This window comes from Ursus arctos, unplaced genomic scaffold, assembly GCF_023065955.2.
Source record: "Ursus arctos isolate Adak ecotype North America unplaced genomic scaffold, UrsArc2.0 scaffold_11, whole genome shotgun sequence".
NCBI classification, from domain to species: Eukaryota; Metazoa; Chordata; class Mammalia; order Carnivora; family Ursidae; genus Ursus; species Ursus arctos.
Genome location: NW_026622775.1, coordinates 16,053,179 through 16,125,267, shown reverse-complemented (window position 1 = coordinate 16,125,267; position 72,089 = coordinate 16,053,179). Strand labels below are relative to the sequence as shown.

At 38.6% G+C, this 72,089-nt stretch overlaps 1 protein-coding gene across 1 annotated transcript; it reads left to right on the top strand.

Moving 5' to 3' along the window:
• The first annotated feature begins 28,346 nt into the window (after positions 1–28,346).
• On the top strand, positions 28,347–35,192 carry IL21 (interleukin 21). Its single transcript, XM_026499085.1, has 5 exons — positions 28,347–28,514; positions 28,623–28,658; positions 33,000–33,155; positions 34,995–35,072; positions 35,169–35,192. The coding sequence occupies exons 1-5, from the start codon at positions 28,347–28,349 to the stop codon at positions 35,190–35,192; spliced, it is 462 nt and encodes a 153-aa protein (XP_026354870.1).
• The last annotated feature ends 36,897 nt before the right edge of the window (positions 35,193–72,089 follow it).

Below are 72,089 nucleotides of genomic sequence, written 5' to 3'. Positions count from 1 at the left end.
TTGACAAAATAGTCTTTGGATCATGAAAGTCTTGGGTTCAAAGCTCTGCTCTGCCACCCTCTTACAGTATGGCCATAGGAAAGTTTCCCAGCCTTCCTGAGCCCCGCTTTCCCCATCTATAAAAAGGAGGGAGAGTATTACATCTACACTACAGGGTGTTGTGAGGATTAAACACAATATGAGGCAGAGGTCCTGGGGATAAGATGGTGAAGATGGTGAGGATGATATACATGTGATTAGATTAAAATAGTTTTAATTCACAATAAAATCATAAATTGCAATTGTATGCTAATTATTCTCTCACTTATCATAGTAACTCAAGTTATTTTCTGGTGCGTATACAGCCTGAATGTCCTAGATCCTCATATCTTCCTCAAAACAGAAGTCACATCTTCTTTTTATTCTCTGGCAGACCTGGTTCATCGACACAGAAAGAGGATAAGTCAGTCAGTACTTCTTGAGTAAGGGAATTATAACATGATCCTTGCTCTATCTCTAAGCATTCAACTTCAGATTTTCGCAAAGCGGTTTTTATAGTACCATACCTGTCCATGAAGAAGAAGGAAAGCAGGTCTGTCTAGCAGAATGCCTAACATGGTGCTATAAAATCAGAGAACTATAGACTATAGAAATATAGACTATAGAACTAGATAGACTATAGACTAGAGAACTATAGATTATTGAACTGTCCTGAATGCTGTGCTTGCCACTCACCACATGTGGCCATTTAAATTTAAATACAACTAAAAACACACTTCCTGACACTAGCCACATATGTCAAGTGCTCAACGGCCACATGTGGTGAGTAACCACCCCACTGAACAGTGCAGATATAGAATAGTTCCATCACTGCAGAGAGTTCTACTGGATGCTGTTGCTCCCAAACGCCTCAGAAAGGCCCTGAAAGTTGGAGAAAAAGAACTATCAGAGTCAGGGCCTTCAGGCCAAATACTTCTTTCTTCAATTTTAATATTTTAAAAGACCATTAAATGCCAACTATGTGACATGCGAATGGCTACAATTTATTAAGCATTGTATGTGCAAGACATAATGCTAAGCCCTTTGCACACATCATTTATCTAATACTCATGCTCTGAAATGCAGACATTATTGATAATAATCATTATTACTAATAATTATTAATACTCATATCAGTTATTATAAATATTAATTATTAGTTATGAAAAACTTGCTTTTTAGAAGTGAGAAAACAGAAGCTCAGAGAGGTTGAATAACTGCCTGAGATCACACAGCTTGAAAGTAGCAGAGCTGGGATTTAAATTCAGCATTGTCTGGCTCAGCCAACTCTGCACTTACTCACTAGGTTCTACTGTTTTTTCCTTTATCATACCTCTCCGAGGCACAGTTTAGGGGCTGTGGAGATATGCAAATACATGCAACAATAACTACCTTCAAAACCGGTCAACCTAGTTGGGGAATAAATGGATAGAGATGAATATAATTAACTATAGTTACAGAACGAGCTCTGTTAAAGAAGAATGACAGATATGATAAAAAGAAATATGGAATGGACTGGAGGTAAAAAAACCAATTAAGAGGCCCTTGCATTAGTCAGGGCATACTCAAGATAAGGTGTAGGAGTTGAATAGTGGAGATAGTGGAAATGGCAAAAGCCATAGAGGAAGAACAATCAGTATTCAGGACCATTTGTATATAGGGAGAAAGAGAAAGGGACGTTTGGTTGCCAGTCTCTAAGATGAGCCCCCTCCCCACAGTGATCCTTGCCTACTGGTATTCATGCTTTGGTGAGTCCCTCTCACAGTAGAGCTGACCTGTGCAACCAGTAGGACATGGTGGAAGTGATGACATGAGACTTCCAAGGCTAGGTCATAAAGGCAGCTTTCACTGCCTCTCGTAGTTTGCCTACTCTGTGGGAGGCCAGCCACCATGTCGTGAGGCCACTTAAAAGTCCTGTAGAGAGGTCCACATGGGGATGAAACTCTGAGACATAATAAGTTCTTATTATTGTTTTTAGCTACTAAATTTTGGGATGATTTACGATGTAACAATAGATAGCAAATAGAGGAGGCATCAGATTATTTCATGATTTCAAACTCAGGTGATGATGGAGCTAATTACCCATTTTCCTTCTTTTCAAAACATAATCCATATAAGCAAGCCACTTTGTGATCCAAACCCGTGTGGACTTTCATTCAAAGAAATAATTGTCTGGCAACTGAAAAGTAGATAAACTCTGTTTAATCCTTTACAACTGTCTCTCCTAAATGTGCTGAAGGAGGACTACTCTCAAAATACTTAGCTAAATTTCTTTAAAATCTCATTTCCCTATCTTATACTCCATATTGCCTTGATACCAAATTAGCTTCAAAATTTGTCTTCAAGATCTTCCCAAAAAAGTGTACCATAAACTCAAGCCAAGTAGGCTTTTGTCACTCCCTTCATTGATCAGGGTTTTATTATGTGGATCTATATTAACCTCTTGTCTTTACAGCTTTCGTATCCTCTCAGTATTTACATTCTGTACAACAGCAAAGGAGAGCTCAGGAACCATTCCCGAAAGCAAAGAATCCTCTTTTAGAGGGAAAGAGTGGGGAAGGGAGAGTGAGATTGTCCATGTTGCAACTACAAATAAGAAAATAAAAATTCTCTGTAATTTTTTTTTTAAATATATATATTCACCAAAGAAACCAGCTCAGGAAACCTGGCTTCATCCACGTTACTACTCTGGCTGTGCCTGTAGCGTGGTACAGGAAAGATCATTTACTATTTGTGTGACACTGAGGACGTTAGATAGCACTTCTGTATCTTAGTTTCCTCATTTGCAAAATGATAATATTGACTTGCTGGCTTGTGGAACGATAAAATGAGTGAAAGCACAAAAAGTGCTTCACATAGTGCCTGCCAAGTTGGAAGCATGCAATAGCTATTAAAGTCTAAAAGATCTCAATTATTAGCAATTCTGTGTCCTGAAATGTTACCAAAAGGGCAACTTATTTCAGATGCCAGTACTTGAGTACCCTTCTAAATCTTGCTTTGTTTCACTCTTTTCATATTTTGAGAGAGCTGCTTCTATCACCGTTAGGACAACAGGTGGCTGTGATATTGGTGTGGCATTGAATAACATTCATCATGTCTGGACTCAAAAGCAGTAAGCACGTTAACTCTGATTCATATCATGTCATATGTGGCCAATACCTTCTACAACCAATTTTTTTCTTATCTTTCTGCACATTTGTTTCTGATTCTGAATACATATAGTAGAGCCCATTATACTATAATTGCTGAAACTTACTATGTAGTATAGCATTCAATTTAACTCCGCAATTATTTTTTGGGTCCTTACTATGTGCCACAGTTCTGGGTATTTTGTGAGCATCAATGTACAGAAAGCCAAAGACCCGATTCCATGGAGCTTACACTCCAGTGCGAGGATGCAGAAAATAAATAAATATAGCATATTAGTAAATTATATAAGATATCAGAAAGTGATCGTTACAACAACAAGAAAAAGAAGTGAAAATCTAGCATAAGATACTTACAGCCATTACTTCTCTGAGGATAGTATCTTATATATCTAAAGACAGATTCATCTCTAGAGTATGCACAGCCAGAGTAGTAACGTGGATGAAGCTGTGACCTAGAGATGGAAGCCTTGATGTAAGTGAGTCCCGAGTTGGGAATGAGAGCTTCCCTAGATATCTGGGTTCTCTAGATTAATTCAATGCTTCTCCCATTCTTTGGAGAGCCATTAGGGGAGTTATTTCAAGAACTTTAGATAGGTGTCTTTAGCTATCTTTTGGACATTCTTCATATACGTCCATCCAAGTTCATCTTCCAAACCAGTGACCTGGAAACCTTCCATCATTTCCTTCCATTATTCCCCATACTGGTCAGGGTTCCATTTAAGAAACAGAAACACTGTGGACATTAAGGACTAAGGAATTCATTGTAGAAATTAGACCTCATACAATTATAGGAGAAGCTAGGGAAATAAAGGCCTGAAAGGATCAGAGAAAAATCATTAACCAGTTGCTGGAGTGGAACTATGAAGAAGGCTAACGTTGAAGTCTATGGAAGGTTGTTGGCTCTTTGTGGCAACCACCTCTGTGAATCCTAGTGAACTATCTGATCGTAAGCCTGGGGTCACTCTTGGTCAGGAGGGCTAGCAGTTAGGAAGGAAAGATGGACATATGCGGAGAAGAGTGAGGAAAAACGAGAATCAAGAATAAACTAGGGGCGCCTGGGTGGCACAGCGGTTAAGCGTCTGCCTTCGGCTCAGGGCGTGATCCCGGCGTTATGGGATCAGGCCCCACATCAGGCTCCTCCGCTATGAGCCTGCTTCTTCCTCTCCCGCTCCCCCTGCTTGTGTTCCCTCTCTCGCTGGCTGCCTCTGTCTCTGTCAAATAAATAAATAAAATCTTAAAAAAAAAAAAAAAGAATAAACTAGAACCTAAAACGAAATACTGGAACTCATGTCTCTCTCACTGCATTTAATCATGATGAAGTAGGAAAAGCTGCTACCATAAGTCTGAGGGCCATTCATGTGCCCAGCCTAGTACTTGGAGAAGCTGAAGGAAGAGATGAGCAACAGCTAGACAAGGTGTGGGCCAGGTGCTGCCCAGGTGAGTCAGATCAGTGACAACATGATGGCTGCTGTTTCACTTCCACCTTCCAAATCATGGCCAAATGCCTATGTGGCCACCCTTGAGCCAGAACCATACAGAGAAGGAAATTCTGGGAAATGTGATTCCAACTAAGCAATGTTGATGAGTACAAAATCGACATAATCCTTACATATCAATCAATTTTAATTCTTATAGTTTTCTTAAACATGCCCCTTTCTTTCCTTCACTACTACCATTGCTCTAGTTCAGATCCCTGGCATCTCTCTTCTGCTTATCAACATAGCAGAGATACAAAATATTTGGTGATGGGTATTAAGGAGGGCACATATTGCATGGTGCACTGGGTGTTACACGCAAATAATGAATCATGGAACATTACATCAAAAACTAAGGATATACTATATGGTGACTAACATAACATAATAAAAATTATTATAAAAAATTTTGATGAATTTTAGTGTCCTGCTTGTAGGTACTATGACAAGAGCTTCTGCCCATCTAACTCTTTGCGGCACCCTCAAATCTTGGGAATACTCTTGAACCTTCTTGGCTTCATCATCAGCCAATATTGCTGGCATCACCCCTTCGCCCCTGCTGACATGTTCATTAGTACTGTGCACATGTACTCATTAGTACTCAAGAATGTGTATGGCCAGAAAGGGGAGGGGAAGTAGATACTAATAGCAGCTAGCATTTACTGTGTAAGGTATTTTATTAAATAAATTGTTTCACAGCAATGTTTCAACTAATATCTCCATTTGATTAAAAAAAAAAACTTAAGTTTGTAGCAGCTAAGAGACTCACCCAAAGTTAAACTATTAGCAAGTAGCTGGTCTTAGACTTAGACATGTTTGTTCCCAAGCAGATGCTCTTTCTATTATACCAAAGAGCCAGAGGGCAGCTCTTCCTTCTGGGTTTTCACAACCACCATGGTAGTTTATCTTTTTGAGTTTGGGTTCTAGGCCAACTGAGTTGGATTCCTTTGTGGTTGCTGTAGAGAAGACGCCCAGCACAAATGCCTCCACAAGCAAGAAAAGTACCATAAATGAGTGAAGAAGTAGGAAGTTGGGATGGATGAGGGGTAGTGGGGACTGTGGGAAACTGGCAAATTTAAACCTATCTAGGGGCACAGAAGTGAATCAACTCTAACCAATGATTAGTATCTCCTAACTTTAAATGTTGACTCAATATTTTTATTAAAGATAATATGGCCCCAAGAGTATTTTTAAGATCCTGTGTAGGCTAAAGAGAACACTGACCAGATTCACCTAAGGGCTGCTAATTTGCAGCCTCCACTCTGGAGATCTTGTGCTGAATTCTTTAGATTTATGTGTGGCATCACAGGCTCCTCCACAAGTTGATCCAAATACTATCGAGGAGTGGGGAGAGTGACAGATTAACCCATGGTGGGTTAGCAGACCTGTAGGCTACTCCTGTGGAGAATCAGGCAAAAACTAAAAAGCCAAGGCATCTGGACAGAAATGGACATGAAAGGAGCACACAGTGAGCCACTGTGTGGGTGGCTATGAGAGCATGAGTCAGTGGATGACATGTGGGGGTGGAAGTCAAGTGTGCGTGTGAGGTCGGTGTAAAGGACTAGAAGCAGAAAGAAAAAAGGGAGAACTACAGCCAATGATAGGAAGAAAGGGAGAGAAAAGAGAGACAAAGAAGCCACTTGTAATTTACCCACTGCATTTGTTCTCTCTGCCAATTGTTTCCCCCTAATATGTGCAGGGCCAAGCAAGTGTTAATACTCACTAGGCTAGAGATGGGCAATTTCATGGCCAAGGCAGATATATTCAGTAATTTCTTCGGTTACCACTTTCACCAGAACCTCTCTTTTCTAACAAGTTATAAATTGTTCCCTATTATCTTTGTACCATTTGCTTAGAAATGTCATAGCTTGGTTTGAGCATCTCAGAATCCAAACTGAAAAGATAAAGGATGGCTAAAATGATGGTAATGATTAAGGGACGTGATTCCAAGACATTCCTGTCTTCCCTATCAGAAGGTCTGTGGTGAAGGAACCAGAACCATAGAATTAATGCTGGCAAACATTTTAATATGTGAGCAAATTCACAAAACCTAGGGCACTGGCAGCTGGCCCTGCTGCAGCAGTGAAGGGACAAGAGTGTGGACACAGCAAGCAAAGTACAGTGGCAGCCGTCACAGCCCAAGAGGGCCTCTGCCTCCAGAGCTCCCCGATTTTGCGACCTCATTCTTGACCCATCTTGCTCCTTCAGGAGGCCAGCAGAAATTGAATGCATATTCTGAAACCTCTTTTTTCCACTTTGTGAGAAAAAAATTATATAATTTGAGGTGATGCTCATATGATGGATGTGCAGTTTTCACATCATGAAATGCAGGTGCTAAGTGAGCCTGGTGTGTGCAACACTCCTACGCAGAAACCATCCGTGAGAGAGCCCCAGAGTCAGCGACCTGTGTACATTTCACATTTTTAGAGGGCAGGAAGGGAGGCAGAGATGATCTTGGATGCACAGGGTAGTGGGCTAGTCTCCTGGATTCCACTTCATGGAGGTTTCAAATTCCTGCTGATGTTTTGGAAAAGACTCCATCATTTTACCTAGTTTGGTATGGTTCTTTCCAGATTTCTCCCTTTTCCCAATTCTCTTCTTCATCTCTAATGAAAAAGATTTTTAAAAAATCAATTAAGGTTAAAGTTTTCTCGTTCGAAAAATAAGGGGTTTAGTGTTAATCTTCTTGAGTCAAGAATATTTTCAAGGATATGATGAAAACCATGACCCATTCCCCATAACACTGCATATGTCTACAAAGACTCAAACCTTTTCAAACTTTTCCCTAGGGCAGTGATTCTTAACTTGCCTGTCCACTAGAATCGCCTGGAGAACTTTAAAGACTACAGATGCCCAGACCTGACCCCAGGACAATTAAATCAGTAGAGCTCAAAGGGCCTAGGTATAGTATCATGTTCAAAAATCTCTACAGGTGATTCTAATGTACAGTCAGGCCTAAGCATTAGATCCCTAGGGCGCTAAGTGAACACAATAAGAAAAAAAGATTAGGAGTAAAGAAAGCCAAGAAGCAATATGCCTCTAAAATACCTAACTGGAAAGAAATACTACAGGAGATACAAAAGATGAAGAACAAAGAAGACAAGATGCAAATGACTTGCTCCATATTGCTAATTCCAGATTATTCTTGCTTCCTCCACCCTAACAACAAAACATGTGCATTGAACTGCATGCCATAATGCCCATACCACCAGCTAGTTTCCTTGTTTGTCTTTAACCAATGCCCCCACCACCTAACAACATATCCCAGGTCCCTTTCCCTCATTCCTTGAAATTTTAACTCTTAGTTAATTGTCACTTACTTCCTTCAACATTGCTCCTGACAATTCTTGGTAATTTAAATATTCACATAAATAATCCTCCTGATGTTCTGGCCTGTCAGTTCCTTGACTCACCTCTCTCAAAGATCTTGCCTATACCATTCTTCTGCCACTCACTTCCATGGTCATATCCTACTAGACCTTCTTGTTATCAATATCTTTTAATCCTTTTATAACCTCAATTCTAAGCATCCCACCCTCTGACCACCACCTCCTGTTTTTTCAGCTTATACTCTCTAGTGCCCCAGCTCCAACAATCTTTCATGTCACCTCCTGAAACTTATTGATCATACTAACTTTGGATTGTCCCCTACTCCATCTTCATGCCATCACTTGCCTCTTATCCACCATTATCATCCCCTTACTCCCTTGTCTTTACATGGCAAAAGTACAACCATGGTTAAATCCACCTCTATACCTACTCTGGGCTCACATTCACACAGCTGACCTTGGCTGCAGAGAAACACACATCCATGTCTATTGGTCTCACTAAAAATACATGACCATCAACCTCAAATGGGCCACAGAGCCACCCAATAATCTCACAAAATTCCCTAGTTCACTCACTCTTTCCCACTCCCATATGATTATTAGACATCTTATCTTCTCTTCCAATACCTACTTCCCCATTCGTATTCTCAGTTGATGACCTTATTTCCATTTTCTCTTCTCAATCAGAAGAGAACTTCTTCATGCTCTTACCACCCTATATATCTATCTACCTAGCTGTAGCTGTACCCATATACTCAGCATTCCCTCCTGTTACACCGAAGAAACAGTTTGTACTCCTTTCTAGGGCAAGCCCTCTACTTGTGCACTAGATCCCACCTTCACTTAATCACTCAAGGACGTCACTGTAGCAATTCTCCCCACCCCCTAACCATCAATTTTCTCATTTCTAATAGATCATTTCCATGAGAATAAAAACAGGTTACTATTTCTCCCATCTTAAAAATAGCTTTGGGGCAACTAGGCAACACAGTCTGTTGAGGATCTGACTCTTGGGTTCAGTTTGGGTCATGATCTCAGGGTTGTGAAATCGAGCCCTAGGTCAGGCTCAGTGTAGAGTCTGCTTGGGATTCTCTCTCCCTCTGCCTCTCCCATTTGTGCTGTCTCTCAAATAAATAAATAAATCTTAAAAACAGTACTTTTGACTGTTCACCCCTCTCTCCCTATGATTTCATTTCCCTGCTCCCCTTTATAGCAAAACTCTTTGAAATAATGATCTCTTCTTACTGACTCTATTTTCTCTCCTTTCTTACTCTCTTAAACTCTGTTTTTGTCCTTATGAACTCACTGAAATAGCCCTTTTCAAGTTCACTAACAACTTCCCACTGCTATAACCAGGTAAGTTTGCAGCCTACAGCTCACTTCATCTATTAGCATTTCATAGGATCAATCAGTCAATCTTTCTTCATTTGGCTTCCACTCTCTGGGTTTTTCTCCTTCATCAGTGTGCATTCCTCCTCCAGTGTGCATTGCTGATTATTCCTCATCACCCCAAACTTCAAACTTTGAGGCTTAATTCTCACACCTCCTCTTTTCTCCATCTACACTAACTCCCTTGGTGATCTCAACCAACTTCTCAGCTTAAACACCATACGCACATTGATCACTTCAAATTTATATTTCCAGACCTGAACTTTCTCTGAAACTCTTGACTTGTACATCTAACTGCTTACTTTACATCTCCACTGGCTATTCCTTCTGCCTGTGGTGTTCTTCCAGCAGATATTCACATGGCTTACTTCCTCATTTTTTCATTCCTAGGCCTTTTTTGTGTACCTATGAAAAACAGCATCTATTCCCAACCCCCACATTCCCTATCTTCTCCTACTGTTTCTCTGGTAAGCAATTATCAGAGTTTGACATACCTTACATTATGTGTTATTATCTGTTCATTATCTGTTTCTACCCACCAGAATATAATCTCCATGAGTTCTGACATTCTTGCTTTATTTGCCTGGCACAAAATATGTATTCAAATATTCATTGATTGAATGAATGATCCTAAACTCTAGATTTGAAAAATCAGTGGGAGAAAACAGGAAATATCCCTACTTACATGCTAGATTACTAACAAAGAGATCTTTAAGAGTATTTTATATTATCTCCCCATTTACCTCTGAGTGGTGGCAGCTAAATTTAGTCTGTTGGAATTCAATGACTAGGTAGAAAACCTGAGTGGGGGAAGCTTGTTCTGTTCAGCTACTTCCCTTGGGAGGGATGCTTGTGCTCTGTGCTGGGGATGTGCCTTTATAAGTTAGGCCAGAGTTCTCAGAGTGGATCCTGGAGGACTTGTCCCATGCAATACTCCATGAGGAAGAGGCAAGTATGCAAAGCGGGACCCATAGGGATAACTCTCTTTATGCACTCAGCCAATCCATTCCTGCTACTTTTGTGAGAAAATACTAAGATTTGAGTTCTTAAGAGAAAAAAAAAAAAAAGAAAAGAAAAAAGGAACAAGGGGAAAAAGACCAGGGAGTTATAGTAGTCCAACTGAATATAGTAAGCATTGGAGTACTGATCAAAAGAGAAACAGCTATCAGGCTGCATGGTTAGAAGAATAACTTATAATTGGTGGTTACCAAAAATTGTTGGTGCAGTGAGATAGGTGGGGGTAAATCACATCATTTGGGGCTGACTCTTAGTTCAGATGACTTTTTGTTATAGTGAATATTAAAGGTAGACTTGGAAGGAGATAGGAATCCTTTAATTAGTCACTTTTATCTTACAGAGTCTGTGGAAAAATGGAAGGACTCTGCTACTAACTGTTGTGGTAAGGAAGGATGAATTTATTGATGGCGTACATTTATATATGAAACCTTCAAGTGTTTTTCTACATGTGTGCTGGAAATCTCCTCTTGTTCCTGCACACTCTACCTCCTGAGTCATTTCCTAGCCACCTGTCATTATAATGTGTGTGTGGTGTGGTGGTGGTGGTGGGAGGGGACACACAAGGTGTAGAACCTGGGAACTGTCCCAATTTATCATACTCTGGGCAGCACAGTCACCATATTTAAGAGCAGATGTGACAAAGAGCTGCAAGGTCTAGAGAAAAACAGAGAACAAAATGATGATATTGTTGGAAACTAGGTCCTATGAGAAAATATTAAACTGGCTTGGTTTAATAAGTTAGAGGACAGCAGACCACATGGTGTCTTGAAATATGTCGAGGTTTTCTTAAGGGTCTGAGCCCTTGTGTTGCTATGACAGATTATGGAGATATAAACTAAATTAGGAGGTATATTTGACAATTTCAAGAGTGTTTTTGCAGATCCTAAAGTGAAGGTCCAAATGAGAATTCTAATAGACAACTTACACTTTGGAGGACTTGAAGGTTGGATAACTAGGATTTTGCAAGCCACTTCGAACCAGCTCTTTAATGAGTGCTATCTCCCTTCTCTGAGCTGGCTTCTATGCAGCCAGGACACCTAATTGTTATGAAAAGGGGAAGCCCAGTCTTCATACTGTTTTAGGTGTCATCCCCTAGCGTATGACTTAACTGCATAATTCAATGCTTCAGTTTTACCTTAGCAGGGATAAATTCAGCCTCCCTTTTTATTTTTATTTTTTTATCTTCTTTAGAAGGATTTTGCTAACTGATTTCTAAAAGACCATATAGAGGAAGTTCATGAAGAGAACTTGATCAAGACTTTGCTCAATCTTTAACACGCAAATTTCTGTTCTTCAAAGTGCAATGGGGCTTTTAGGGGTCCTCCATAAAACAATGTTTGGGGTACAGGAAAGTCTTTAAGCTGCACTGGGCGGTGACAATTATATCTTTGAGATGACTAATTCTCTGAAGATCTTGACTAAGCTATGCAGGGAAGTAGAAAACAAAACAGAATGCTTCAGACATGATTTTATTATTTCATTAGAAACCAGCAACTTATTTCTAGATTTTGTAATGCTTTTCAAGACATTTCTTGTGAATAAAGCAAGAAACAACCATATATATATATACATACATATATGTATATATATATGTATGTATATATATATGTATGTGTATATATATATGTATGTGTATATATATATGTATGTATGTATGTATATATATATGACTGAATATTAAAACAATGAAGCTGGCTACTAGATAATTTTATAAGATAAAATTCTAAGTTAGAAATCTTTCAAAGTAATATTTACTGTATGAGGTAGATTGTAGTTGTGACCTCAGTTTTTCATGCCTCCCTCTATCCGTATCCTTTGGTGGTACCTTTCCATGCTGACTCTGGGCTTGGCCATGTTATTTACTTTGTCTAATGAGATAGTAGTAAACTTGAGCCAAGGAAAGACTTAAAAAAAAAGATTCGTTATTTCCACTTTCTTTTTTGGAGCCCTGCCACCACCATCAAAATGTGCCTAGGCTGGAGAGACGTGGGAGCCATGTAAGGAGAACCTAGTGTCCAGACCAAGGCCAATCTGCTACTGACTGCAAACACATGAGTGAGCCCAGCCAAGATCAGTTAAGTCTACCCCAGATCAGCAGAGCTATTAAGCTATCCCACAGCTTACAAGAAATAATAAATGGTCATTGTTTTTAGCCACTATGTTTTGGGGTTGTTGGTTATACAGCAATGGCTAACTGATACATTATGGTTCTCAGGAGCTTCAGGAACTCATCTGCTTAAGGGTGTATTCTTGAGAATCTTTAGAGGCTGCTTTCGGAAGTATGAAGAGGTGTCAGTCCAAACACCAATTATTTGGTGCAGGCAAAATTGCGCGCTAGTTGACTTTCCTCTAGAAAGATAGCAAAGATAGTATCTAAAGGAGTATTACAATAGTATTAGGTGATAGAGGGCAGTAACCTTATCGAGGCCTACGAAATGAGTGTCCGTATTTATTGTAGATAAGTGACCCAGAAGGTGTTATAATTGGCTGAGCAGAAAATGTGGATAAACTATTGAGTATTAATGAGATTACTGATGCAAGAACTCTGTTAGGCAAAAGACGGGATTAGCTGCCCTTGGTTTTCTTGAGATATGGAATCACATGGTCATCATCATAAACATTGTCATGTATAATGATTATTGAATACTTATTCCAGATATTGTATTGAGTGCTTTGCATGCCATATCGCATTTAATTCTCATAATAACTCTATGAACTAGGTACTAGGTACTATCATCTTTATTTTAAAATAAAGAAACTGAGGGTCAGAGAGATTCTCCAAGATGAAGTTGCTCTTAAATCATACATAGAGCCAGAATTCAAACTCAAGTAGTCTGACTCCAAAGCCCATGCTCTTGACCTCCCTACTATATAACCAAAATACATATTTTTTTAGGGGAAGAAAAAAGGAATCTAGTCCAACTCCCTCATTTGGCAGATGAACAATTGAGACCAGAGTCTTTGGTATACAGATTCTTTGTCTAACATAGACTGAAGGAACTCTCCCGATACTTGGTCCAAATCGCCCAAAAGTGGACAAAACCCAAACTGTTTTTGTAAGGCTGCACCTAAGACTAGATTCCACATATAGGGATACTTTTTGTGTACTGCAAAATGGTGCCCACCTAGGGGCTGAAATCCAGAATACACTCCCCTCAGCCAGGACGTAGGGCTTCCTCCTCTCAGAGGCAGGGGCACTTTCAAAAATAATTCTTTTGCAGAGAGAGGGGGTTGGGTTTTTTTTTTTTTCATTTTTACAAAAATCCTGCTAAAACATTTGCTAGTTGTATGCAATAAAACACAGTTAAAGACCATTCCATTTTTTCACACACAGAAAAAATAGAGAAAGTGTGACTAGCTGCTGTTCAACAAATAAATGTTGAATGAATGATTTTTAAATAAACAAAGATGTCTTCATTATGCGCAGACACACAGGGACCAAAGCGCATGGAACATGCAAATTTGTCACTGGAGACTAAGCCATGGCACCAAACCATTCTTGAGAAATGACTGATATAATCTAATTTTCCAATCTTAAAAATGAAAAATTAGTATATATACTGCTTTCCTGAGCCATCACCTTACTTCTGTGAGGCTTTCATGAAATTCAAACTCAAAAAAAGTTTAGAGCCGTGTTTATTCCTCATCTGAATGTATTCCCCAGCAACACTTCTTTTCTAGAACAAAGGAAACCAATTGTTCTTGCAAGCTAGGTGGCTTGCATTACAAATTTTAATGCTTCACCAGAAACTGAGGCAAGCCAATTCCCTCCTCCATTCTCACATCCTCCCCCACTATGGCCCACACCTCTGCTGACTGCAGCAATCTGAACTGAGTACTCATGAAGGCCACTCTTCCCTCCTTGCCTCTAATAACCCAATCTAACAATTGTGGTGAGTAATTTCCTTACCACTTCTGTTGTTAACAAATGCTAATAATGCTGCACGATACAGATCGAGCACGGCTACTGAAAAAGAAACTACATAAATTATTTTTAAAAAGTTATCATCAAAAGAAATGCTTTTCTGAAGGAAATTTTTTTTTTAACGGCTCAAGACATTTGCCTAGCTTTCTGTTCAAGTGACCGCTTCTACGTTTATTAACGAGTGCTTGTTTCATGAGCGGAAACTGTCTTATCTAGGGTACACCTGCAGGGTTTTTTGGGTGGCTATAACTGCAGGGAAGTCACTATCTATTTTCTAGAACCTGAGTTATCCGCTTTCTGGATGCTTAGGTTAAAAGACTAAGGTTTGTTCTCTCTCATTTTGGTGCCTAAGTCTCATTTTATTTGTAAGAATCAGGGTTGGGCAGGTGATTGGTATCCAATTACATTTCCTGTACATGCCAATAATCAGTTAATGAATTGAGTCTTTCAATCATTCAATAAATCAATCCTTCATGCATACAAGCAACAAATATTTATTAAGTACCTTTCTGTGCCAGACATTGTGCCAGACCCTGGAAAGAAAGTTGCAAGTGAGATAGTCATACAGTGTCTTTACACTGTGGCAGGTGGCAGTTATCTGAGGTGCTGCCTAAAAACGGGAAAAAATGACCAAGGAATTTAACCCAATATCATCGAGATGAATTCTAATGTTAAGCCTAAGGAAGGAATCTCACCAGCATGTTAAATGGCTGAAATTCTTATTCCATAATAATTCGCCTAATTTTATCAGATTAATTCAAATGTAACTAATATTGTTATGACTTCCATATCTTACCAATGTCTTAACGTGTGTGTTACTAGCCTGTCCCCAAATTCATGTAAGTCCAGATTATTTTTACTGAAGATTCATAGCGTGATGCGAAGCACTTGCTCACGGTTTTAATTCCTGTGAAAATCTCGAAGACAAAAAACATTTTGTGAGCAAAGATGATACTTCTAACTCTTGCTAATCATCTTAAAATCATGACATGGGTCACCAGCAGTAAATGTGAACAGAAATTATGGGAAAAAAAACCTCAGTGCGACTGAAAAACAAACCTCGAGCGCACATTTGTCTGATCACATTTAGTGTCATTTTCACACATAAAGGCCAATGTGCTTTCATTTTCTCAAGCACGCGTGTCATTAAGGTTTGCCGTGTGTCTTCACAAAGCAGTGACCTGATAGCATCTCAAGAAATACCAAGTACACACAGGCTCCATGAGTGTTTTCTGATGATGTAATGCTTCCTATTTATTGTTTTAAGTAGCAACTTATTTTATCTTTTGGGTTGGTACATGTTTATGGTAAGTGCTGAATAATGAGTTCAAGACTCATCAACTTAGACATGAAAAACAAATTCCTTGAAAGCAGTTTTGTCACTTTGCCTCCTAATTTTCAGAATGCTATTTAATCTGCCAGTGACTAAGCTGTAGGAAAAATCTTTTTCTGTTGTTATGTAAAGGAAAATGTGGGTGGAGGGAATAAGGTCTGGTCTAAATCCACCTCACTATTTGGACTGTCAGAGAGAGGAAAAAGGAAATCTCTGCTCTCCCCAGGTAGGGATGTGAGGTTGCTTAGAATTCCACTTTTGGGGAAGTCCGCCATCAAGGTGATGTAAATTCACAAGTAGCAAACTGACTCAGCATGTTCCTAAGCCACAGGCCGCCTAGGTGACATACGCTAAATTCACGTCATTTGCCCATTTGCTCTCACTAGGTGACAGGGAAACCGTGTATTTCCCCCACCTCACGCACACACAAAGCAGAAGTATACCGAGCTCCCCTGTGGGTCTTGTTCTTATTCATCTTTCTAACAATTAAGACTTTCTGTACCTGATCAGAGCGATTCATTTTAATTCTCTTCACCTTTATTCCAGTGAGCTTATAGTGAACAATTATAGATGATCCCCCTTTGCCTAAAGGCCTTTCCTATTTCTCGAGTAGTCAGGAAAACTGTTTTATATCTTGTGAATCTGTTCAGAAATCAACTGAGATTGTCAAAGCTCTAACCACAATATTCCCCAATGCCTATTTAGCAAATAAATTTAACATGTGGCAGCCACCACTATGACATTTTAAAAGTATGATCCATGAGGATCCCTGCTAATGGGTCCCTGCTATGTGCAAGGATCAGTTTTAATGGTCTTACTATATACCCTTTAAAGGCAAAAACTTCCTTGTCATCTTTCTCATTAAAAGACTGATGATTTTTACTGTGAATAAGATTAGTGACAGAGGGCAGAGTTTATAGAAATACAGAGAATTGTGAGTCTTAGGCTTCCTTTTCCTGGCAGGTTACGCATAATTTCATAGAATGCCACTGGTTCCAATGTTGAATTGTCTGTTCCCAGCACTAACAGGAATCATCGTGGGCCTCTTACCACCTTGCCAATGTGTCTGAGCAGCAGACATCACATTAGCACTTACAGGTGTGACCTTGGACAAGTTTCCCATACCCTGTTCTCTCATCTCTACAATGAATGATAATAATAGTTGCCTCGCAAAGGTGAGGATTAGGTGGTTTATTGTACTTCATTGACTCAAAGTTGCCATTGATTGTAAGAGGCAGCCTGGTTTATGATATATTAATACATGAATATATTGTCCAAGAATACTAAAAGGTAGAATATGTACAAAACTGAGAATAACGCCTGGCACAGAATATGCACCCAATAAACGTTAACTGTAATGATCTATCAGCAACCCATGGGCCACGGAGCAAAAGTGGGCTTGCCAAACCCTCTGTGGGCCATGGTGTGGCTTCCTCACCCAAGGCAGAACACCTGGGCATGGGCAGAAGTTCCACTACCCTGGGCTCGGTAAATAGGAAGCTCAATCAGTCACTTTAACACTTTTTTTTTTTCCTAGAGGGTAAACCTTTTTTTAAAACTAGATCTTACACAGGACCCCATGTGTGAAACAGATAAAAGAGGATTTTCTCTGATGAAAGCAGGGGTGGACGGGCACAAAATACTGTCCATCTTCCCTCCCCTTCACTTGCAAGGCAGCCTCTCCAACGAGCCCTGTCAGGGCAGCAATATCGCTTTGTTAACATAATAAGACAATGAGTGTCCCAAAACTTCTACAGATGTGTGTCAGTCAATTACTCCAAACAGTGTCACATTTTACCTTACTGAAATGTCACCTTATTTGTGGCACATATTAGTGCCTGGTATGTGCACCAGATATGTACGCAGAACACACTTTCAGTGTACATTTCTCACCTTCCTCTAGTTTGGTCTCAACACTCCCTTAATCTGTTGCATGTGTCTGAGCCTGTCCTTCCATCTCAACCAAGTCACCTCATGATCTCCCCCCCCAGATGTTGTCCTATGCTCCCAGAGCATTACACGTATATATATTCCGAATATAGCTTTCAGTTATCAAGGACTTTTTAATCTAATGTCTTTTTCTTAAAACCCTCCTTGAACTCTGCCTCAGGAAGCCTCCAACCAATAATAAATGGAATTTAATAAACTATTATTGTACACCAATTATGATATGCAATATTATATGGGAAATATAAACCTACCAACCAACATTCTCTCCCTAGATTATCTGCATAAAACTTAGTAGATGAAGGAAATAAAATAGAAATACTCACATGAAAGTGTTTTCTCTCTGGTGGTACCTTCTGGATGTGTGTTTGTGCATGTGTGTGTGTCTGTGTGTGTGTGTGTGTGTCTGTGTGTGTCTCAGGTTTGGGGCGTGTTATGTGCAGAGTAGGAACTAACAGTGTGGAGGTTTCCACAGAGGTCCATGACTGTGGCAGCTCAGAGAGCTTTGAACACAGGGAAAAATTAACACAGGTAAGAGAGCTCTTTCTAAAATAAAATAGCTCCTTAGAGATTCAGAAAGAAAACATATGATATTCCCAAATTATCTTTTCCTCAGATACTAAGCAGATATTGCCTTTTCACAGCTTTCCCTGACTTATATTTTCAAAGATCAGGAAAAGGCAAAGAATGTTGTTTTCTTGTAAAAATATCATTGACTAATAAGAGAGAGGGAAAAAAACCCAACAAAGATCAAATACCAAAGGTCATTAAAAAAGCTTTTTTTGCTCCTAAAAGAGAATATAACACTCAAGTCATTTTACTTTAAATGAATACTAAGATTTTAGAAGTTTTGTTTAATAAAACAATTATCATTAAAATATATGTTGGTTTCATGGTATGAGGATTGAACAAGACACTAATTGGGATGAAAGCAAATAAAGCTGCGGAAAGAGAAGAAAAGAGAAGAAATCTGGAGTGAGAAACAAGAGAGAAAGGAAGAACAGAGAGATCCAGAGAGAAGGTGAGGCAGAGTCAAAAGCAGAGGGAGGTGGACACTCAGAGATTTCCTGTGGCTCATTTGGGTTGTGGTCATCATTCTCAATGATCACTGTTGATCTCCCTCAACTGCCTTTATCTTACATTTCTAAGGTTTCCATTCTAAATGATGATCTGAATACCAATTCAATCAAAAATTATTCTCTAAACACAGCAGCAATGATCAGAGCAGTGGTTCTGAAAGCTAGGTAAAAATCAAGTCAAGGGCCAGACAGTCCTACATCCCTGTCATGCCCTTAAAGTCACCAGCTGATGCATATACAGGTGGCAGAAGTAACAGACTTTTGCTAAATGCACTGGCATGACCTGTGATGACTTAACTATAGATATCCACAAACACTGAACTATCCATCTCTTCATATCATAAAGACTTAATTTTAGTTAACTCTCTTTATAAGTATGTTTCTTTTGTTCTATACTGATTTCTCCCTCTGTATCTATTTTAAAATTCTGGGGGCTAACTGGAGCAGAAGGTGAGTGTTCTAATGCTCTCTACCATGAAAAGGCTTAAATAACATGGAAAATGAATGATAATTGATGAAATAGATGTAAATAACTTAGTTACATTTTTGTCATTAAATTGTCAAGATAGTTGACTTTCTGATTGATTTTGTCTATGCTATTCAAGACCCAAATGGCTGTAGGAGTTTATTCATTTTTTTCTTTCTTCTTTTATGGATATAAAACATCAGAAAATTATTGTCAAGTCTTACCCTGGACCAGGTTGTCACTGGTTAAATACATAAAAAAGAGGCAATTGGATATTACAACCCAGATTGGAAGCTGATTATTTAATTAACCCAGACAAGATATACATTTACATTCTGGATACCACCAAGAATAATTTTGCAAAAGTACTCCTTACCCCACCTTACCCCAAATCCATGTGTCAGACGCATCATCTTTGGGGTCCAATCCTTTCATGGAGTATCATAAACTGCACAGACTGTTCTGTTATAACCCAATGATATTGGCAATGGAGGCAGTTTCCTGTTGTGGAGAGAAGTGGTCAGGCTCTACAGGCAGTTCATCCAATCATTCAATGTTTTACTTTTTTGTGCCTTGGTTTCCTTGTCTGTAAGGAGGGATAATCAGAGTACTTACTTCTCACATTGTTGCTTTAAATGCAATAATGTCTGTAAAGCACTTAGCTATATAAGTGTTTGTTCTTTTTTTTCTTTCTTTTTTTAAAAGATTTTATTTTTACTTATTTATTTGAGAGAAAGAGAGTGCAAGGCAGGGGGAGGAGCAGATGGAGAAGGACAGGCAGATTCCGTGCTGAGTGCAGAGTCCAACATGACCAGATCTCATGACCCAGAGATCATGACCTGAGCTGAAATCAAGAGTCAAACCAACTGAATCAAGAGCTTAACCAGTTGAGCCACCCAGGCACCCCTATAAGTGTTCTAATAATTATTAATATTACTATTTTTTTATTGGTCCAAGGTCTTTTCCTAGCAGGAGCTACCCCTGCCCCCCTTATTAGCAGCAGAAAAGTCTCCGGTGTGACTATTTATCAATTTAAAGGCTGATTTCTTTGAGACTTTGAGCCCTGAGTCTTTGAGCAAATCTCAGAGAGTCTGTTTTCCTGTCCTCCACTTTGCTAATCAGTCACTCTCACTTACACACACTGTACATGGACAATAAATATTTAAAGATTGAAGTACTAAAACCTTTAATTCATCACTAAAATGGCAATGAAAAATACTGATTTTTGATGGCTCAGATGTCTTTTCAGGATTCTTCAGTACCTTATCCCCCTGAGTGTGGTTTAAGATTGGATTTATATGTACAAAATAATTACATATTATGTCCAGTCTCTGTTCTTTTTTATTTAAATTTAATTAGCCAACTTATAGTACATCATTAGTTTCAGATGCAGTGTTCAGTAATTTATCAGTTACATATAACACCCAGTGCTCATCACATCATATGCTCTCCTTAACGTCCATCATTCAGTTACCCCATCCCCTCACCCACCTCCCCTCCACCAACCTTCAGTTTGTTTCCAATAGTTAAGAGTCTCTCATGGCTTTTCTCCCTCTCTGATGACTTCCCATTCAGTTTTTTCTCCCTTCCCCTATGGTCCTCTGCCCTGTTTTTTATATTCCACATGTAAGTGAAACCATATGATAATGGTCTTTCTCTGATTGACTTGTCTCACTCAGCATAATACCCTCCAGTTTCATCCACATTGATGCAAATGGTAAGTATTCATCCTTTCTGATGGCTGAGTAATATTCCATTGTATATATACACCACATCTTTTATAATCCTAAAATTTTTATGGAACCAGAAAAGACTCTGAATAGCAGAGGAAATGTTGAAAAAGAAACCCAAAGCTGGTGGTATCACAATTCCAGACTTCAAGCTCTATTACAAAGCTGTAGTCACCAGGACAGTGTGGTACTGGCACAAAAACAGACACACAGATCAATGGAACAGAACAGAGAACCCAGAAATGGACCTTCAACTCTATGGTCAACTAATCTTCAACAAAGCAAGAGAGAATATCCAACGGAAAAAGGAGAGTCTCTCCAATAAATGGTGCTGGGAAAATTGGACAGCCATAGGTAGAAGAATGAAACTGGACCATTTTCTTATACCATACACAAAGATAAACTCAAAATGGATGAAATACCTGACTATGAGACAGGAATCCATCAAAATCCTAGAGGAGAACACAGGCAGCCACCTCTTCGACCTTGGCCACAACAACTTCTTGCTAGATGTGTCTCCAAAAGCAAGGGAAACCAAAGCAAAAATGAACTATTGGGACTTCATCAAGATGAAAAGCTTCTGCACAGGAAAGGAAATAGTCAACAAAATTAAAAGGCAACCTACTGAATGGGAAAAGATATTTGCAAATGACATATTAGGTAAAGGGCTTGTATCTAATCTTTGTTCTAAAACAGTGGTGTTCAGAGGGCCCAAGAATCCATCAATGCATGGGGTATTGTTTAGAAATTGGTCAAATCATCTTCAACCATATATGTATTATTTTTCAAAAAAGCATAGAGTTAGTCTTATGATGAATTAAATGGAAATTGATTTAAAAACACTCCTGAATTCATAGTGATGCCCCAGAATTAGAATTACTCAAGAAAAAACATAATAATTACAAATAAAAAATAATTACTCAAGCAAGATAACACTAAAGTCATTACTACCATTTACCATTACAGAAAGTAAGACATTTTTTATATTAAACAGGAATTCATGACATAAAACATGAGATTCTCAGATATAATAACATAAAAACTAAATTTCTTCTATGGCAAAGATGACATAAAGGGAATAATAGCAATATGCTTAACATATCTTTATATGAAATGGAAATATATATAATAGAAAAAGAGCCTTATAAATAAGTAGATGGCAAAGAATATGAACAAGGCTGTTCACAGAAAAGAAATAAGCCGACAATAAAGATACGAAAATGAGCCAAACTTAACTACTGATCAAGGAAAGATAAACCAATGACAACATATCATGTTGTTGCCTAAGCATACTGGCAAATATTTAAAATATTCATAACAAAGTGTGTGAGAGTGGAGGAGCAAAGGAAATTCAGTTGTTGGTGAGAGTGTAAATATATATATATGACATGTTGGAGGGCAATTTGGTAGTTTCTACCAAATTATTAAAAGGATATAATCTTTCCACTTGGGAAATGAAATGTGGTATATGTATCTTAAAAGGTTATATTTCACATATGCTTAAAGATATAGATGTTTAAGAGTGTTCATTGTAGCATTGTTTGTAGGAGATACAAATTGGAAAGAATATAAATATCTACAAATAGGGCTATGAATGAATAAATTACGGTATATAGCCATATAATGAAATATTAATCCAACTATTTAAATGACATAGCCCTGTATATGAATACTGTATGGATTGCTGTCACTGACATATTGTCAAGTAAAAAAAAAAAAAATTAGAATATGCATAGTAAGAGTAAATTTGTATTAAAAATGCATTTTTCTGTATCTGCATCTCTATCTCTCTTTATTTCCATATATCTCTTCTCCATATATAACTCTATTTTATTCCATCTCTGTATATCTCTATCTATTCTTTGATATTCTATGTACAAGGGAAAAGAGTCTAGAATGATACATAGTAAACTCTCAAGAGTACCCCAGGAGTGAAAATTAGGGAAGAAAAGAATTTTATATTTTGCTTTTTACTTCATACAATTATATGTATTTTGAATTCTTTGTTTTATGACACAGGTGTATTACTTTTATAAATAAAAGATGAAAAGTAGTGCGGTGCCTATGTGGCCCAGCCAGTTGAACATCCAACTCTTGATCTCGCCTCAGGTCATGAAATCGAGCCCTGCATTAGGCTCCAGCTCAGCAGGGAGTCTGCTTGAGATTCTATCTCTCTCTCTCCTTCTGTGGCCCCCTGTCCCCTACTGGCTCTCTCTCTCTCTCTCTCTCAAATCAATCAATCTTAAAAAAGAAGATGAAAACTAGTAATTTTCCAAAAATGATCCTTATTCCTAGAAACAGAAATAACTGTCCAGAATGAGGCCTACATTCAGTCTGCAGACTCCTCTCTATGAGATCCTGATGTTGCCCCTTGGGAGGAAGTTGGGGAGGTGCCTATTCAGGTAATTAACAAGGGCTCAGTAGACACCCAAGGAAGAAGACACAGCAAAGACGAACATCACATTTTTTAATTTTTATGACTGTGCATTAGGGGCTGCAGGGCCAAGACAGATTTTTATAGCTACTTATCACTCTAGGGAAGGAGAGAATGGTGTTTCTTTGACCATAGATAAGGATTCTAGGCGAAGCTGGTGGAGCTAGTCATATCTCCCGATGTGGGGTTGGGATGGAATTTGGTTGATGGAATGAAGGACACCTGATCTCAAGCCTCACTGATGGACGTCATAGTTACCTAGAGACCAGCCATCTGTCTGAATACCTTTAGTTTGTAGCAGCGCTACATATTATAATAACTTAATATTACTCGAAACAGTGGAGGCCTCTCTTCTCAGAGATCACCATACAAAACATCTAATTCTACCCATAATGGGACAGAGCAAATGAAAACAGAAACGAAATATTTGACAGATGATGATCACAAGGAAGACAGGACAGGGGACTTAGGCCAAATAGTTTCCAGCACAGCTTTCCCCATGCAAAACCATGAACTAGCAGCATTCATTTTCAGACTTCAACTCCTCCTTCCTTTTATTCCTCTCAGCCTCAGCCTGCTCTCCCTGGCTGGAAGCCTTCCTTCGGTTTCCAGGCTTCATTCCTACACAGACCAGGTAGTCTCTAAGCATAGTCCATTAAAGAAAATTCTTAAAATATGTTCATAAATCCCCTTCGTAGGTGACTAGAGCTCTGTGCTTTCATGGTGATGACCTGAGTTATATTCCTGGAAAGAATGCATCTAGCAGAACCCACCACCTCACTGCAAGGTACCCAATAAACATGAAAGCTAAATAAAAGCAGTGTGCTTGCTACATGAGTATGCCTTCCAGCCAGACTGCTGCCCCTCAGCTTCTCCCGGATACAAGGTCTGAAGCTGCCACACTTACACACAATGGTGCATATATGCAGAAGAAGTATGGATCACTCTGCCCTTCAAAGAGGTCTTGGGAGCCTGGAAAATAAAAACAGCAGTTGCCAATGAGCAGATGAAATGTTTAAGGTTTTCCTCTTACCACAAACATGAACACAAAATTTTGCAAATGATTTCAGGAGGCTCCTGGACCTCTGAAACACATTGACAGTGGTTCCTGGGAGTCCACAAAGGCCAAGATAGACTCCCCTGTGCTGATGGGGAAAGGCCATGGGAGGAATGGCACCAAGGTTTTAAAATACCCAAGCTCAGTTGGGCCACGTGTAAAAATAAGAAATAGTTTATTTTCCGTTCTCTCTCCCTCCCTCCACCACCTCCCTTTTTTCCTCCCTCCTCAAGAATAAATCCTCCATCCTAGTCTTGGTCTTTACCTGGATAGAACTAGTCGCTGTTGATGCTTAAATGTGACCACTTCCAGACAAAATACAGTCAGTTCTGCTTTTAATGTGACACATACTTTCCTAAAAATCATTGTACTATACAATATTGCACAATAACAACCACAGAGCTTATGGGGAAAATGAGATGAGGGGCCCAGTACTCAAAACATGTTGTCAGAGACACTTAAAAAAGACGATAGGAACCTAATAAAATAATACAGCAGTTTTACACGTTAAATAGTTAAGAAATACATAAATACTACTATAAATATGGCACTTTACCTAGAAAAAGACCTGAGGTTTGCTCGTGCAGGTGAATATTGCAGCCTGTGAGCTATCGAGAAATGGCAACAGAAGGTTTTCGAGGACGGGCCCTGTAACATCAAATGTGGACAAGTATGGCTCACCATACACCTGGTGAACGGAGGCAGCCAGAGGATGTTTGAGGCATGCACGCATTCTGTGCATTCCTATACAGCTCAGTTCAGCTGCAGGCAGTTTCCTGCATTCACTTAGCATTTCTTGTAGATGAAATCACACATAGGCAAACACAAAATTCTTGTAATACTCAAACTGTTCCCTGGTATATTTAATCAATGGAATAAATGCTCATTTTCAACACAAGCATTACAGCAGGACTGACTAAATCTAGATTATAAAAGTGATTATACCTTAAAGCCATTGAGACCCAATGGAATGATGCCGTAAAGGTAGAAATAAGATTATCTCGAAGCACATAACATAAAACTTAATTAAATCTGAGCTTCCTTACTCTCACCCTAAATTCCATCTCAACTAGGGATAAATTCAAGTGAAATGCAAATTTGGCTCCATAACTTTGAAACATACTGTCAAGCCTGAGCAAAGCCTTCTTGGTGCTAGGGAGAACTTATAACAATATGCACCAAACTTCCTGCAAATTCTTCATTATACATTTTTATTCTTATCATCCTTATCATCCCACACCTTGTGGCAGCCAACAATAATCTTACTTCCCTCTTCTCCACCATTCCTTGTCCCCTCTATGTGCACCCCCCAAAAGCCCAACAAACAAAATTCCAGACTTTATGGGTTCTCTCATTACCCCCTCCTCTCTTTCCCACCTTTTTTCCAAGAGTAAGAACTCCATACATGGGGTAATAGTTTTCTCATGCTGCTGTAACAAATTACCACAGAATCAATGGCTTAAAACAACACAAATTTATTATTTCAGAGTTCTGGAGGTCAGAAGTCTAAAATGAACTTTAAGGGGCTAAAATCAAGGTGTTGGCAGGCCTGCACGCCTGGAGGCTCCAGGGGAGAATTTGTTCCTTGCCTTTCCCAGCATTTAGAGGCTGCCTGTATTCCCTGGTTTCTGGCCCCTATTACTCCACCCTCTGCTTCTGTTCTCACATCTTCTCTGACTCTGACACTCCTGCTTTCCTCTCATAAGGACCCCATGACTATACTGGGAACACCTGGATAATCTGGGATACTCTCACATCTCAAGACCCTTAATTTAATCACATCTGCAAAGTCCCTTTTGTTACTTGTGAAGGTAGCATATTCACTGGTTCCAGGGATTAGCCTACCATACCAGCGGTGATATTCAAAATGCTTTACAACTGATATGCCACTTAAGGCAGTGTGTCTGATTCTCAGAAAGGTCTTGTCATAGTGCTGAAGCAGGACCCTGGAGATCGTGGCACACCGGTTGATGGATTGTAGTGATGGCTGGGAGGTCTCAGGGAGGGACTGGGGTGCATAGGATGTTGGTGAGGCACTCCGGGGCTGTGAGGAGTGGTTCTCTCTAAGCAGTACGAAAGACTTTTGACCTTTTTACAATAAGCACAGCTGTACCTGTGTGTTTTGGCTGACCACTGACCTGCCATGCTCTTCCTTATCCATAATCAACACACAAACTTTCTGGGATTTTTATCACGTGCGGTATTCAGCCTTATTACCTGGAATGTCTATTTAACCCTCACCGCAATCCTCTGATTAGGTCTGTATTTACCTTCCTTTTGCATTAACATACCTGGGAAGAGATATGCTACTAATGGCTAAGGCCTGCACTTGAACTTAAGCACTTTGCTTTAGAAATTGATCTTCTAACCACTGTGGTTAGTGTCTACAAGGAGACTCACGTCTCTTTAGGCAGATAAGAAAAGCATGTACAAAGACAATGCAGGCAATGTTGAGGTGCCAAGTGGCACCCCCTTGTCCACAGTATTTCATAGGTTTACCCAGACCCCTACCTTATAAATTTAATGATTCTAGGAAGGCCCTCTTGATCATACAGTAAGGATTCTTATCTACTCTGTAAGACCAAACCTGAATAACCTTGAATCAATATTCTATGATAAAAAAATTATAGTCAAGCAAATCAAGTACACGCAAAGAAAAGAATTATAGTAAATAACTATGTGTAAAAGTTTCGAAAGTAAAAACTCTAATTTATCTTGTCTACATAGCAGTCTAGCACAAAGTATGGCTGTAAGCCTGCAACAAAATAGCTGAAAAATAAATGAATAAGTAAAATCTATAATCACGAGTTTAATTTGTAAGACCTAACCGCTTGTGGTACAAAACTACTTCTGGTTAGAATTTAACTTTCTCAAATGGGTAGAGCGGCAGGGACAGAAGAACATCAGAGAGGAAGATGATAAAACCACTCCTGGACTTTGAGTCTTTAATAACCTCTACCTGGTCGTAGTTACAATAGTGTTGCTCATCCCCAGAGGAATTAATGTCTAAAAGAAATAAGTAACACCACCTCAAAAGAAAAAGAATCATTTATGGGTATTTTTGATTTTGCTGTTGAAAAAAATTTTGGTTTGGACAGGAATGAGTATTAGTACCTTTCATTCATTTAATTGATACATTATATAGAAGAGATGGATATTAGAGGGTTTTTTTTTTGTTGTTTGTTTGTTTGTTTGTTTGTTTGAATGAAGGTAGAGTGAGATCCTGATTGGGAGATGGGATGAATTTCTTCAGAATCTCTTAGAATCATTTAGGATATATTTAAAAACCACATTGTTAAGTAAAATATTAGAAACCAAGATTAGTGTTCTTTAAAGATGTTCTTGGAAGAACTGTAAGCAAATTCTACTTTAAACCCTTTAACCTCATTAAAATCCTAAAATATTCTTGCTAGTTTGGAAAATACCCCTGATATTTAAACTTCTCTAAAATGTAGCTCCCCTCCTACCTTTATGATGGAATACTGGATCATCTCAGTCAAAAGACATAGTTATTATCCTAAGAATAAGTCCTGCAAGAAAGCACATGCTGCCACTTTACTCATTATTGGAGTGCCCTTATGACTGTCAGAGGGGAACAGGTAAGATGCTAGGGGAGGCAGAGAAAGAGAGAGCAAAGTGTTTTTGTTTACTTCTTTGAAGTTTTGTAGTACCTACTGTTTACCATGCATACTTCTTGATTCATGCTGAAAATTGGAATTCACCCATTTCTCTTTTTCCTGTCTAAGATGCAGATGGGGCACATTTCGTTGACTCCATCAATCCCTGCCCCCACGCATTAGCACATGCACACGTATACCTAGCCAGTGGAAAAGAAAAAAGAGTTACTCACATTCATCCATTTTACAAAGATTTCCAGGCTGCAATGGGAGGGCTTTACCTCTCCCTGAAGGATGAATAAATAGGTAGCTTTACTGCCAAGCTGTTCACAGTCAAACTGCAGTGAAAACTGAGACCAAGGTCTTGCTCTACTGGCACTTATGAGATACAGTGCTGGCAACATGGAGAAGATAGTCATCTGCCTGACGGTCATCTTCTTGGGGACAGTGGCTCATAAGTCAAGCTTCCAAGAGCAAGATCGCTACTTGATTAGAATGCGTCAACTTATAAATATTGTTGATCAGCTGAAAAATTATGTGAATGACTTGGTAAGGCCATACTTGTCACAGCAAAATTTAAATAATATTCTTCAATTAATATGAAAGGAACTTTTTGACTTATAAAAATAACCCAGAACTAATTTTCTTTTGCTCTAGGACCCTGAATCTCTGCCAGCTCCAGAAGATGTAAAGGTAAGACCAGTTGAATTTATTTGTGAAAATATATGTGGTACAAGTTTTTAAATCCAATTAAGAAAGGCATTAACACAATTATTTAGGAATACTTAATTTCAATGAGTTTGGGGGTTTAATAGTTGGTAAAATAGTTATTCCTATTTCGGTCAAACATTCATTGATTTACCAGCAAACCAACCCATAAAACACTGCATATCTTATAAAATATATTTTTATTTCCAAATATCTCTAAGAGTACTTCCAAGTAGTATTGTTGTGACAGAATAACAAAACTATACTATGATCAGTTTCTGAACAATGACCAAGTAATTACATTTTAAGAGCCCTTGTGCCTGAAAGTTATTCAGCCCTCCCTGGCAAACCTATCTAAGAAATAGACACCCACCGGAAGAAGCAGAATTCACCTTTTCATGACAAGAAAGAAAGAAAGAAAGGAAGGAAGAAAGAGAAGGAAAGACAAAGGAAAAGATTAAAGGCATGGCATGGAAGAATGGTAGAATGAAAATCAGGGCTGTTCTGTAGAATATAATTCCCATATACCTTGGCCTCAGTGAGTCTTGTCTTTGGCCTTTGGAGAGGTCTTTCAAAAGGACTATTTTCACAAACTCATCCCAATCTCTCAAGCCATTTAAATCCATTAGGTCCCAGGAAGAAAACATCTAGGATATAGTTCAAGAGTGCTGCGTGCTGATCTTTTCCTTAGTAACTTCGCTCTAGTCTTCACGTCTGGTACCCTGAGGAGATAAATGCAATTGGGGAAATGTTTTCATTGTCACAGACCTTTAACTGCATAAATTAGAGTTACTATAAAAGTGCTACCAGTAATTAGGACACTACAAAGGGGGAGACATATAAAGATACATTGCAGAGAAAACAATTATCGTAAATGACTATGTGTAAAAGTTTAGAAAGTGAATGAGTCACAACTATTGCTTTTCTCTAAAATTCACTCTCTAGCTCTGAACCTAACCACTCTCATTTACTAGGTCCTTTTCTAATAAGCAGCATCTAAAATGAAAGTAGCACATTCAGCTTATTGGAAAGACTTTTCCAATAAGTGAGAATATTTCTTAATCATGACCTGATTATCAAAACATGCATTTTCAGCATCTCACGCATTTTGTTTAACTGTTGTGGTTAGAGTCCTTTTGCACTAGCCCTGTCTGTAACTCGCAAAATGAGAAATAAGGAAGATTTCCCATTTTCTAACTTGAGTTGATCCAGTGGGTGCTTCCTTTGTTAAATATCTATGCTTTGTTGAAGATAGAGATTTTTTTTTTATCTTACATCATAATGAGATGATTTTGTCTCAGTGACACTGTATCTATCTGACAATCTCATCCAACAATGCTGGTTATGATACAAGTGAGAAATGGTGTAACTAAGATCTTTCAGCTATGCTGGCAGGCAAACTTAAATAGTTCAAGGCCACAGTAGCTTTAAATCAAGTTTTTCAGAGCTAGCATCAAAGAAGGATCTATAAGCGATTTGAAAAAATTAAAAAGTTTAAGGAAAATAAATTCATTTACATGTTGCATGTAAATGTTGATACATAGTGATTATCTTCAGTCCCTAATCAGCCTTGCCAGGCATCATTCTCTTTCTTTCTAATTACATAACCAGTGGTCCTCAACTGGTAATGATTTTGCCCCCCTGAGAACATCTGACATTGTCTGGAGAAATTTTTGGTTGTCACAGTTGTGTGTAGGGGAGAGGTTTCTATTGGCATCTAGTAGTTACAGGCCAGAGATGCTACTAAACATTCTAGAATGCACAGGACAGTTCTAACAACAAACAATTATCTAGCCCAAAATGTTAGTAGTGTTGTTATTGAGAAACCCTGATATAAACCTGGAATGTGTGGGGGACAAAGGTAATCTCGCCCAAGACTTCCTAGTGTGAGTGGCCGGGTCTTTCTGTGAGGGGGTTAAAATAAGCTATACGGAGGTAAATATTTTCAAATACTCAATTGCAAAACAACAAAGCCAAATGTGCTCCCTTGCAAAAGCAGCACTTGACTGTTCTCTTTGTTTTACTCTTGCTTTTGACTTCCATACTTCTCCCTCTATTCTGTAATATGAAGTAGGACACACAACTCTTCATGTTATGTGTTCAGGGATGAATGAATCAAAGTCTTGCCCTCCTAGTTTGCTGCCACCGAGGCACAGCAAAGGAAAATAATTGTTATACTCCCAGATGGTGGTGCTATGCATGAATTTGGGTTCTTCCTATAAACCCCATAAGTGACAGGGCACCTGAGGCTGCCTGAAGCAAGGTTAATCTCTTCACGCCCTTCTCGGTACATCCTTAAGGCAGTTAATAGGATAGCTCCTCCACTTCTTTTCTTCTTTGAGGCTGCCTTTGATGTGCATCGGAAGCCAAATCCAGCAGCTACTTGTCCTGGACCACACATCTCCGGGACCGCTCTGCTGCTTGCAGAAAGAACAAAGCAACATACCACTGTTTATTGACATGGGTGAACAAGAAAGGTCAGGAGAGACAGCACAGCCTGTCAATATTGGTTTCAGTGTCTGGATGCCACTCAGAGGCTTTCAGAAAAGCTTTCTTAGGTATAAAATCTTTCATCACTAATCTTGACCATTCCTGGCAATATCAATGGAGTTCATTTGGTAAGGCCCCTCTACTTCTTTGGAACATAACTCTTTCAACATACACATGTAAATGTTAACTCAGCAAAATGGGCTTCTGTGAGAAATGCTGGTTTCTCAGATCATCACGGATGAAGCAGTTAGTGTTTTCAGTTTCAGCTGGAAAATTTACCTCTTTAAATATGAATATTATTTTTTTCCAGTAAGTTAAGCCGGTTGTGGTCAAAAAGAAGAGAAAAGAAAAAACTTCAACAAACATGAACATGTGGTTTTCAAGGAAAAAAAAGTGCTATAATTAACATTTATAAATAGTTTCTATTAAATAAGCATTTTGGCAAACATATGGAAAGGATATTACCTTGCCCTTATGAGACAGGCAAGCTGTTCTGATATAAGGAAACCAGATAAGCTCGTTCTCGGCTTGTGGCTATGTATGCAAAGCAAACCTGATGGGGTTGTGTCTTAAAGATGCATGTTATTAATCAACATTCATACTGGGTAAGCATATGGGTTGGAAAATGCAAAGCAGGGCAGATGCTATTTTCAGCTGATTATCCATGAGAAGACTCAGGTAATTTTGTTATATATGGGACTGTCCTTGTAGGGACTGAGAGAGATTGAGGTTTCTGGTTATATGGCAGTGACTTCCAGACACATTAGTGAAATGAGGATATAGCAACTAGGGTGGGGTGGGCTAGGGATTGAAGAGCATAATATACACACATTTGCTGAAAGAAAAAAGAAACTTAGATACAAGTTCTTAGGTCAGCATTAAAATGTTTTCAACAAGTCAGTTTAAATTCTGTTCTTCCAGTGAATTCCATTTTATATTTATTTCGATTTTTAAGATTTTTGACTTATTCACTACTCACTAGTTATTTGACTAAACCAAGAAACAAGGTTTTGATCCTTGCTCTGTCCACTTCTCCATTCTTTGAGACAGTACTCTTAATTTCTACGGAATGTTCTTCCCTCCCATTGTTGGGCAAGTCTCAAATTCTGTTCCTTGACTTCTTAATTCAGGCAGAATCTTACCCTAACTGACCTAAGAGTGTGAATAGGATTTTAGAAGAGTCATGTGTAGTCTATCATAGGTGTACTGCATCTTGGATATGGAATATGCCATCAGAGATAGATAGCCACTTCCTTTCCCCAAAGTTGGGGTTTTGACTCATTTACTTCATTTGTCAACTCTGCACCTAGATGCTGCTCAAGACATGTCACTGTTAGATGCTCCCATGTACACTGTAGAGAGGAACAAAAAAATTAATAAAAATAAAAAATAAAAGAGATTATAAAGAGACTGTTAATTGGACTACAACATATCTCACCCAAAGCTGCAACCAGTCACAGTGTAACTTTTAGAAAATTTGTTCTAAAACCAAACCAACTGTCACAAAACACAAAGATCCTGCCTACCACCCAGACTTCAAATGGAATTAGGAATAAAGAGCTGTGGGAAAGTGAGCCTCCTCCCTCCTGCCTCTGAGGCAGGGATGTGCTCTCTCTTCCTTAACATGGGGTGAAATCTTACATTGCAGGCGCCTTGTTCTCTTCAGTCCAAAGATTAAGTAGGGTGTGAACTCATTCCTCACCATCTGCTGAAATAAATGTGATCTAAGATCTAATACACCATAGTAGAAGTAGAAAAAGAGGATTGGGAAGGTCATTTTTACTTTCTGAATAACTTTTATTTTGTTAACATATATACAAATTGTTTCTCTTTCAGAGACATTGTGAGCAGTCAGCTTTTTCATGTTTTCAGAAGGCCCAAATAAAGGCAGCAAATACAGGAGGCAATGAACAACTAATCAGTGTATTAACTAAACAGCTGAAGAGGAAACTACCTCCCACAAATGCAGGCAGAAGACAGAAACACAGACCAGTAAGATTGTCATGTGTCATCTATCTTATTGTACTTATTAACTATATCTCTTACATGACATAACACACACACAAACACAATTGTAACCAGAGATTCCAGTGCCTTCCTTCCAGTTACATGTTATCATATATGGTATATTTTGAGAAGTGGGGTCACCTCTTCCAAATCCACGGTCTTGAAAGTGCCCAGAAATTCTGTTCAGAATTTGCTAAAAGTCCCTGGTAGCTGGAATAAGTTAATATAACTTCCCAAGGTGAGGAATTCACTAGGTAGAGAATCCAACTGTGACTTAGGAGTTAAACATTTTTCTCTCATTTATATGGTCACATATAACTTGTATTCTTATTAACAGAACCTAGATCCCAGTTTTTGTACAAGAAAAGAGACAGCGTATGAAAGACTAAGAAAAACCTCAAACTTTGCTTTCTTCTCTTAAAAGAATATTATTGTCCTGTACAATCATAGAGTTAATACTACATTTAAATAGACTTCATTATTTGGCTGGAGAATTTTAATAGTCCCTGGTTTTAGGAGGTCCTAATAGATATACCCTCTTGTGTATCTCTTCTTATGCCAACTCATAAGCAATGCTGATACTCTCATGACTACCTCAAGAATTAATCAAAACCGGTGGATAAACACCTAAGATAAATTCCTCCAAAATATTTTTTAATCAGTTGTCTCTCCTCCAAGGAATTTCACATGTGATTCAAATGAAATCTTAATGACATTATCAAAATGACTTTTATTTCCTTTAATTGCTTAGCCAGGTTATAATGTGAAGAGTATCCCACGAAAACTTTTCTCAGAAAGAAAGGAGCTGAGCCTGTCTTTGCAACCCAATAGCAAAGACTCATGGAAATGGCAGTGCTGGCACTGAGCTTAGGACTATCTAGTTAAGCACCTTCATTTGGTAAATGGGAAAAAGAGATTAAAAAGGTTAAGTGACTTGTCCCAAGCCACACAAATACTAAGTGGTAGAATGAGAACCAGAACTCATATCTCCTACCTTTCAGTCAAATGCTGTCACCACAACATCAAACTGACTTAGAGATGCTGAATACCAAGCAATGGGCTGGGGTTTGCTCTCACAATGAGTAAGGATAAAGAAGAAAAACCTAGAATTTTTTTTAAAAGAAATATAAACAGGCAATACACATATGAAAAATTGTTCAATCTTCCTATAATCAAATAAATGCAAGTTTAGGAAATCCTACTTCTTTCCAATTAAAATTTTTAACAATACTCAACAATAGTAAAAATGGTCCGCATGAATAGAGGTAAACCTTTTTTACAACATACATCAAAAGACAAAAATTTTTATTCCTTTAATTTAGTAATTCTACTTCTAGAAATTTATCAAATAAAATAAAGATGCATATAAAAATTATTCAGAAATGTTCTTGCAGCATTGCATACAATAGTAAAAAGTTAAAACAACCTATGTGTCCAAAAATAGTAAGAGTTTGATCCAATGTTGGAATACAAAGCAATCATTACGTATCATATTTTTGAAGAATATTTAACATGTAGGAAATGTTTGTGATATGTTGAGTGTAAGTAAAGCAAATTACCATCCAGTGTAAAAAACATAAATGCAAAGAAAAAACCATTACTGGAAGGATATATATCAAAAGATTGCAGGGGTTATTTCTGAAGATAGGATTACAAGTGATTTTTTTCCCATTGTTTTTCCTGAACAATTTTATGCACATCTTGAATTTTTTTCAGTGAACATGATTTATATTTCTAATTGGAAAAAAATAAATTTTAACTGAACATTTTATTAAATAGGAAAAATGTTTTAAAGGAGAATGTTACTCTTCCATTGATTTCTAGACATGCCCCTCATGTGATTCTTATGAGAAAACACCACCCAAAGAATTCCTAGAAAGACTGAAATCACTCATCCAAAGGGTATGTAGCTGCAATTATATTTGATTTTCAACTTCATATTTATCTATCCAGATTGCTTCTTCTGTTTACGTTACTCATGGTATATTATTTCCACAGATGATTCATCAGCATCTCTCCTAGAACACATGAGATATGGAGGTTCCTGAGGATCTAACTTGAAGCTGGACACTATATTACATACTCTAACACAGTAGTGAAACTCACTTCTTGGTTTCTAAATGGAGGAGTACAACATAGTAGATATGGGGGAAAAGACTCAGATAAGTGTTCAAAGTCAGGATTATTTCCCCCCAATTACAATGCAATACTTCAGTTCGATCCACATGCTCTGTTTTAGTCAACTTGAAAAAGCTTTCTACTCAATTAGAATTTGATTTCCTCTGTTATGGATTTTTATGGTTTCTAAAGTTTTTACTTTATATTATTACCCAACTATGACATTCCTTTATTGGGGGAGACACTTAAAATTTTTAACCAAAAACATAATTTGGGAATTTATTGATCTTATATTTACCTTGATCTTGATTACCACAAGAATGAGGTCTCTGATGATCATAACTTAAAAGTTATACACCTTCTTCAAGCTGAGAAATATAGAAGCGTAGAGTCAAGATGAAAAGTCGGTCTTTATTCTTTTAAGGAAATGAAAACTGAGTGTTTAAAAATGTGTATGTGAAGAGTTTACTTTTTATCTCAGAATATGTAATGTATAAATATATAATTTATGTGCCAGGGGATAGTTTTACTAGATGGCTACATAAAAGTCTTGTTCCTTTATTGGGATTTATCAAAAATATTTAAATGCTATAGATATGAATGTATTTATGGAATACACTCTTTGGTCTTTTTTTTTTTCTTTAAGTGGGTTTAATAGTACTTTTCCCAGTTCAAGTTCCCTTATAAGCTAACATTTTAAGCTTGTGGAAATGGCAACTAAAACCTATAGAGGGACATACATCAGGTGGTCTTCTGGAACAAAATATATTTTTAAAAAGTCTTGTAGCTCTCATCTCTAATTGTTATAATGACTGTATGGGAGCAAGCTAGTAACTCCAAATGTCTGTCACCTTTCTTTCCTCCTTTCATTTCGTTCTTCTTTTTAAAGTGACAGACACTTTGTGCTTGCATGCTTTGCATAAGACAAATTCAATCACCTATATAAGATCAAAAACAGGAGACAAATCAAGAGGCCAAGACTCCTGTTCTCACAGAAAACAGACTTTTGCATAAACATTCCAATCTTTCAACCATGGATAGTAAAAATAAGAAACCTGCTCTAACTGCCATTTCATATCAACTCCAGCAGACTTTATTTAAATATGAAGTTAAAAACTCTAGAAAAATAAAATTTTTGCTAGAACGTTATAAGCTATTTGAGAATCTCTTATTGTTAAAATGGCTGTGAATGTGCAAGAGGATGTGGAATGGGACACACTGTATGTTCTGAGAAGAGAAAATTATCTACTTAAAAGTATTTTAAAAACAAGTACAGATAAATTTATAGTTCTAAAAGATATATATTAGCCATCAATGATTTCATCAACTCTCAATGAAATGTATCATCAGAAACAAGGTATTCTGTTTTAAAATTTTAAAATGTTATTACAGAGGGATCATGTAAACAATAATGATGATAAAATGCATGGAGAGCCTGCTTACGTGTCAAATGGTGCCAGCCCAGACTGTTGGGATACAAGTAGAAAGCAGCCACAAAGTTGACTAGGGAAGGGTGAAGTCTGTATTTCTTGTTTCTGGCTTTATAGTTGTTGACCTCTTTGACACTGTGATTTTATATTTAAAATAATGTATTTATTTTGGTGTGTTTACTGTTAAAATCTCTGTTCTAATCCTTTGACCAGAGATTCTGCCTTAAAAGTAAAAATAATTTAATGGGGCGTTGGTTAAGAGCCTTTACTACACTGAGTTTAAAGACTCTGGTAAAGATCCTAGCAACACCCAAGAAAAGCACTGCCTTGGAATAAACAAGATGAAGAAGTAAGACTTGAACAGCTCCATCTTCACTGCTCCATGTTCAAGGCTTACCCAGCCCTCGAAAGGGATATAAGGCTTACCTATAAACATTACTTTCACCTATGGATAGTGATACAGGAGGCCTGAAATTTTGCTGGCTGTGAAATCGCGGTCACTTGCTTAAATTTTGGGGGTTTCCATTTACTTCTCTGTAGAATGAGGGTGTTGGACAGAATCTCTAAGGTCTATTCTGCCTTTTTTTAGAGCTTTATGTGTTTATGGGTCTCTAAAGTTCTGGATACTCTCATGGAAACATCTGACCATACTTTTGAGTAAAACTTTTACTGAATCTAATGTTCAGTTACACAATCTTATTCAATAGCATTTGTAGCAACACTCACTGCAGGAACAAAAGAGATGTTCCAAAATCAAAAATAAAAACAAAAAAAGGAAGGAAGGAAGAAATGAAAGACAGAAAAACATTGCAGTAGGTCACAGAAATTCTGGGAAAATTAATCATGATTTTTACTATTGTAGCTGAAAGTGTCTTCTTTGGACGCTTGTATAAAATTGTAGCATTATTATTCTGTATTATTGCTCTGTTGTATTTACATTTGCATCTGAGAATTTAGTTTTAATGCGAACTATGTACTTTATAACTTAATAATTATTTATTATATATTTGGTTTTAAATGTTTATGTTCATGGCTTCTTATTTAAGACTTGATCATATTAAATACTTCCCAGTCAGTATAACTGTCTTTGTGATTCCCTGGAAACCCTGAATTCAATAGCCTTAGCAGAAAATAAAAGATGATCCTCAGTTTCTGGGAGCATATTGTTTTTATATGTATATTACAAAGACAATCTCTCTTTATATACTTCACTGAAATGGAACCTTCCACTCCTGTCTCTACCTTAAAGATACCGCTTCCTTTTGCAACTCTCCCAAATGTATGGCAAGTCCTGGAAGACTTGAAGATATCCTTCCCAAAGCCCATTATGTGAACACTCTTATTTAAAACTCCTTCCTGCTTTGACATTTATTCCACTTAGCTTTTCTCTCCCCTTACTTGTTATTGATGATTGTCTGCTCCTGGTCACTCTTTCATCTTTCCTGGGGAGTTAGGCATGTTCTTTCCCTTGAATTCAACTTCTGTCACCATCTTGGGTAACTTCAGTGCCCATGGGGAAGATTCCACCAACACTGAAACTTCCTAGAACCTTGACTACCTCAGTTCCAAACACCTGCATCTTTTATCCCATTATCATCCCATTCCCATGCCACGTGCCAGACTTTATCACCTGCAACTATTCTCTGTATGAAATCCTCACATATATAAAGCCATCACCTTCTAGTCTCTTAGTTCTCAAACTTCCCTACTTCTACCACATCTATCTCAAGACCCCATCACAACAGCCAGGCCTTTGCCTCTCCCCATTCTCTCAGTTTATTAATTCTCCTTTGTCCCCCCACAGAGCCTAGGCCTCTGATCAGTTCCTTGAACTTCAGACCCAGCAATCTTCTCAAGTAGCTGCCTACAAACTCCCAGCCTAGCTGTTCTAATCTTGGTCCCCTATTCCAGCTTCATACACATGATCTGGCCCCTCATCTTTGGGGACACTTTTGAACTTCCCTATCTGGCTCACTAGAGTTACTTTCTCACTCATGCCTAGCTCTGAACACTCATCTGCTTTTAGTATCTGCATCCACCTATTCTAGTGCACAGGTTAATCCAGGAATAGCCTCAACTCATGTGGAGGGGAGAGATTTGGAATTCACAGTTAAGCTAATTGAAAGAGTAGTCTCTACAAGTGTCTTTACTCCCTTAACTTCTATTCATTCATCAAACCACTATAATCTGATTTCTTTTTTTAAAGAATTTATTTATTTATTTATTTATTTATTTATTTATCAGACAGAGAGAGAGAGTATAAGCAGGGAGAATGACAGGCAGAGGGAGAAGCAGGCTCCCTGCTGAGCAAGGAGTCTGATGTGGGACTTGATCCCAGGACCTGGGGATCACAGCCTGAGCTGAAAGCAGATGCTTAACCAACCGAGCCACCCAGGCGTCCCTATAATCTGATTTCTAACATCCTATACCCTATCACTATATCAAAATTGCCCTTTGTCAGGTCAATGATAACCTTCAAATTATCCAACTCACAAATGTGTCTAAATCCTTCTCTTACATGATTTTATCATGGCTTTTGCTACCTTTAATCCTTCTCTCTTTTCCTTCTTTGACTCTGGAGGGCCCTCCTTCTCTTGGTTCTTGTCTTACCTTTCTTACCACACATTCTCAATGTCAGTTGTTGGTTTGCTTTCCTGTATCCTCCCCTTAGAAGGTGATATTACTAAGGATTCTGTCTGGCCACCTTTTCACTTTAAACCTCTTCCCTCAATAGTCCAATGGGTTCTTGGTGTTTTAATACCCCCCCCCCCGAATGTTTTTGACCCACAAATCTATAGGCAAAGGCCAGAACTCCCTGCTGATTCCCAGGCCCATATATCTAACTTCTCCCTAAAGATTTCCATCTTTATCCTCCATCTCAACATGCCAAAATTGATCTCATCACTCCCACTTCCATTACCTCCTCTATCTTTCAGTGTTCCCTAATCTTTTTTTTTTTAAGATTTTATTTATTTGACAGAGAGAGACAGCGAGAGAGGTAACACAAGCAGGGGGAGTGGGAGTGGGAGAAGCAGGATTCCTGCCGAGCAGGGAGCCCGATGCGGGGCTCGATCCCAAGACCCTGGGATTATGACCTCAGCCGAAGGCAGACACTTAACAGCTGAGTCACCCAGGCACCCCACAGTGTTCCCTAATCTTAATGAGAATGTATCTCCAGCCTCCTAGACTCTGCCTTCTCTCTCATTCACTATAACCAACTGGTCATTGGGCCCTGCTATTTCTATTTCTTAAGTACATCCTTTCGTTTCTACTCCCTCTGCCATCATCTTAATTCAGACTCTCAATAATGGTTATATCTTTTGATTGGGTTTCTGGCTTCTTGTCTTCTCTTCTTTCCAATCTATCTCTGCATGGTCACCAGAATATCTTATAAAATGTAACTCTAATCAATCACAGTTTCTCCTTATTTAAAGCCCTTTACTGGTTCTTCTTTGGACTAAAGCCCAGGTCTAAAGCTAGGCATGTAAGACCATTTATCATCTGCTCCACTCTGGTCCCAGCCTCTTTTCACCTTGAACGTCAAAATTCCAGCCAGTCCAATCTGCTTCTAATTCCCTGGACACACCATGCTGTTTCATTCTTCTGTGTTTTTGCACTTTCAGTGTCCTCTTCGTGGAATATTACTCCTCAACACCCAGAAAAATCTTCATGCATCTGTCAATATTCAACTTAGTCATCACTTCCTCCAGAAGGATTTCCATCACCATCTTACTCTATCTCTGTGACACTGTTAATCTCTTCCCACTTTTAGAACTTGATCATATTTTGGTTATTAGTTTTAATGTGGTATACACACATTTATTGAATGATACATCTGTTTCCCTTTCCAGAACATAAACCTCTTTGGTAGAAGGAACTGCATCTTGCTAGCACAGTGCCTTACATATAGTAGATAACATATAGTGGAAAACAAATGTTTACAAAATTGAATTGAACCAAATACAAAACACACAAGTATGCATTGAAATTTTCCTTGACATCTCTCTTTCTCTTACCCACTGAATCCAATTATCAGGAAAGCCAGTGAACTCTGTTTTCAAAATTATCTCTAGAAGCCAATCACCTGTCACTATCTCCAGCTTCCACTTTGTTCGATACCACCACAATCTCTCACTTAGATGATTTTAATACTTCCCTAAATAGTTTTCCTGATTTTATTCTTGCCCCTCACCAAAATCTCCTTGCAACAAGCAACTTGGATGATCTTTCAAAACACCAGAGATGTCACCCTTAGCTCAAAACCTTCCAGTGGCTCCCACCTCATTCAGGATAAAGCTTGAGTCCCACAACAAGAGCTACATGGTCATGTCCCCCCAAGCCTTCACCTCTCTAACCTCATTTTCACTCTTTTTATTCAACTCAAGCCACACTGACACTCTTTCCTGTCTCCAACACTCCAAGAACACTGTCGCCTATGGCAGTTGCATTTTTTTTGTTTCCTGTTTGGAATGCTCTCCTGCCAAATGTCCACATGGTCCATTCCCTCCCCTCCTTCATGTCCTTCCTCAACCAGGTCTTCTCTGACTACTACCAGGTCTTCTCTGACTACCATTCTCTTTCAAATTGCAACTCTCTTAAATACCACTACTTAATTTTTCTCCATAGCATTTACCACCCTCAAAATATATATTTTAACAATTTATGTGTTTATTGTCTCCGTCTCCTACCAGAATGTTAGCTCAATATGGGGAGAGATTTTTATTTGTTTTGTTCACTGTTATATAATTGGCATCCAAAACAATCCCTTGAACATAGAATAAAATCATGAAAAATTTGTAGAAAGAATTGGTGGGTTCTACAATAGCTAGCACTGGATGGAGTTCTCCCACAGGGTTTTAATTCCCAACACATAGTTTGTCTTTTTTTATGACGCAAGTTGTGTACTATTGAATTTTTTCTTTTATAGCTTCTCCCTGATCTCTGGGTACTTTGTGTCTTCTGAAAATTTATCCCCATCCTCTTATCGAATGTGACCACACCTCTTCTATATTTTCCAAATGATATCCCTTCTCCCCTTATAAAAATAGAAAATTCAAATCATCCATACAACCATTTGTGAGTCTCTAAAAATGTCTTTTTTCTACCTTCATTCATAGTAAAATATTATTTTCAAGAAACTTCCTTGTATGTTACAAATTATTTTATTTTTTCAATTTCATTTTTATCTTTTTTTAGCTTTCCTTTATTCATTCACTATGAATGAGATGATAAAATGCTCTGGAGAAAGAAAAGCAGAGAAAGGGAATGGGTGGAGGGCATGTGTGGGTCACATGAGGAGAAAAATTTTTTTTCAAGATTTATTTATTTTTTGAAAGAGAGAGAAAAAAAGGGGGTAAGGGGCAGAGGGAGAGAATCTTCAAGCAGACTCCCTGCTGTGTGTGGAGCTCGAGCAGAGTTTGATCTCAGGACCAATGAGATCATGACCTGAGCCAAAACCAAGAGCAGGATACCCAACCGATTGAGCTACCCAGGAGCCCCTGAGGAGAATAGTTTTAAGTAGAATGAAAACCTATATCCAGTGGAATCTTTTGTTATTTCCAGTGAGTTTCAGTGAGGAATACTAAAGGTGAGCAGCAGTCACATGAAAGAGAATTCTTTGAGGTACAGTGTTGAAACAGGCTTAGTTCAAATGAATCACCTAACAAATGTCAACAAATTAGCAAGTGGTTTTTGGTCCTGGCATGCATCATAGTCATCTTCCGAGCTTATACAAAAAAAAAAAAAAAAAAAATACTACTGGGTATTTAATCAAAATAAAATTAGAATGTCTGAGGGCCTGGTCATTAATATTTTTTAAAACTCTCCAAGTGATTCTAGTGTGTAGTCAGGGCTGAGAACCACAGAATGAATCAAAGTAATGCTGACACATTATGGTTAGGAGAGAGAGATGATATATTCTACAAAATTATAAGTATATTAGTGTACTTTTTCTAGATCATTATCTTTTTGCAACAATTTAATTCTCTCTGAGGCCCTAACAGCAAAGACAACACCCAAAAGATGAGCTTACTCTTTATAATAGAAAGACAATTTTGGAGATATTTTAAATAGGATTAATTATTTGTTTAAAAGATGAATAATACATTGTGGAATAATCGTACAATAGGATTCAACATAGCAATAAGAAAATGAATGTAGCTATATGGCTGAATCTCAGAAACATAAATAAAATAAGATAAAAACAGAAAGGGAGGGAAACCATAAGAGACTCTTAACTATAGGAAACAAACAGAGTTGCTGGAGAAGAAGGGGTTTGGGGGATGGGGTAACTGAGTGATGGGCATTAAGGAGGGCACTTGATGTAAGGCGCGCTGGGTGTTACGTGCAACTGATGAATCACTAAATTCTATGCCTGAAACTAATAATACACCATGTGTTAACTACATTGAATTAAAATTAAAATTTGTAAAAAGAAACACAAATGTTTAACAAAAGATGTTAGACACAAAATACATATTTTATGATTCCATTTACATAAAGTTTCAATACAGGCAAAACTGATAGATAGTATTAGAAGGTCATTGGTGGTAATCCTTGGGGAGGAGAGTAAGATAGTAATTGAGAGAGAATATAAAGGGGTATTTCTGCGGTGCTAGCAATGCTGTATTTCTTGGCCCAGGAGGAGTTATTTATTGAGCTGTACACTTATGATTTATACCATTTTCTCTATGTATAATTCAATAAAATTAAAATTCAATTATTGAAAATAAATGATAGAAAAGGTGTTTTAGAAAAATTCTCTTTCAGATGAACAATACATGGCACTTACAGAAATACAAAACTTGGAGAAGGCTATGGAGAAAGAAACAGTTGGCTAAGTGATAACAGGGAGGGAGGAAGGAAGAAAAGAACGAAGGAAGGAAGGAAGGAAGGAAGGAAGGAAGGAAGGAAGGAAGGAAGGAAGGGAGGGAGGGAAGGAGGAAGGGAGGGAGGGAGGGAGGAAGGGAAAAACTCAGCAATTGCCAAAGGAAGATTGTAGGTTGTGGTACCTTAGTCAAAAATAACATTTTAAAAATTGTACTTTTAAAATGGCTCTGATTATGTTACAGTCTTCCTATTAGGCTGAGAGATGGTTGATTTGGAGAAGAAAAGTTTGTGTTGCTGTGTGCTTTCCCTCTGTAATCTTAATTCAAGCAATTTTCCAACTATAACTTACAAAGGAGAGAGAGAAAGGGAAGAGAGAAGAGGAGAGGAGAGAAAAGAGAAAAGAAGAGAAAAGAGAAGAGAAGAAAATGAAGTGAAACAACAGTAAATATCCTTAGTCAGTGGTCTGGTTTTCCCAGAAGCAGAGCCTGAATCAAGGATTCTGGTGCAAATGGCTTACTAAGGAAATGCTCCCAGAGAAACCAGGAAGGGAGTGTGGATGGCAGGATTAGGAAGGGGGATATCCAGGCCTGGGGATAAATTCAAGTGACTTCTCAGATTCTATCTGATCCTGCAAGGTACACGGGAGCCTAGATTACATCCAGAGTTGTTAGTTCTGCCTGGATACAAAGGAACTAGGCTCTTGTATTCCCACAACTACTCTTTTTGTCTGTGGAACTTCATTCAGTACAGAATTGAGGCTGCTCCAGAGCCCAGGGGCCATCCTCTGAGTGTCCCAAGTACAAGGTGCAATCAAAGCACATAGATGGGATGGGTACATAGAGCTGATGGAAAGAATTCAAGGGCATCTGGGCAGGCATCAATTCTGTCTACTACAGTAAGAATGATTTTTTTTCTTTTAAAAGTTTATTTTCTCAGATAAGAAGGCTCAGGGCAAAGATTAATTTTATTAACATAACAGTTAATTTTAGGAAAGTTAGGATACATTTGTTCATATGTAATTATATAGAATTATGTATATATTTATTATGTATATATTTTATATAGGTTATTTCCTTTTGAGAGCCACAATTTCATTTTCAGAAGCCCACTTAACCTAAAGGAACCCAGTTTTGGAGAGAAATGTATTTTAGCACAAAGAGTGAGTGCTCAAGGGCAAGAATATGACACCACTGATGTGCATCCCAAGTCCTGAATACCAGCAGGAACTGCTTCCCTCATTACCACCCCCACCCAAGGGCAGCCCTCATTCTCATGCTGCAAACAGAAGAGATTTTCCCTGATAAGATGTTCTTAGTCTTAGAATATAGGGCAGTTGATGGAGTCCAAGCTTCTAGTAAGCCTTCCCACTCCTCTCTTTTTTTTTTTTTTTTTTTTTACTTGGAACCAACCATTTCTTGGAGGATCCCTTGGGAGCAATGCCGTTGTAAATGGAATTAAAACATTTATATATATTGATAGATAAATCAATCTTGAAAAGAGAAAAGTTTGGAGCTGGTCACTCTGAAGAGGGTGCAGAAGGGAAGGGTGTGGCCAGGATGGAAACAGAATTATCCACAAAATGGTGGGTGGGTAAGTGTTCGATATTGTCTTGGCTGAATTTTTCCAGTATGCTAAGTCACTGATGAGGAGAGAACGAAATAGCATTAGAATTTGAAGTACAAGTGTCATGCTACAGCGTTTGTTCTAAAGCTATCACTGTGGGATCAAATCCTGTTGAATGACTTGTAACCATGAGCATATTCATGGTGGGTCACAGGGAGAATTTACCTTTTGCCTATATTATTAGCAGTTTCTCTTATTTTCCCTACAGAAGCTTTTCACTGAGAATGGCCTTTTAAAAAGATACCTTTTAAAGGTGAGGACGTGCTGCCACCTATTGAAACAATACAAATACACACAGACACCCAAATTCTAAAATGTCAGGATCTTGTGAAAAGCAAATGGTATCAACTCTAAAAGATTTTCTCAGCTCTTTCAGTCCTGGACGTTATGAAAATTTTCAGTACTGAGATAATTTCTAAAAGGATCTTCAGGACCAGGAAAACCACTTCTCTTTGGACCTACAGAGCTCAGTGTGAACAAAAATGGGAATGTTTGAAACCTGCTCTGGTACCATTAGCTGATGTCCTGCTCACATAGGAGCATCTGAGATGAGACCTTGCAGGATGCTTAATAGGCAGAAAGCTTGGCCACTAGATTCCAGTAAAGTAATAGAAACCTAGCTGGGGTCGTTTTTAGGAGATCTTAGCCAAGACATTGTTAATCCTTTGCTTAGGATGAAGCCAGAAATACACTGCAGATTTCTTCACCTGTGACATAGTTGTAAAAAACAAGCATCTGCAACATCATAGAGTACTCACAAAGATAAAAGGAAATGAGGCATGGAAAAGTGCCTTGTAAAGTGTTTCCACATTTGATAATGTAGGCGTTTGTTTAAAACTTATTTTGCTACTAGTGACGATTAGCTTGTGCTGAAATCCCATTCACCTCATCCTGCTTAGGGAATTTCTCTCATTACAAATAGCTCAGGAAGGAACCTCTTTTCCACAACCTTGGCCTCACTGAACTGTATACCAATATGCAGTTTCCTGGGGCACCTGGGTGGGCTCAGATCATGATCTCTGGGTCCTGGGATGGAGCATCAGGCTTCCTGTTCGGCAGGGAGTCTGCTTCTTTCTCTCTCTCTCTCCCTCTGTCCCTCCCCACTGCTCATTTTCTCTGTCTCTCTCAAATAAACAAAATCTTTGAAAAAAAATAAATATGCAGTTTCTTAATAAATTTAAAAAGCGCTCCCAGTGGTTGCCACAGAAGAAAGATTTGAGGTTACAGCACTTTATTTAAACACATCAATTAAATCACTTTTTTTCAGCTGCTTCTATTCATGTCCCCTCCCTCCAAAAGTTTATTTTCCGCATAACACAACTCTCCTCAATATAGTCTCAGTGTTTTAACCAATTCTGTATCATTTTGTTTCCCTTATTTCCTATTTCTGCCCTCCTCATCAGATCTAGACTAACAATGGCTCAGATATTCTGGCCTCTATTTCTTCTACTTTTAATGACAAAACTTCTTTTTTCCCTATTGAGGAGCAACACACAAACCAATAAAGAACTCAAACCCTTTGTTTTTGTCTCTCTGGCATCTATTCTGCCTCCTCTGGTATTAGAACCCCTCTTTTTCTTCGGGAATCCCTCCTTGACCAATTCTCAGTCCGTGTCTTTTGGGGCTAGTCTCACCTCATCCCCAGCTCCAGGGGTGGGAACATAACATAAGCCAGAGCATGGAGAAGCCTTCCTGTGACTTTTGTTGTAATTATTTAGAAAGAAATGTTCTCCTCCTACAGGGGTTGCTAAGCTGATGGGATTTAGGTTGGAGCTGCCAGTGGTTACCTTTGCCACTCTTTGAGGAGTGCTTTCTGAGCACAGAGAAGCAAAATGAGAGAGAGACAGATTGTGCCTGAAGATTCACCACTAGACCTAATTATGTGAGCCAATAAATCTTTTATATTTAATCTAGTTTCAGTTGTATTTCTGTCACTATGGCTGGAAGAGCTTTAAAATTCATAGACTTCTCAATTCCAGCACTTTAAATTACCTTATTCTCCATTTTTTCCCCCCTGATCTGGAATCCACTGCAGCTCCACAGTGCTAGTGGGGAAATCTATTTAGGCTGGACTGAATATTATTTATTTCTATTCCCTTCTGCAAGAGTGAAGAGGGCCATGACCCAGACTTAACTAAAAGAAACTCACCTTAAGAGGAGTTAAGATGGCGGAGGAGTAGGGGACCCCTTTTTCAGCCGGTCCCCTGAGTCGAGCTGGATAGGTACCAGACCAGCCTAAATAACCACGGAATCAGCCTGAGACGCAGGATGATGCATCTGGATCTCTACAAATGAACATCTCCAGCGCTGAGTATTGAGGTACGAAGAGGGGAGCTGTAAACCGTGCATGGATATCGGAAGATAAACGGAAGGGGGAGGGAGCCGCCGCGTTTGGGCGCCGGGAGGCGGCAGCCACCTGCACGGGGGAGCGGGCGGACTCACAGAGGGCACCCGCGAGAGAGCGGACTGAGACCGGTGAGCCGTGAACGCACGCGCCACCAGGCATCTCCCGGAACACCGGAATCCCGGTGTGCTCACGGGATCCAGACTGAGAGGGGAGCGCGCGCGGGGCGGCTGGCGGCTGGCGGGCCACCTGCATGGGGGAGCGGGCGGACTCGCGGTCGGCACCCGCGAAACAGCAGACTGAGACCCTGAACCGGGTGTGCGCGCCACCAGGCTTCTCATGGAACTCCGGAATCGAGGTGAGCTCACCGGGCATAGACTGAGACCGGCTCACCCCCGTGCGCGGCGGCCGGTGGCTGGCGGCATTAGAAACACAAAGGACAGAGACGCGCCGGCCCTGGAAGTGAGGGCAGGGACGCCGGGTGTGGGGCGCACATCCCGGGACGCTGCAGGGTTGAGCAGCACCAATAGTAATAGAGTTAAAGTGGCCAGAACATCAGTGGAGAACGGGCCGCAATCCCTCTGTTCTGAGACAATGCAGCCTCTGCTGCTCTGACCCTCAGAAGAGGCATAGCCGGCCGCCAGGGAAAGCCGCCAGAGAACAAAAGCCTGGAAATACCGGCTCAGGGAGTGCCCATCCCCATCCTCCCTCGCAGGGGACACGGAGACTCTACCCAAACAGGGTTGCCTGAGTATCGGCGCGGCAGGCCCCTCCCCCAGAACACAGAAGGCAGGCTGAAAAATCAAGAAGCCCACAACCCAGGCGCCTGGGTGGCGCAGTCATTGAGCTCCTGTCTCCGGCTTAGGGCGTGATCCCAGCGTTCCGGAAAGGAGTCCCTCATCGGGCTCCTCCGCTGGGAGCCTGCTTCTTCCTCTCTCACTCCCCTGCTTCTGTTTCGTTCTTGCTGACTGTATGTCTCCCTCTCTCAGATAAGTAAATAAATAAAATCTTTAAAGAAGAAGCCCACATCTCTAAGATCCCTATAAAACAAGGGGCACGGCCTGGGACCGAGTCAATAATTTTGGGCTCTGGAAACCCCGCAACCTCTCTTCATCAGAATGACAAGAAGGAGAAGCCCCCCCCCCAGCAAAGAAAAGACAGTGAGTCAGTGGCCTCTGCCACAGAAGTAACGGATATGGATGTAACCAAATTATCAGAAATGGAATTCAGAGTAACAATGGTCAAGATAATTAGTAGACTTGAAAAAAGTATTCAGGAAAATATTACTGAGAATATAGAATCCCTAAGGGCGGAAATGAGAGCGAATTTGACAGAAATTAAAAATTCTATGAGCCAAATGCAGGCAAAACTAGAGGCTCTGACGGTCAGGGTCACGGAAGTGGAGGAAAGGGTTAGTGAATTGGAGGATGGGTTAATAGAGGAAAAAATAAAAATAGAAGATGGTCTTAAAAAAATCCACGCCCACGAATGTTGGCTACGGGAGATTACCGACTCAACGAAACGATCCAATGTTAGAATCATCGGCATCCCCGAGGGGGTGGAGAAAAACAGAGGCCTAGAAGAGATATTTGAACAAATTGTAGCTGAAAACTTCCCTAATCTAGCAAGGGAAACAAAAATTCGTGTCCAAGAGGCAGAGAGGACCCCTCCCAAGCTCAACCATGACAGACCTACACCACGTCACATCATAGTGCAATTTGCAAATATGAGATCCAAGGATACAGTATTGAAAGCGGCCAGGGCAAAGAAATTTCTCACGTACCAAGGCAAAGGCATCAGAATTACGTCAGACCTGTCTACACAGACCTGGAATGAGAGAAAGGGTTGGGGGAGCATTTTTAAAGCTCTTTCAGAGAAAAACATGCAGCCAAGGATCCTTTATCCAGCAAGGCTGTCATTCAGAATTGATGGAGAAATAAAGACATTTCAGAATCGACAGTCACTAGCCAATTTCGTAACCACGAAACCAGCCCTACAGGAGGTATTACGGGGGGTTCTATAAAAGTAAAAAGGCCCCAAGAGTGATACAAAACAGAAAGTCACAGCCAATACAAACAAAGACTTTACTGACAACATGGCAGAATTAAAAGCATATCTCTCAGTACTCAGCCTGAACATTAATGGTTTAAATTCTTGCTTTAAACGCCACAGGGTTGCAGATTGGATAAAAAGAAATGACCCATCCATTTGCTGTCTACAAGAGACTCATTTCGAACCCAAAGATGCATTCAGACTGAGAGTAAGGGGATGGAGTACCATCTTTCACGCAAATGGACCTCAAAAGAAAGCTGGGGTAGCAATTCTCATATCAGATAAATTGGATTTTAAACTACAGACTATAGTTAGAGATGCAGAAGGGCACTATATTATTCTTAAAGGAAGTATTCAACAAGTGGATATGACAATTATAAATATATATGCCCCCAACAGGGGAGCAGCAAGATACACAAGCCAACTCTTAACCAGAATAAAGAGACATATAGATAAAAATACATTAATAGTAGGGGACCTCAACACTCCATTCTCAGAAATAGACAGAACACCCTGGCAAAAACTAAGCAAAGAATCAAAGGCTTTGAATGCCATACTCGACGAGTTGGACCTCTTAGATATATATAGAACACTACACCCCAGAACCAAAGAATACTCATTCTATTCTAATGCCCATGGAACATTTTCAAGAATAGACCATGTTCTGGGACACAAAACAGGTCTCAGCCGATACCAAAGGATTGAAATTATCCCCTGCATATTCTCAGACCACAACGCTCTGAAATTGGAACTCAACCACAAGGAAAAATTTGGAAGAAACTCAAACACTTGGAGACTAAGAACCATCCTGCTCAGGAATGACTCGATAAACCAGGAAATCAAAAATCAAATTAAACAATTTATGGAGACCAATGAGAATGAAAATACAACAGTCCAAAACCTATGGGATACTGCAAAGGCAGTCCTAAGGGGGAAATACATAGCCATCCAAGCCTCACTCAAAAGAATAGAAAAATCTAAAATGCAGTTTTTATATTCTCACCTCAAGAAGCTGGAACAGCAACAGAGGGACAGGCCTAATCCACGCACAAGGAAGCAGTTGACCAAAATTAAAGCTGAAATCAATCAAGCAGAAACCAGAAGTACAGTAGAGCAGATCAACAGGACTAGAAGCTGGTTCTTGGAGAGAATCAATAAAATTGACAGACCACTGTCAAGACTTATCCAAAAGAAAAGAGAAAGGACCCAGATTATTAAAATTATGAATGAAAAAGGAGAGGTCACGACGAACACCATTGAAATTGGAAGGATTATTAGAAATTTTTATCAACAGCTATATGCCAATAAACTAAGCAATCTGGAAGAGATGGAATCCTTCCTGGAAACCTATAAACTACCAAGATTGAAAAAGGAAGAAATTGATTTCTTAAACAGGCCAATTAATTATGAAGAAATTGAGTCAGTGATAAACAACCTGCCAAATAACAAAACTCCAGGCCCGGACGGTTTTCCTGGGGAATTCTACCAAACATTCAAAGAAGAAATAATACCTATTCTCCTAAAGCTATTTCAAAAAATAGAAACAGAAGGAAAGCTACCAAACTCATTCTATGAGGCCAATATTACCTTGATCCCCAAACCAGGCAAAGACCCCCTCAAAAAGGAGAATTACAGACCGATTTCCCTAATGAATATGGACGCCAAAATCCTCAACAAGATACTTGCTAATAGAATCCAACAGTTCATTAAAAGGATTATCCACCACGATCAAGTGGGATTCATACCTGGGATGCAAGCGTGGTACAATATTCGCAAATCAATCAGCGTGATACATCGTATCAACAAGAAAAGACTCAAGAACCATATGATCCTCTCAATCGATGCCGAAAAAGCATTTGACAAAATACAGCATCCTTTCCTGATTAAAACCCTTCAGAGTGTAGGAATAGAAGGTACATTTCTCAATCTCATAAAAGCCATCTATGAAAAGCCTACTGCAAATATTATTCTCAATGGGGAAAAGCTGGAAGCCTTTCCCTTAAGATCAGGAACACGACAAGGATGCCCACTCTCGCCACTATTATTCAACATAGTACTAGAAGTCCTTGCAACAGCAATCAGACAACAAAAAGGGATCAAAGGTATTCAAATCGGCAAAGAAGAAGTCAAAATGTCTCTCTTCGCAGACGACATGATACTCTATATGGAAAACCCAAAAGAAGCCACTCCCAAACTATTAGAAGTTATAGAGCAATTCAGTAACGTGGCGGGATACAAAATCAATGCTCAGAAATCAGTTGCATTTCTGTACACGAATAACGAGAACGAAGAAAGAGAAATCAGGGAATCCATCCCATTTACAATAGCACCAAAAACCATACGTTACCTTGGAATTAACTTAACCAGAGACGTAAAGGACCTTTATTCTAGAAACTATAAATCACTCTTAAAAGACATTGAGGAAGACATAAAAAGATGGAAAGATATTCCATGCTCATGGATCGGAAGAATTAACATAGTTAAAATGTCCATGCTACCCAGAGCAATCTACACTTTCAATGCTATCCCGATCAAAATACCGAGAACGTTTTTCAAAGAACTGGAACAAATAGTCCTTAAATTTGTATGGAACCAGAAAAGACCCCGAATCTCCAAGGAACTGTTGAAAAGGAAAAACAAAGCTGGGGGCATCACAATGCCGGATTTCGAGCTGTACTACAAAGCTGTGATCACAAAGACAGCATGGTACTGGCACAAAAACAGACACATAGACCAATGGAACAGAATAGAGAGCCCAGAAATGGACCCTCAGCTCTTTGGGCAACTAATATTTGATAAAGCAGGAAAAAACATCCGGTAGGAAAAAGACAGTCTCTTCAATAAATGGTGCTGGGAAAATTGGACAGCTACATGCAAAAGAATGAAACTTGACCACTATCTCACACCATACACAAAAATAAACTCCAAAAGGATGAAAGACCTCGATGTGAGACAGGAATCCATCAAAATCCTAGAGGAGAGCATAGGCAGCAACCTCTATGACATCGGCCACAGCAACCTTTTTCACGACACATCTCCAAAGGCAAGAGAAACAAAAGATAAAATAACCTGTGGGACTTCATCAATATAAAAAGCTTCTGCACAGCCAAGGAAACAGTCAAAAAAACTAAGAGGCAGCCCACGGAATGGGAGAATATATTTGCAAATGATACTACAGATAAAAGATTGGTATCCAAGATCTACAAAGAACTTCTCAACTCAATACACGAGAAACAAATAAACAAATCATAAAATGGCAGAAGATATGAACAGACACGTTTCCAATGAAGACATACAAATGGCTAACAGACACATGAAAAAATGTTCAAAATCATTAGCCATCAGGGAAATTCAAATCAAAACCACACTAAGATACCACCTTGCGCCAGTTAGAGTGGCAAAAATTGACAAGGCAAGAAACAAAAATTGTTGGAGAGGATGTGGAGAAAGGGGAATCCCTCCTACATTGTTGGTGGGAATGCGAGTTGGTACAGCCACTCTGGAAAACAGTGTGGAGGTCCCTTAAAAAGTTAAAAATTGAGCTACCCTATGACCCAGCCATTGCACTACTGGGTATTTACCCCAAAGATACAGACCTAGAGAAGAGAAGGGCCATATGCACCCCAATGTTCATAGCAGCATTATCCACAATAGCTAAATCGTGGAAGGAGCCGAGATGCCCTTCAACAGATGACTGGATTAAGAAGACGTGGTCCATATATACAATGGAATATTACTCAGCTATCAGAACGAATTCTCAACATTTGCTGCAACATGGATGGCACTGGAGGAGATAATGCTAAGTGAAATAAGTCAAGCAGAGAAAGACAATTATATGGTTTCTCTCATCTATGGAACATAAAAACTAGGAAGATCGGTAGAAGAAAGGGATAAAGAAAAGGGGGGTGATAGAAGGGGGAATGAAGCAAGAGACTATGGACTGTGAGAAACAAACAGGGCTTCAGAGGAGAGGTGAGTGGGGGAATGGGATAGGCTGGTGTTGGGTAGTAAGGAGGGCACGTACTGCATGGTGCACTGGATATTACATGCAACTAATGAATCACCGAACTTTACATCAAAAACCAGGGATGTACTGTATGGTGAATAACATAATATAATAAAAATATTATTTTGAAAAAAAAAACACTGGAGGAGATAATGCTTAGTGAAATAAGTCAAGCAGAGAAAGACAACTATCATATGATTTCTCTCATCTATGGAACATAAGAACTAGAATGATCAGTAGGGGAAGAAAGGTATAAAGAAAGGGGGGGTAATCAGAAGGGGGAATGAAACATGAGAGACTATGGACTATGAGAAACAAACTGAGGGCTACAGAGGGGAGGGGGGTGGGGGAATGGGATAGACCGGTGATGGGTAGTAAGGAGGGCACACATTGCATGGTGCACTGGGTGTTATACACAACTAATGAATCATCGAGCCTTACATTGAAAACCGGGGATGTACTGTATGGTGACTAACATAATATAATAAAAAATCATTATTAAAAAAAAAAAAAGAAACTCACCTTAACAAAATGTAAAAATCAAGCCTCCATAAATTCAAGGGATGAGGCAGTAATTTAAATGCCTGTTATAACAAATGTCAACATTCTTTACAGAAAGACAGCAGACTTCAGAGTCTCTACAATGCATAATACATAATATCAATATAAAAAAATTAGTAGACATGCAAAAAAATAGGAAAATGTTACCCGTAGTCAAGAGAAAATACTCAAGAGAAACACACCCCAGGATAATTCAAATATTGGTATTAGCAGACAACAACCTTAAAGCTACTATTATAAATGTGCTTAAGGACTTAGAGGAAAAATGGCCATAATGAGTGAATAGGTTAGAATTTCAACAGAAGCATAGAAACTATAAAATTGACAAAAATTATAAAATCAAAAAGTATTATATCAGAGGTAAAAAATTCACTCTATGGAAAAAAATTCACTGGATGGGCTCAACAGGTTGAAAGAGCAGAACTCATAGAGAAATATTTGAACTTATCCCATTTGAGGAACAAGGAGAAAGAAAATTGAAGAATGAACGAATCTTGGAGACATATGAAATAATATCAATTGGTCTATATGAAATTGGAGTTCCAGAAGAAGAGACAAGAGATAATTAAGCAGAAAAAAAATTTATAGAAATAGTGGCCAAAATTTATCTAAATTGGGTGAAAAACATTAACTTACAAACCTAAGAAGCTTAGAGGACCTCAAGGAGCATAAAGACAAAAGAAAACCACATCTACACACCACAGTCAAGCTGCTAAAGCCAAAGATAGAGTGATATTTTTGAAAGCATCAGTGGGCATGGCAGGGGAATGTGTAGACATTACATATAGGGGAATGACAATAAGAATACTGTCTTATTCTCACCAGAAACAACAAAGATAGAAGACAATGAAGGAAACATTCTTAACATTCTTCAAAAAATGTCAACCCAAAATTCTATAGTCAGTAAAAATATCCTTCAAAAATGAAGGCAAAATAAACACATTTCTAAAAGCCTATAGAATTCCTACAGGAACTATTGAAAGTTCTTTGAACTAAAGGAAATGACAGCAGATGGGAACTCAAATATAGAGGGAGGAATAAAGACCCTTAGAAGTGGCAGACATGTGGGTAAACATAAAATAGTATTTTTTTTCCCGTTCTTGTTATTTCTGTCAAAGACAAATGCCTGTTCAATGTGAAAAATTATAACATTTTATTGTGGAAATTATAAAAAATATATGACAACAGCATATAAGATGATGTGATAGCAAATTTAATCACATTGTTTCAGGGTCCTTATATTTAACACAAAATGGTACAATATTTACACAGACTATGATAAGTTAAGGATTCATGTTATAATCTTAGAAGCAAAAAAGCTAAAAAAGATTAAAAAGGAATAGCTAAAAATTAGGGAAATTATAATGGGATAGTAAAAATATTTAATTAACCTTAAAAAAAGCAGGAAGAAGGAATATAAGAAAAAAATCAGATGGAACAAAGGGAAAACACATAGGAAAGTGACAGAATTAAATCCAACCATATGTAAATAATTACGCTAAATGAAAATGGACTAAATTCTCTATTTAAAAGCAGAGACTGTTAGCATCAGTAAAAAAAAAAAAAAAAAAAAAAAAAAAAAATAAGACACAACTATATGCTTTCCATACAAGATATACTGTAAACCCAAGAACAGGTTCAGACTAAAGGGATGGGAAAAGATATGTGATAAAAAAGTATAATAAAGTGTTGGGCTTATGTTAATATCAGACAAAATGGATTTAAAACAAGAAGTATTACCAGTGAAAGAGATGAACATTTCATAATTATAAAAAGATCACTTCATCAAGAAGACATAACCATTATAAATGTGTATGCATCTAATATAGAGCTTCAAAATAAATGAAGCAAATACTGACAAAACTAAAGGGACAAATAAGCATATCCAGAGTTATAATGGAGATTTTAAGATAGCTCTTTTAGTAATTGATAGAATACTGAGTATACAGCATATCTGAAAAACACTATCAACCAACTTGATCTGACTACTATTTTGGAACACCATCAACTTCAAGTAAAAAGTACATATTCTTTTTAAGTATGCATGGAAAAGTTACCAAGGTAGGCCATGTGCTTGGCCAAATAAATCTCAATAAATTTCAAAATCTTAATATATATTTATATATTTTTGAACCACAATGAAATTAAATCAGAAGTCATTCCTTAATGAGATATCCCTACAAACCTAAATATTTGGAAACTAAGAAACAGACTTCTAAATAACTCATGAATCAAAGAAGAAATCATAAGAAGTACCAGAAAATATTTTTAATTAATAATAAGAACAACACAACAAATCAAAATTGTGGAATGTATCTAAAGTAGTGTGTGGAAGGAAATTTTTAGTATTATATAATTAGATAATAAGAAGGTCTAAAATTAATTAAGATTCCACTTTAAAAACCAGCAAGGCTGATGGACAAAAAAGAAAATGTGGACAGCTAATATGAATAAAAGGAGAGACATTACTATGGCTTCTATAGACATTATGATAACAATGAATACGATTTTTAAAACTTTGTGTCAATAAATTTTAATAATGAAATGAAATGGAAAAATTCCTTAAAACATAAATTTACCAAAATGGACACAAGGAACAATAGGATATCTGAAGAACTCTATGTCCATTAAAAAAATGGAATGCAGGGGCACCTGGGTGACCCAGTTGGTTAAGCGTCTGACTGCTGATTTTGGCTCAGGTCATGATCTCAGGGTCCTAGGATGAGCCCAAGTTGGGTTCCCCACTCAGCAGGGAGTCTGCTTGAGGATTCTCTCCCTCTCCCTCTGTCCCTCCCACCACTCACTAACGCGCGCGAGCGCACACACACACACACACACACTCTCTCTCTCACAAATAAATAAATATTAAAAAGAAAAGAAATGGAATTCATAATAAAAACATATCTCACAAAAACACTCTAGGCCCAGATAACTTTCCAAGTGAATTCTGTCTAACATTTATGGAAGAAATTATGTCAAGTTTATACACTGTTTCAGAAAACAGAGGATGAGGAAATACTTCCGAGCTCATTTTATGAGGCCAGCATTCTGATATCAAAATCTGAAATAAATCCTTTTTTAAAAAGATTTTATTTATTTATTTGAGAGAGAGAGAGAGAACACAAGCAAGAGACAGAGGCAGGAGGAGAGGGAGAAGCAGACTCCCTGCTGAGCAGGGAGACTGATGTAGGGCTCAATCCCAGGACTCTGGATTATGACCTGAGTCAAAGGCAGAGAGTTAACTGACTGAGCCACCCAGGTGCCCCTGAGACAAATCTTTTGAGAAAAGAAAAATCACAGACTAATATCCTTCATAAACATAGATACAAAAAATGTTCTAAAATTTTATCCAGAAACACATAAAAATTTATTACATCATGACTGACTATAATTCATTCAAAGAATGAAAGGATTGTTTAACATACAAAAATCAATCAATGTAATCTACTATATTAATAGAATAAAACAGAAAAAGCCAATTGTTACTTCAAGGGATGCAGAAAAAGCATTTGATAAAATTTAATACCTATTCATGGTTTTGCAACAACCAAAAAATCTCTGCAAACTAAAACAGAAAAAAAAAAAAACTTCCTTAGTCTGATAAAAGGCAGTTCTTAAAAACCTACTGCTAACACCAAACTTAATGGTGAACTATTAAACTCTTAACATTTAAGATCAGAAGCAAGATGAGGATATCTACTCTCACTTTTATTACTGCTTTGGAAGTTCAAACAGTGTAATGAGGTGAAAAAAGGCATAGGAACTACAAATATTTGAAAGAAAAAGCAAAACTTTTATTTACAGATGACATGATTATATAGAAAACCCCGTGGAATCTAAAAAACCACTATAGCTAATAAAATAAATTTACCAAGATTGCAACATATAAGGACAATATACAAAATCAATTCTATATATACCAACAGCAAAAACTTTGATATGAAAAATTTTTAATCTCATTCATAATAGTGTCAAAATTAGAAAATGCTTAGCAACATATTTCACAAAAGATATGCAAAACCTCTAAAAGCAACAAAACAGGGATGCCTGGGTGGCTCAGTTGGTTGGGCATCAGCCCTCAGCTCAGGTCATGATCCCAGAGTCCTGGGATCAAGTCCCACATTGGGCTTCTTGTTCAGTGGGAAGCCTGCTCTCCCTCTGTCTGCCATTCTCCCTGCTCGTGTTCTCCTTCTCTCTCTGACAAATAAATAAATTAAAAAAATAAATAAAAGCTATAAAACATTGCTGAGAGAAATTTGGAAAGATCTCAATAAATGGAGAAGTATATTATGTTCATAGATTGGAAGACTGAATATTGCTGAGTCAGTTTTCCCCAAAATTCAATTGAAAATTCAATTCAATTAAAAATTCTATAAATTCAGTGCAATTACAATCACATTTACAATCCCAACAGACATTTTTTGGGTAGAAGTTAGCAAGTTGATTCTAAAATTCATATAGGAATGCAAAATACCTAGATTAGTCAAAATAGTCTTGAGGAACAAAGCTGAAGTTCTGAATAATCTGATTTAAGACCTACATATAGTTACAACAATTAAAAGAGTATGGTATTGGTATAAAGATAGATAAATAGATTAAAGGAATAGGCTAGAGTACAAAAATAGACTCATATATACATGGGCAAAAGAGTATATGCCATATGATTCCATTTATATAAAGTTTAAGAACAGGCAAAAACTAATCTGTGGTGATAGAAATTAGAGGAATGGTTGCCTATGCAAGGTTAGGGATTGGGGTAGAGGTGGACTGGGAGGGAGCACCAGGGAGTTCTCTATGTCTCAGCTGGGGTAGAGGTTACATGAATGTGTATAAACATATTAAAACTCCTTGAATTAGACATTTAATATCTGTGCATTTCACTGTATTCAAACTTCCCTGAATAAATAAAAGCTATAATTGGAGCTAAGGGAGTAAAAAGGCTTCCAGGAAGAGGTAGATGTCTGAAGAACAAGTAAGAGTTGGCCATGTGAAGGATGGAAGAAGGAGACTGGAAATAGTGTGACATGTGAAAGGCACAGAAGTGTGACATAGCACAGTGCTTTTAGAGGAAGGGGCTGGGAGAGAGAGAAGGCTGGAGAAGGAAGTAGGGGCCAAATTGTAAAGGGCTTTGGGATTAAGAAGTTTGAAGTTCATCCTGAAAGCTAGGGGAAGCTGATGAGGAATTTTTTTTGTTGGCAAGTTCAAACTAAGAGCAGAGTAGGGGGTGGGTGTGAATGGACTCATTCAGAGTCAGGGAAGTTGAGCTCTAAAGTGGCACCAGACAAGAAAGAGTGCGGGTCTCAGCCAAGGTGGAGAGAGAGGCCTGTAGGGAAACAGAAATCTTTAAGTGGTAGTAAAGTAGAATCTACAAGTTTAATGCAGGTATGGATTCTGGGATGGGTGAGAGGTTGACAGAGGAAATCTGAGTCCCATTTTCCCACTGGCCTGTCATTAGCTTTGGAGAATTGGTGGCACACAGGGTACTAGAGTCGGAGTTGTGAGTAAAAACTAGATGACAATTGGGTTTCTCAAGTTATCTATAATGTCAACTAAAAGGAAAGACTTAGAAAGCAAAATATTTGCCTTGCAAAGATCAAAGTTTTCTAAGGTGAAAGAAAAACTTCATTGTAATATAAAAAAACATCTAATTTACTGCCACCCCCCCCAAGAAAAACCAATGATCAAATCAAGTTAACATTTATTGAATATTTACTATGTGCCAACCACTGTGTTAGGTACACCTTATGTATTATCTTGATGAATCCTGGCATCAACCCTAAAATGTTGATATAAAGATTGTCCTATTTTTCAGAATGGGAACTAAGATTGCCCAAGATCATTCAGCTTGTTGGTGGGGGAGGCAGGATCCAACCACACACTGATATCTCCCTTCGGTCACCTGTGTAAGCCTCAAGGTTACACCAGGTGATTTTCATTTTCTGATCTCACAACTGTCAGTGATTTGGAGGCAGAAGGTGGGGAGATTGTTGAAGAGAAGCCAGAATTGGGAAGGATCAGGAGAATTGTTCTTCCTTAACTGACACATTCCTATGGAGTTAAATCTCAGAATGTAAGAGATAATAAAAACCTGTCTGTTATGGTCTGAATTATGTCCCTCCCAAAATTCATAGGTTGAAGTCCTAACTACCTCAGTCCTAGTAGCTCAGAATGTGACTGTATTTGGAGACGAGGCCTTAAAAGAGGGGATTACATTAAAAGAGGTTATAAGTTAAAAATTAGAGGGGCCCTAATCCAATCTGATTGGTGTCCTTATAAGAGAAGATTCTTGTGCATGTGCACAGAGAAAAGGCCGTGTGAGGACACAATGAGAAGACAACCATCTGCAAGCTAAGAAGAGAGGCTTCAGAAGAAACCAAACCTGCTGACAACTTGATGTTGGACTTGCAGCCTGAAGAACCGTGAGAAAATAAATTTCTGTTGTTTAAGCCACCCAGTCTGTGGTACTTTGTTATGGCAGTCCTAGCTAACTAATCATCCATCTGTCCATCCATTTCTTTGTTCAACTATATTATGTGCTAAGTTCAAGAGAGACATAAAATGCTAAATAAGAAAACTTACCTTTTCTCCTATAGAGAAAAATGGGTAAAGAACAATTATAGTTATATGGGCTAAGTGTTCTGACAGCTTTATGTTCAATTTAGGGCATTAGATGAGGTGTCCTGGGGGAAGTGACATTTACCTTGCAGGCTAAAGGACTTGCAGAAATTACCAGGTCTGGAAGGGGATTTCTGAACCTGGCACTATGGACATTTTAGGCCACATAATCACTTGTTGTGAGGGCTTGCCTTGTGCATTATAGTAGTATTCCTGGCCTCTACCCCTTAGATGCCATTTACACCCCCACCCCAAGTTGTGACAACTCGAAATCTCTCCAGACATTGCCAAATGTCTCTTGAGGGGCAAAAATGGTCTAGAGGGTGGGTATGAACTTCTAAGCCGAGGACATAGCATAGAATCTGGCCAAAGGTAGGATGGCCATTGAGGAGCCTGCAACCCTCTCATTTTACAAATGAGAAACTAAGGCTCAGAAAGGCTCAGTTCCTTATACAAGATCATGAACTGGTCAGTATAACCAGAAGCAGCAGTGGATATAGTGGGGGTAAATGCAAATCTAAAAGAAATGTTTAATATGAGGCTTATCAAAGAAACCTATTGCAACATTTGAGACTATGGGGCTCCAACATGTTAAAGGTTTATTTTCTAGTGTCTGGCATAATGACTGGATGAGTAAGTAGTGACCTAGGACTAGCTACTGGACTAAACCTGAAACAATAGCAAATATGATGCTATCTACATTTTTCAAAGGAGTAGAGTAAAATTTATGTCTTGGTGACAAATAAGCAGCCCGTTACTGTGGATGAGATGTTTTTGGTAAGGGCAGATGCGAAACACAAGAACTGTTAGCTGGCACTGCCATTTCTTACTGTAACAGGAAGTAGCCTACAGACCAGGGCTTGGCTGGTGTGACAGTCCACTGTGGCAAGAGGTGCTCTTAAGAAAGCATCTGAATAATGGTCAGTGTAAACACTGTAGTTCAGTAGCAAACTGTTTACTTAAAAATATATCTAAACATAAGCAACTGTTAATGATCCAACAAAGGTGACCTCTTCTTTCAGGTTCACAATTTACGACAAATTTTGCCTGATGCTAGGGGGTACTTGGCATTTCTTCCTGAAGCACAGAGCTTCGCAAGGCATTTACAATGACAACATGAAGAGTTGTCTCTCATTGCTACGGGGGGTAAAGGCAGGGCATACACCAGCCTCAGAATCAGGGTTTCTTGTTGGGAACTAATTGAAAAATATCTCCTCTAAGAAGCCTTGGGTGGTCATATTGGACCTTATGCGGCTTTCATCTTTATGTAGCCCATCTGGCCTAAGTCAGGAGGCACTCCACAAGTGCCTTCGAGAATGAGGCTTTCTGGGGTGCCTGGGGGCTCAGTCGGTTAAGAGTCTGCCTTCGGCTCAGGTCATGATCCCAGGCTCCTGGGATTGAGCCCCACATTGGGCTCCCTGCTTAGCAGGGAGTCTGCTTCTCCCTCTCCCTCTGCTGCTCCCCCTGCTTGTGTGCTATCACTCACACTCTCTCTCTCAAATAAATAAATATTAAAAAAAAAAAAAAAAAGGAATGAGGCTTTCTGGTATGCTTCCCACCCTGGAACAGGACTCTTCTTTCCTTTGTATTCTGTCTCCACCCTGCCCTCCCATTCCTCCTGTCAGTGTCCCACTCACCATTGGATAACCTGTAATGCCCATTAGGACTGTCGTTTGCTCTGCAGGGGTGGATGATTCACTGGTGTGGTTGGGGCAGAGAGGGACTGCCTCCCGTCCCTGTCTGAAGCATGCTCCTCACGCCTTCCAACAGTCCCTGAGTTCTCTTCAGGGAATCTCTGAAGGTTCCACAAAGCACAGTCTGAAAATCCCTGCTCCAGTCTAATGGTGAAGCTACAGTTAAGAAAACAGAATCCCAAATGCCTGAGTGACCTGTCCAGGCCATAGATCTCTAATTTAGCATTACCTGAAGCAGAATCTGCGTTTCTTCCTCACCTCGACCAGGGTGCTTTGAACCACCCAGAGACTGAAGTCTTTCCTGCTGTAGGCCCCTGGGGATGATTGCTGGTTGGACACCCATGGCAAGGGTCAAATATTCCCGACATCCCATAAGAATACTGAAAGATGTTGGTTGACTGACTGGAGACTTAAACAATATTAATGAAATAAATCATTTCCACACGGTCACAACTCCTTTTAGTCCTTATGGCACAAAAGGTTATCTATGAGTGTTTATCTAACAAAATCATTCAGCTTTTCAGCTGAAACCATAAGGGCCAGTTACTGAGCCACACACTACATTCCACTCATCTAGCAGCCTTCACGGTGCGGATCAGACTTGCCCAAAGACCGCTCTTACCACACTCCACACTGGTATATCGTAATAGGGACAATAAAAGCTACAGTCTCTATGTAGACATTTTTTGTTTTGAAGATCAGATTATGCCATTCCAAAATATGCCACCATAGGAGAGGGAAAAAAAAATGCTTTCTTCCACCTTCCTTAGGTTCACTGGCTAGGAGCCTATAAATTAGACTAACAAAAGACAGATTAACAGAGAAAAGCACACAAATTATGTAACATAAGTTTAGTGTGAGGACATGAGATCAAAAGAAGTGGTTTACTAGGTTTGATGAAGTGTGGAGAGTCATGGGAAAATGTGATAGGATAGAATGGTATGAACTAAGGGAGTAAACTGGGGGAAATTTAGCAAGGCCTGTTGGTTCAGATTCCTCTCAGTGTCCCTCTATCTTTGGAGATAAGGACACTCCTTTTCTCCAGTTATAAGGAGGACACCTCTCATGTGAGGGTCTTAAGACTTGATTCAGGGGAGATGGAGGAAGTCAGGCAGTCCTTCTTGCACCTGCCATTTCTCAAACTCCTCCAGCTCAAAACAATCAATATGCCAAGGTATCATATTTTGGGTTCGTATGTTCTGAACCCTGCTACCACTTTGGCATAAGGATTATTCTGAACTGAAAATATTTGAGAATCAACAGACACATAAAGAAGCCTCCCCGATATTTCCTTATCTGACTAAAGGCAGAAAGTACTGAGAAATAAGGGCTGCCATAAATCCCCCATCCCCGAGATGGACTTGTACAAACAAACCTGACTGGGATAGCCCTGATGTCTCATTAGTTTCCTCCACTGTATTTATCTTCCCACAGTTTGCAACTTTTGGAAGCCCAAAACCTTTTCCTTTGTCATGTCACATCTCCATAATTTCTCATTCCTTGTTAAGAATAGTATATAAGCTCTCAGGCCTATCTACTTCTTTGAGTCCTCACTTCTTTTCCAGAAAACCACAATGTCCCATAAAAATTAACATCAAATAAAATTTGTATGCCTTTTTTTCTGTTACTCTTTTGTCAATATAATATGCAAGGCTCCAGGTAATAAACCTAAAAGGGCAGAGACAATTTTCCTTCCCCACAGTTTATGTTACTTCACTATTTCTTTTGTCACTATGTTCACTGTTCATCTGTGTTCACTGATTGCTAATTTTGCTCTATCAATCTATCCACTTATCTACCCACCAATCCATTCATCTATGTATTCATGATCCATCCATCCAGATAGTTGTTTACTTATTTCATTGAATCTTTTGAGAGTTGTAGATATCATGACACTACATATCTAAATACTTGAGCAAGAATCTCCAAAAACAAAGGCTTTTATCTATACAAACATAATTATCACACTTAGAAACACTGAACTGATATTATTATTAAATTCCTTGCTACTCACAGTGTGGTCCCAGGGCCAAGCAGCATCTGACCTCACATCTAGGAACTCTCAGATGGAATATGTGGGAGCGGGAGGGGGTGTGAAATCTGTGGCGTTTTTTTCCCTTAAAATGTTTTATTTTTATTGTTAATATAATCAAAGAATTTCATAAATATGCTTTGTTTTAATATACTATTTTCTTAAAACCATTCACACAGAGCTGTGATGTAGACCAGTTATTCCCACATTTTCCCACCCTACGCCCTATGCATTAGGAGGCAGCAATCTTTTCTCCATTTTCTGTCCTGGAATCCAGTGCCTATCTCAGGTGCTTAATAAACAGTTCCTGAAATACTGCACTTGGGAAGAGGCCTATTTTTTCATAGTGTGAGATGATAAGACAAAGACTTCCACTAAAATGTACTACAAAAAAACTGAATTTTATAGAATTGGTTTTGATCTACCTGGAATCCTGTAAAAAGTTTTTGGTTTTTCAAAATTTTTTATTTGAGCATTGTTGACACATAATGTTACATTAGTTTCAGACATACAACATAGTTATTTAATAAGTTTATACATTATGCTATGTTTACCACAAGTATAACTGTCATGGGTCACCATACAATGTTTTTATAATATCATTAACCATATTCCTTCCTATGTTATGCCTTTTATTCCCATCTTATTCATTCCATAACTGGAAGTCTAGATCTCCCACTCACCTTCACCCATTTGCCCGACCTACCACCCTCTCCGCTCTGGCAACCATGTTTGTTCTCTGTATTTATGGGTCTGATTCTACTTTTTGTTTATTCATTTGTTTTGCTGTTGTTGTTGTTTGTTTCTAAATATGAGTGAAATCATATGGTATTTGTCTTTCTCAGTTTGACTTATTTCACTTAGCATAATACCCTCTGGGTCTTTCCATGTTGTCTCAAATGGCATGATCTCATTTTTAATGGTTGTGTAATACTCCATTGCATATATATACCACACCTTCTTTATCCATTCATCTATCAATGGACACAGTTCGCTTCCATATGTTGGCTACGGTAAATAATGCTGCAAGAAATTTAGGGGTGCACATATCTTTTCAAATCAGTTTTTTTGTGTTCTTTGGGTAAATACCCAATAGTGGGATTATTCAATCATACGGTATTTCTATTTTTAAGCTTTTGAGAACCTCCATACTGTTTTCTACTGTGGCTATACTAACTTACATTCTTGCCAGTAGTGGATGAGTATTCCTTTTTCTCCATATCCTTGTCAACACATGTTATTTCTTGTCTTTTTTATTTTACCCATTCTAACAGGTGTAAGGTGATATTTCCTTGTGATTTTGATTTGCATTTCCCTGACGATTAGTGATGTAGAGCATCTTTTCATGTGCCTGTCGGCCATCTGTATGTCTTCTTTGGAAAAAATACCTATTCAGGTCCTCTGCCCATTTTTTAACCAGATTTTTTTTCTGGTGTTGAGTTGTATAAGTTCTTTATATATTTTGGATATTAACCTGTTATTGGATATACCATTTGCAAATATCTTCTCCCATTGAGTAGACTACTCTTTTGTTTTGTTGATGGTTTCCTTTGCAAAAGCTTTTTATTTTGGAGTAGTCCCAATAGTTTATTTTTGCTTTTGTTTCCCTTGCCTTAGGAGCCGGCAATCTGGTAATCTGCATTTTAACAAACCCTCTATGTGATTCTGATGCATGCTAAAGTTTGAAAGCCACAGTTCTAGATCAAAAGATAAAGAGACTGACAACTAAATGCACTGTGTTAGATTCAAATTTGGGCTGGGGTAGGTTGGGGAACAGCCAAAAGGGATACTACTGGGTCAACTGGGGGAAATTTGAATATCAATTATACATTAGATCAGAGCTTCTCAGAATTGAATATGCACACAAATCACCTGGGGATCTTATGAAAATCCAAATTCTAATTTTGACTCTGTGGTAAGCCCTGAGATTCTGCACTTCCAATAAACTCCTAGGTGATGCTGATGCTGCTTTCATATTTTTAAAGCTAATCTAGAATAATTCCCCAATCTTTTGTTTTTCATTACACTGACATTTTTGAAAATTCTAAGCTAGCTGTTTTGAAAAATATCTCACAATTGGGATGTACCTGATTATTTCCTCATAATTAGACTAAATCCTTTTGGCAGGAATATAACATAGGGGGTCCTGTGCCTTTCTCAGGATAGCACATTAGGACCCATATGGTTTTATTACTCTTTAATGCACTTGCAGTTTTAAGTTCCAGCCTTTCTTCCTCCACACATCCCATGGCCTCCTGAGCAGGGGTGGTGTCAAAATCAGGCCCAGGAGGCCTTCATCTGCACTCATACTCTTCCTGGTACTGTTGACAGGGGCAAAAGTGAAGACCTAACTGGAAAGTTGAATGCCCCTGAGACAGTTCCCATTGATCTGTCTCCCTACTCAAACCCTAATGATACAAAACAATATAGCTGTGTTTGTGAAAGTCCTCCTGTACCAAAGATGAATCACTGGTTTGCCTCAGAAATGAAAGGGGGACTGATTCAGACAAGCTCTGTTGCCAAAAATACCCTATGGAGGATGTTACACCAAAAAACAGAAAGCAAGCAGAAGCCAACAGAGAAACACTGAAGGTGTTATGACAGATCTACAGAAATCCTTTTGAAGATACAGTTAACAAGATCTGAACCTTCTCTGGAAACTGGCAACCAGTCCAGTGAGCATCCTTACATTACTTTCAAAAGAGAATCTCAAAACAGAACAAGAGACACATATTTCACAGAGAAAACCTATGAAATGGATTAAAGACAAAAATTCAGAATACATAATTTTTGTGAAGAATAAGGCATTAGTTAAAACTGAATAATCAAAAAACACTTTAATACTTAATACTTTAAAGGCAAACAAAGAAATAGAGGGAGATTAGTACTTAAGAATAGTCAAGACAGTCATAAAACTCCTAGTAGTGGGAGTTTTAGCACTCAAGTTCTTTCCTAGGAAAATAATTATTATTGAGAAAGACAATATAAGAACTATAAAATAAATCTGACTGCTTAAGCTGATCAGTCTGTCAGGCACACTATGATTTCCACTGAAGGCAGGAGTGTGGGTCCAATATATATCCTTTTTCTCTGTGTTGGGAAGCAGCCGGTCCCAAAAAGCCTGCCAAACCCAGATGGCTGGGGGAGTCACTTTTCCCCAAACCTGGGGACACTGAGAATCCCACTTCCACAGTGTGAGACTCTAAATATGGTGAAGTTTCCAGACACAGGTATAGCTGAGACACTTAGTCATTTCTCCCCAGAAACTGAAAGCATGATGAAAGGAGAGTTTTTACCCATGACCTCCAACCTTATCTTTTAGGTCTGATGTGTTGTTATTAATTAAGGGCAATAATAGGCAAAAAGGTTTAAATGCAAGTAAAGGGGAAGGGGTGTAGGGGTGTAGAGAGCTCCACTAAATTCTGTAAAAGTTGCCAAAGAACTAGAGCCAGCTGACCTCCCCTCTCCAGTCCATTTCTCCCATACCCCTCTAGCACTCTGCACCTCAGTTGTTCTGAACGACCTGGGTGCCTCAAGCTTGCCACACATTCTTGCCTCCAGGCCTTCTTCCCTGCCTTTCCCACCTTTAGCTGGTTGACTTTAGATTAGACAATCTCTTCCCTGGGAAGCCTCCTCGATGCCCACCCTCTCCAGGGCTGCCCCCACAGAATTATGGTCATACGTGTACCTGTCTCTTCCTCTAGACTATAAGCTAGTCTTAAAGACAGAAACCCTATTTCGTTCTATTTTGAAATTTTAGTATCGAGTCTAGTGCCTGGCACATGATATTAATCATGATAGAAATGTATTTATTACATGCCAGGTATTACTCCAAGGATTTAGACCGATTAATTCATTTAATGTGCACAACATTATGAGGTAAGTACTGTTATTATCCCCAATTTACAGAGAAAGTAGTCACAAAGTATTTAAGTATTTTGTCCATGGTCTCATATCTGGTAAATGGTAAAGCTATGATTTGAACCCAGCCAATTTGGTTCTATGGACCTTGCTTTTATTTATTTATTTATTTATTTATTTATTTATTTATTTATTTATAAAGATTTTATTTATTTATTTGAGAGAGAGAGAGAGAGACAGCCAGCAATAGAGGGAATACAAGTAGGGGGAGTGGGAGAGGAAGAAGCAGGCTCCCAGTGGAGGACCCCAATGCGGGGTTGGATCCCAGGACTCCAGGATCACACCCTGAGCCGAAGGCAGACGCTTAATGACTAAGCCACCCAGACGCCCCTGGACCTTGCTTTTAAATTCTAAACTATATTGCTCCTAACGAATACTAGATGGAAGGATAGGTAAGTGGAGATGATATATGTAAGGATAGATAGATGGATGGATGAAAGGATGGATGGATGGATGGATGGATGGATGGATGGATGGATGGATGGTGGAGTGTGCAGGTCTCTAAGTCAGTAAAAGAAGGCTAGGGCATGAGAGAAATGTGCCCACTATAGACCTCTTCTAAGGAAGACCCAATTAAGTGCAAACATTTAGGCACAAACTATTTCACACTAAAGCAGGAACTATATGTTGAAGAACACACAAATACACAGAAGTAGACATTGAGGAGCCCATGAAAAGAGCATGGGTTTTGGAATCAGAGGACTAGATCTGAAGCATGATACTGTTGATTTAAGGCCACTTACTTTGTCTATTAACACTCACCCCATCAGTGGAGGATATATGAGTATTCAACAGAGTGCTTGGAGCTTGGGAACCTTTTGATTAATTTTAGTTCCTCCCCTGCTCAAGAAAATGACATCACCTAGATCTGATTTACCATAAGCAGGAAAATGCTGAGAAAAGGATCTGAGTGGCTGGCTCACTGAAGGGCAGGAAGGCAAGACTGGTCTGGATCCCCTGCTCTCTTCCTGGAACTGGGCTTTGGACTTTGAAAAGAGAGGTGAACTCACAGCTTAGCTCTGCCAATTCTGCAAATTCTAGAATTGTTAGATAACTTTTACTTCAGCTTGGAAAAATATGCCAGTGTATACAAATGTGATATCCCTGAGGGCAGAGTGCTTGATATTTATATTTTAATAGCTTTTTTTCATATAATAAAAGTAATTAAGGCTCATTGCAAAAAAAATTAAAGAGCTACAGAGAAGTATAAAAAAGAAATGAAAGATTGGTCCATGTTTCTCACCTTGGATGATCTTTCTTAATTTCTTAGTATGCATATAAGTATGTATACTTCTTTAAAAACAGAAATAGGATGAGCCTATATATAGCATTCTGTTATTTTTACTTAATGATATATTGTGGATAGCTTTCCTAACATAAGAATAATCAACTGCACAGCAATCTACTGAAAGGCTATAGCGTAAATTATTTAACAATACTGTAAATGAGGCTCACATGAAACCATTATTATAAAAAATACTCCAGTGAAAATCTATATACATATCTTTGAGATCCTTTCTCCGTTATTGTCTTTGCTTAAATTCCCAAATGGGAATTGTCAGGTTAAAGATAAACATTTTTCTTTTGATACATATTGCTAAACTCCTCTAGAAAGGTAGTGTTTCATCAACAGTATAGGAAAGTTACCCACACTTTCTTTAACACTGGATAGAGCCATTATTTTTAAACAGAGCAAAAAAAGAAAAGAATGACTTCTCATTTTAACTTACATATGCATTTTTTTTCCTGAATAATCCTCAAATTTTATTTAATGTAAATATAATGTAAATATAAAAAAAAGTCAAGATATTTACATATTTGGGTGCTTCCAAGTTGGGGGCATAAATATTTACAATTGTTAGATCTTCTTATTGGATAGACCCCTTTATTATGATATAGTGCTCTTCTTCATCTCGTTACAGTCTTTGGTTTAAAATCGAGTTGGTCTGGTGTAAGTATGGCTACTCTGGCTTTCTTTTGATGTCTATTTGCATGATAAATGTTTCTCCCTCTTCTCACTTTCAATCTGCAGGTGTCTTTAGGTCTATAATAAGTCTCTTGTAGGCAGCATATAAACGGGTCTTGTTTTTTTTATCCATTCTGATAGCCTATGTCTTTTGAATGGAGCATTTAGTCCGTTTACATACAGAGTAATTAGCAATAGATATATATTTAGTGCCATGTTACTACTTGTTTTGTCATTGTTTCTGAATATTTTCTCTGTTCCTTTCTGGTCTGTGGCTTTTGGTCTTTCTTTCCCACTCATAGGGTCCCCTTTAATTTTTCTTGCAGGGCTGATTTGGTAGCCATGAAATCCTTTAGTTTTTGTTTATCTGGGAAACTATTTATCTCTCCTTCTATGCTGAATGACAGCCTTGCTGGTTAGTGTATCCCTGGCTGATTTTCCCCATTCAGTGTGTTGAATATATGATGCCACTCCCTTCTGGCTTGTCAAGTTTCTGTGGAGAGATATGCTGTTAGTCTTAGAGGTCTTCCCTTATAAGTTAGGGATTTCTTTTGCCTTGCTGCTTTTAGGATTTTTTCTTTATCAGTATATTTTGCAAATTTAGCTATACTACGTCTTGGTGTTGGCCTGCTTTTGTTGATTTTGATGGGAGTTCTCTGTACCTCCTAGATTTGGATGTCTGTTTCCTTCCCCAGATTAGGGAAGTTTTCCACCATAATTTTCTCAAATAAATCTTCTACCCCCTTTTCTCTCTCTTCTTATTCTGGGACATATAAAGATGTTCATCAGGGAAATACAAATCAAAACTACAATGAAATAGCACCTCACAGCAGTCAGAATGGCTAAAATTAACAATACAGGAAACAACAGATGTTGGCAAGGATGTGGAGAAAGGGGAACACTCTTACACTGTCAGTGGGAATGAAAATTGGTGCAGCCACTCTGGAAGAGAGTATGGATGTTCCTCAAAAAGTTAAAAATAGAATTACCCTATGATCCAGCAAATGCACTACTAGGTATTTACCCAAAGGATACAAAAATACTGATTTGAAGGAATACATGCACCCAATGTTTATAGCAGCATTATCAATCATAGCCAAATTACAGAAAGAGCCCAGATATCCATTGACTGATGAATGGGTTAAGAAGATGTGGGGTGTGTGTGTGTGTGTGTGTGTGTGTGTAATGGAATATTACTCAGCCATAAAAAAGAATGAAATCTTGCCATCTGCATTGACATGCAGCTAGAAAGTATTATACTAAGTGAAATAAATCAGTCAGAGAAAGACAAATACCACATGATTTCACTCGTATTTAAGAAACAAAACAGATGAACATAGTGGGCAAAAAAAAAGAGAGACAAATCAGAAGACAGCCTCTTAATTACAGAGAACAAACTGAGGGTTACTGGAGGGGAGGTGGGTGGGAGCATGGGTTAAATGGGTGATAGGGATTAAGGAGGGCAGTTGTGATGAGCATTACTTAATTGTATGTAAATGATGCATCACAAAATCCTACACCTGAAACTAATATTACACTGCATATTAACTAACTGGAATTTAAATAAAAACTTGAAAAAGATTTAAAAAATCAATCAATATTGTACAATTTTTTAGAAATCATTTATTCATATGTTGCTCCTTGGTTAGACACCAAAGCTACCTGAAGACTTTAAGGGTAGGCTGAGGGGAATAAAAATGTAGATTTTTTTCTCTCTCAGTAGCCTTGT

Bases quoted from the DNA above. Each gene is read 5' to 3' on its own strand.
- IL21 (XM_026499085.1), top strand. From the start codon at position 28,347: ATGAGATACAGTGCTGGCAACATGGAGAAGATAGTCATCTGCCTGACG. The intron at 28,515-28,622 runs GTAAGGCCATAC...CTTTTGCTCTAG, and splicing joins AAAATTATGTGAATGACTTG to GACCCTGAATCTCTGCCAGC. The intron at 33,156-34,994 runs GTAAGATTGTCA...ATTGATTTCTAG, and splicing joins GAAGACAGAAACACAGACCA to ACATGCCCCTCATGTGATTC.